The sequence below is a fragment of the Zingiber officinale genome, chromosome 11B (assembly GCF_018446385.1).
Source record: "Zingiber officinale cultivar Zhangliang chromosome 11B, Zo_v1.1, whole genome shotgun sequence".
Classification (NCBI taxonomy): Eukaryota; Viridiplantae; Streptophyta; class Magnoliopsida; order Zingiberales; family Zingiberaceae; genus Zingiber; species Zingiber officinale.
In genome coordinates this window covers 50,862,519-50,934,607 of record NC_056007.1, presented here as the reverse complement: position 1 = coordinate 50,934,607, position 72,089 = coordinate 50,862,519, and the positions used below count along the sequence as shown (strand labels likewise).

Below are 72,089 nucleotides of genomic sequence, written 5' to 3'. Positions count from 1 at the left end.
CACTTTTCTATTTGGTTTGTTTATTAAGGATAGGTAAGATTTATATTTCTTTTTATATCCTAGTCCAGTTCGATTGTAGATTGCCCTTTGTGTTCCAAGAATCAAGTCAAGATTCTTGGATCCTAAGGAAAATCGTTCTAGGGTAGTTTTTAAATCCTTTACTTGACTTTTCAGATTGGAATTCTCTTCCTCAAGTTTTTGGACTTGAGTTGAGGTTCCAGTCTGAACTTGATCAGTTAAGGATTGGTTGTTATGCGTTTCTTTAAGAAGTGTTACCTCCTTCAGAAGCGCTTTAATTCGAATCTTGGACTTTGCTACTTTATACATTAAATAATTGATTAAACTATATAAATGACTTTTACTTACAGAGGGGTTCGGCCCTTCGGAAACGGATGCGGATCCGTGGCTTCTCTCGGACTCGGCTTCCGATTCGTCCTCACTTCCGGATCCGTTGTTGAAGTCCCGGGCTGTCAAGGCAAGAAAGTTCGTCTGTTCTTGTTCTTCGTCGTCGGATTCCTCGGAAGAAGACTCGTCCCATGTTGCCTTCAATGCCTTCTTTCTTTTGGGTTTCTTTGGATCCTTCTGGTTCGGGCAATTTGCATTTATGTGACCCTTCTGATTGCACCCGTAGCAGGTCACTTCGAATTTAACCTTCGAGCTTGGCTGGGCTTCTTTAGACTGGATGGCCTTTCTGAGATCCTTCTTGTTGAAGCCATTCTTTTTGCAGAGCTTCTTAACTAAGTTGACTATCTCAATGGTAAGTTCATCATCGTCTTCTGAATCTGGTTCTTCTTCTGACTCAGGTTCGGTTCTCCGCTTGATTCTTGATTCGCAAGATCTACCTGTTCCTGCAACCAAAGCCAACCCTTTCTCGGTCGGGCGTGCATTAGTCTGTTCGTGAAGTTCGAATTCTGCAAACAGTTCATCTAATTTAATGGTAGACAAGTCCTTGGAGACCTTGTAGGCATCTACCATAGATGCCCACAAGGTGTTCCTTGGAAAGGCGTTTAGAGAATACCTTATGATGTCGCGATTGTCTACCTTCTGTCCAATCGCATGCAGACCATTGAGCAGATCTTGAATTCGGGCATGTAGTTGTGCAGCTGTTTCACCTTCCTGCAATTTGATGTTAAATAATTTATTAAAAATTAAGTCTCTTTTACTTACTTTGGTGTTGGATGTCCCTTCGTGAAGTTCAATTAGCTTCTCCCACAATTCTTTGGCGCTGTTGAAGGGGCCGACGCGGTTGAGTTCTTCCTTTGATAGGCCACACTGGAGGGTGCAGGTTGCCTTGGCATTAGCTTCCACTTTCTTGATTAAGGATGCATCCCAGTCCTCGTACGGTAGTGGTTTGCCGGTGGTGTCAGTTGGCAGTTTGAATCCGGTTTTGAAAATCATCCAGACTTCAAAATAAGTCTGGAGATATGCCTCCATCCGACCTTTCCAGTACCCGAAGTCGTCTCCGGTGAATAGCGGAGGGAGGGCAGTACTATAGCCTTCTTGAAGGGCCATTTCAGTTTTACCTAGAGCGAAAAAATAACAAACAAATGTCCCAGGACTTGGTCCTGGCTTAGTAGTGCGGTAGGGAAAAAAAATGGACCACGAACTCGGGTGGTGTTGCACCAATTCCGAGAAAAATCGATTCAAGCGAAAAAGAATTAGAATATAGCTATGAGGCTAAATTCTAATCGACTCCGAACAAAAAAATAAATACCACGAAAAAAATATTTTGAATGGTGGTTGCACCGATTCAAAATGACCCCGCTCTGATACCAATTAATGGATCGAAAGCGCTAGAGGGGGGGTGAATAGCGCTCGTGGCTAAATTGTACGTTTATCAGAATCGTAAAACACTCGAGTAACAACGCAGCGGAAATGAAAGAAACACAAGCAGATGAACACAGTGGATTTATTCCTACTCGAAGGCCCGCGATCCTTGATCGCTTCCGGTGGGCAACAACTATAATTCGTAAAAGTTACAATCTGAATTACAATTAAAGCAATAAGTAAACTAATACAGACAACAACAGATCGAAGAGTCTGAGCTTTGGGTTGTCGACGTCGAGTAGTAGCACTTCAACGTCTCGTAGGCAGCACCTAGACCCTCTTTTTATATGATATTCAGGGCGCCTGGATCCATTCCGGGCGCCTGGAGTGTGACGTGGCCAACCAACAAGGATGCTCCACGTGGCGAAGTCATGCAGGGGATAAAACTTGGTCCCGGGTGCCCAGACCTCCGGGCGCCCGGATCCATCCCGGGCGCCCGGACCACCTTCTTCTAGCAGGTTCCTCACCTGCAAACAAAGGTTAGTCCAAGCAAAATACCCTGCAAGACAGCGTTAGAATCTGATAAAACATAGTAAAGAATAAACGACAGTCTCGGGACTGTCCGGGTCTGACTTCGAATCCCGACGCCTACTGTTCCCTCTACGGGGAACGCGTCCTCACCTACTCCCCTCAGGAGAGATTACCTGATGCCAGTCCGGTCCTCCAGACCGACTGGACTTTCCGCCTAGGGTTACCACCCCCTAGGACCTAGGGTTACCGCCCCCTAGGGTTTTTCTCCACCTAGGGTTACCACCCCCTAGGACCTAAGGTTGCCGCCCCTTAGGATTTTCCTCCACCTAGGGTTACCGCCCCCTAGGACCTAAGGTTGCCACCCCTTAGGGTTTTCCCTCACCTAGGGTTACCGCCCCCTAGGACCTAAGGTTGCCACCCCTTAGGATTTTCCCTCACCTAGGGTTACCACCCCCTAGGACCTAAGGTTACCACCCCTTAGGATTTTCCCTTTGCCTAACCGCAGCTAGGACTTTCCTGAAACACTTATTCAGCACGTTAGATCACAACAAACCTTACTTTGAATCCTTTGCCATTATCAAAACTCAGGTTCGATCGTCGGATGCTTCCTGCACCAACAGGTACTTCTTGCTTTGTTTCTTTTAGTACTTTGACCTTGGTGCATGAACTAGCTTGGATAATAAATTAATTTTTTTCCTTGACTCCACTCTTATTTTCTTGCGCTTGATACTTCCACGCGATCTTTGAGAAATTCGTTTCCATATCTAAACAGTCTCTTGTTGTTGTCCATGATCAGTAGCAGATACTAGATATCATGTTTGTATGCTTTGACTGTTGTTTATTTATCTACTATATTGAGCATGCTGGCTTCATGTAGCATACCTAATCTTGTTCATATTTGTATGATGATTGTTGCATTTGGCGCATCATGTCATGGCAAGCATGTCAACGACCAATTCTCCCTTGCGGTCGAGAGAGTCGTTGACCAGGGCCGCATCCTCGGCCACTCGAGAGAGTGGTAGCTGGAGTTGATGTCGCTTGTCCTGTCGTGTCGTACTCGGGCACTCATGGAGAGTGGTAGTTGGAGTTACGAGCAGCAGGGACCCCGTCGCAGATGTAGCTAGTTAACTACTATGCAACTGTCCCCTCGGTCACTCGTGAGAGTGGTAGCTGGAGTGGTGTATAGTCTGTCACTTACCCGACCTCTCGACCATACAGGGGTCATGGTGCAGAGAGGTGGGCGGGAGTGACCATCCGTGCATACGCTGTTGTTATTATATTTGTTTTGACTGCTATTTTCTATATATGATGTTATTGCTTACTTACTGCTGTTGTTCACATTTGCTAATATGCTTACTTGTGTTGAGATATATTCTTATTGTAGATGTTTAGTCATTGGAAATTTATATATACCTTGCTTATTACCTCTGTAGTTATGAGCAGTACTGTATCAGATTAGTACCAGTTCTGACCTACTATACCTAGCGTAGGATATGGTTTCAGGTATGAGCATTTATTTTGATTTTATTGTAGTATCTGCTATTTCCTCTTATGAGACTGTATACTCTTGGCCCACTTTCTATTTGTCTGTTACGTTCATGCACTATCTTATCTTTACCCGTTGAGTTCCAATACTCACCACCTCGTAATTTGGTTTTCTTTCGCCAGATAACAGGTAGATGAGTCATGGATGCTTGGAGAGTCCCGACTGCCAGTCCCACATCACACACGAGGATAGTTTTCTTTTTGGATTTTGTTACTGTTTGGGTGACATGTTAATTTTACATATTTTTCTTTTGAACAAGTCACTGTGAATTTTTGGAGTTTAGTCTGGTGGTTGCAGGTATTTTTGTTAGTGCCGTTGTTGGTCTTATGTCCGTATTGTTTTATGTTTTCCGCTGCGTTTATGTTGTTGTGTGTTTACTTTCAGCCGTGTAGGCTTATTAAACTGCGTGGTTGTATTTATTTTGTTCCAGCCAGTGGGATGATGATATAAAGTGCGTGGTTGTGTATATATTCCAGCCGAATGTGGCTGATGTATATTTTGTATGTAGAAATACTTCAGATTGTCACCCGTATAGGGAGATGCTACCGGATTTTCGTCTGGCGGGGACTCTGGGGCGTGACAATTTAGTAGTATCAGAGTCAATGTTTTCGATGCCTATTTTTACATTTTGGATTTTTGAGTTAATATGATACCAATTTAGTGGTATTAGAGCACTTTCGATCTTGTTTCGATTTATGATTACTTTCGAGTTAATCTAATACCAATTTAGTGGTATTAGAGTTTTTACGGTATCTATTTTGGTGTTTCAATTTTCTTTTATAATTTGATTTCTCGATGTGAGTTTCGAGTTTTGGGACCCGGTAGCGGCAGGACATCTCCAAGTTATAGGAGGTATGTTTGTATACTGTCATCATACATATTCATTGATACTCGGTTAGTTGTTTATACCATGTGTTTATACCATGTATGATTTGTGGTGTCAGTCATTGGTTAGATCAGATATGGTGATATGCTATATTTTGATGATCTATTAGTGGATATTAGACTTGATGGTCTATTATTTAGTCCTTGATGTTGATAGTCACTTAAAGAGCATAATGCCCTGATATTTATGGAGTTGGTGATTGTAGTTGAAGATTAGATTACAGACTTTGTGCCAGTGATCTTATTTTTGGGTATGTTGTTGTACGGATATGAGGAGTCCATGATATTGCTACTTAGGTCTACAGTGCCCTAGATATTGTATGGACCCGATGTATAGAGTATCGATTTACTCGCGTTGGTTTGGTTAGTGGAGGACTGATTTACTCTTATTAGCTTGATCAGTAGGAGACCGGCTTACTCTTTCATAGGTCTAAAGCTCCCTGTATATATATAGCAATTATGGAAAAAGGAAAATACAGAGGATGATATTGTGAACTTGGAAGTTTGATTCTCCGTGTGTCAACAAGTGAAGGCAGAATATCAGAGTGGCGCAGTGGAAGCAAGATGAGCTCATAACCCACAGAGTCTTCCTTTACGGTTGGCGATTTGTTCACAGTACTATGATAGAGTAGTATTTATGTATCCTACTTAGGTGGTTACCTTTGGATGAGGATCCCTAAGTTATGAGCAGTAAATTTGGGGACCAAATTTTTATTAGTGGGGGAGAATGTAAAATATGGCAACAAATAATAATTAAATAATAAGGTTTAATAGACTAAAAACCTTAATGGAATTTTTAGAAATTTGTAGAAATATTTTGGGATTTAATTGGAGCTCGTATGATGTATTTTGAGGGGATAAAATTATAGGCTTTGGAAAAGGTTTATTTGGAATACCTATTTATTAGGGAGTTGATTTGATTAATAGGCCTAGATTTTCTATTAAAGCCTAAGTTTCTTATTCTTCCCTAATCCCTCTGCACCGAAATTTCCTTCCCTTTCCCCGTGCCCTAAGCCTGACACCGCCCCTTTCTCCTGCTTCTCTTCTCCTCATCTCACGACGCCAGGAACCCTTCCTTCCCTTCTTCACATCGCTACGCCGATCTCCCTCTCGCGATAGCCCACACCCCGCCGGCTCTCCTCTTGCGAGTTCCCAAAGAGACACAGCCATCGAGTCATAGCCGTCGATCCTCTCCTCACGCGACGCCACCCTCCCTCCGGCTTGAGGATCAAATCAGAGTGGCGAGTGAAGGTTCATCAGCGGCGGAACCCTAGCAATTTGTCCTTGTCGCAGCCGTTCACTCTAGCGCCGCCCCTCTCCTAATCCGAGTCCGTTGCCGCACCGCACCCCATCGATTGGCCATCATCGAGTCATCTCTACACACGACGACAACCGGGCTATCCTTGCGCACGACGGTCACCAAGATTCCTCTACGCGATCTTCCTATGCCAACGGTGAGCATTAGCTTCGTCGTTGCTAGGCGCCTCTGTTGTCAGCCCAACCCATTGACACCACGACTAATCTCAGCCTTGTTGCGCTCTAGTGTCACCGTCAAGGGAAGGGAATGAGTTGTTAGCTACCGTGATCGATCTCGGTATCTGTCAGTATACTTGCCCTTTAATGTTTTTGCCTCCTTGATTTCTTCTTATCAAATCAATTGTGTTAAGTGTTCCTTTGGATTGTTGTGATGTACCTTTGTTGCAGTCCAAGCTTGATCAGAGTTGGATGTTGTTTCCAATACGACCCAATGGATTTAGAACGGACACCTTAAGTTGGGATATGGAATCAAGAAGCAGAGGTATTAAAGCTAAGCTATGTGAGTCTAAATTTGAAAACCTTATTAGTGTATATTTTACCCATGGTGGTTCTATATTTAGTGGGTATATAATCTCATAGAGGATGGTTGGAGAATTGGATAAAGAATTGATTTGTTGGTTAAAGATAAATGTAGTATCCGATCTATTTTATAGGTTGGACTAATTGGCGTTACCTAATCAATTTAGGATTAGGATTTGCTATTTGATGTATGGTAGAACCTTGTTATGATATGTATTCTATATTGTAGGGTTTTGATTCTGAGTTGAAACGAACTCTTCGATGTGAAGATATTCCGCACGAGCTACATTAGAAGCGGGTACTTCTTACTTTGTTTCTTTTAGTACTTTGACCTTGGTGCATGAACTAGCTTGGATAATAAATTAATTTTTTTCCTTGACTCCACTCTAATTTTCCTGCGCTTGATACTTCCACGCAATCTTTGAGAATTTCGTTTCCATATCTATACAGTCTCTTGTTGTTGTCCATTATCAGTAGCAAATACTAGATATCATGTTTGTATGCTTTGACTGTTGTTTATTTATATACTATATTGAGCATGCTGGCTTCATGTAGCATACCTAATCTTGTTCATATTTGTATGATAATTGTTGCATTTGGCGCATCTTGTCATGACATGCATGTCAACGACCAATTCTCCCTTGCGATCGAGAGAGTCGTTGACCAGGGCCGCATCCTCGGCCACTCGAGAGAGTGGTAGCTGGAGTTGATGTCGCTTGTCTTGTTGTGCCGCACTCGGCCACTCATGGAGAGTGATAGCTGGAGTTACGAGCAGCAGGGACCCCGTCGCAGATGTAGCTAGTTAGCTACTATGCAACTGTCCCCTCGGCCACTCGTGAGAGTGGTAGTTGGAGTGGTGTACAGTCTGTCACTGACCCGGTCTCTCGACCATACAGGGGTCATGGTGGAGAGAGGTGGGCGAGAGTGACCATCCGTGCATACGTTGTTGTTATTATATTTGTTTTGGCTGCTGCTATCTATATATGATGTTATTGCTTACTTACTGCTGTTGTTCACATATGCTGATATGCTTACTTGTGTTGAGATATATTCTCATTGTAGATGTTTAGTCATTGGAAATTTGTATATACCTTGCTTATTACCTCTGTAGTTATGAGCAGTACCGTAGCAGATTAGTATCAGTTCTGACCTACTATACCTAGCCTAGGATATGGTTTCAGGTATGAGCATTTATTTTAATTTTATTGTAGTATCTGCTATTTCCTCTTATGAGACTGTATACTCATGGCCCACTTTCTATTTGTATATTACGTTCATGCACTATCTTATCTTTACCCGCTGAGTTCCAATACTCACCACCTCGCAATTTGGTTTTCTTTCGCCAGGTAACAGGTAGATGAGTCATGGATGCTTAGAGTGTCCCGACTGCTAGTCCCACGTCACACACGAGGATAGTTTTCTTTTTGGATTTTGTTACTGTTTGGGTGACATGTTAATTTTACATATTTTGCTTTTGAACAAGTCACTGTGAATTTTTGGAATTTAGTCTGGTGATTGTAAGTATTTTTGTTAGTGTCGTTGTTGGTCTTATGTCCATATTGTTTTGTGTTTTCCGCTGCGTTTATATTGTTGTGTGTTTACTTTCAGCTGTGTAGGCTTATTAAATTGTGTGGTTGTGTTTATTTTGTTCTAGCCGAGTGGGCTGATGATATAAACGACGTGGTTGTGTATATATTCTAGCCGAATGTGGCTAATGTGTATTTTGTATATAGAAATGCTTCAGATTGTCACCCGTACAGGGGAGATGCTGTCGGATTTTCGTCTAGAGGAGACTCCTCTGGGGCGTGACAGTGAGTCTTGGTGGTTTAAGTATAAGTATGTAGTCTTAGCAACGTAAGTCCAAGTGTGACTTGACAAAGTTGAAGTCCCGGAGCGAGGAGTTCTTAGCAAAGGATGAAGTCCTAGAGGTGAGGAGTCTCTTGGCAATGGAAGACCGGACAAGAATAAGGCCAAATTAAGCACTTAAAGGTAAAGCATGAAGGATGGGGAAGCATCTGAGGGATGCAAGGCTAATGGAGGAGGCTAAAAGACAAGGTCAAGGTTGTGTAGGCGAGGACGAGTGCTGTGAGAATGTACTCAGAGTAAACCCTAGGTTTAGAGTTTAGCAGTTTACTAGTGTATGCACCAATCGATTGGGGAGAGAACAAAATATTTCTATTCTCTCAACCGAAGTGGACTAATCGATTGGTCCCACTATTAAATAAAGAAGTAATCATAGAAAGTCTGGTTAAAGAGATACCCGAGGGCCTCCTGGTTATACAATCGTTGAAGTTATCTAATTTACTTTATAAAGGTAGATTAATATAATTAAGTAGAAGTTGTAACCAAGAAAGGGATATCATTTATCGCAAGGCTCCCTGGTCATCAACCATTATATTACACAAGTCACTTCCTAACATTAATTTAAGAAAAACCCTTTAATATCTAATTAGATATTCCTTTGTAGAGAATCAATTTTCTTACAAGAGGATCATTCTAGAAAATCCGCTTAAAAGGATACCCTCTATCATAGGGCCCCACTATCATAAAATCTAGCGCTTCTCCTCTACAAGGTGACCAATCCACCACAATCCATAGGATACACCAAACACATTTTGTCAAATATGTATAAGGCATAATACATAAGAACTAGTCATAAACATATCATTGAACAAGAAAATAAGCAAATACAATAGTTCATAAACTAATATCAACAGCAGAGATAGATGATAATTTCCTATAGCAACAGCAGCAACCCGTGCTCCATTGCCTACGCGTAGGTCCACCTCGCCCTTTGCCAATGCCCTGCTATTTCTCAGTGCCTGCACATTAGTACAAATGTGAGAAGCACATCCGGTATCTAATACCCATGATGAAGAAATAGATAGATTGACTTCTATAACATATATACCTGAAGTGGAAGTCTCACCTCGCTTCTTCTTAAGATCCTCCAAGTATACTTTGCAGTTCCTCTTCCAGTGCCCGGTCTGACCGCAGTGGAAGCAGGTAGCATCCTTGGCGACCCCTTCTTTAGGCTTCAGTGCCTTGCCTTTGCCCTTGGCTTGGGACTTTCCTTTGGCTTTGGGCTTGCCCTTGCCCTTGTGTTTCTGAACCATCAGAACAGAGTGGGGCTTAACCTTCTTAAGGTTCAGCTCAGCAGTTCTTAACATGCTAAGCAGCTCGGGCAGTGGCTTGTCAATTTCGTTCATGTTGTAGTTTAGAACGAATTGACTATAGCTATCCGGCAAGGATTGCAAGATCAGGTCAATGGCCAGCTCTTGGCCAAGCGGGAATCCCAACCTCTGTAGGTTTTCTATGTACCCAATCATTTTGAGTACATATGGGCCTATGGGAGCCCCATCTGACATCTTGCACTGAAACAGTGCCTTTGAGATCTCGAATCTCTCGTGCCTAGCTTGTCCCTGATATAGTTGACGAAGATGTTCAACCATATCGTAAGCTCCCATCAACTCATGTTGCTTCTGAAGCTCAGAGTTCATGGTCGCGAGCATCAGATAAGACACATTTAATGCGTCATCTTGATGCTTCTTGTAAGCATCTTTGTCAGCTCGCGTGGCATTGGCAGGAGGAGCCTCCGGAATGGGCTGCTCCAGAACGTACAGTTTACGTTCTTGGGTGAGAACTATTCTCAGGTTCCTGTACCAGTTCAGGAAATTTGCTCCGTTGAGCTTGTCCTTCTCAAGGACAGAACGCAGGGAGAAAGAGTTCGTATTCGACGTCATGGTAATCTACAACAGAAATTAAAGCAGAAAGTAAATAACATATTCTTTTAAATCATTTAATTAGGTCTTTTAACTAAATGATGCTCCCACTGAATTCTATAATTCATGTGGGACAAGATCCACATCATACTAACCCTTGAGTTAGCTTTGACTAATATGCCCAAGATTTAGTATGATCGGTAGGTAATGATTTACCAATTACATCTCTATGCAACTCTTGTTTATAGGATCATTATCCGCAGTTATATTAAAACTTGAGTTAGCTTTGGCTAATACGCCCAAGAATTAATATAAATATGATTTATGTCCTATCTTTCCAACCGTTGGAAGAATGCCTACAGTTAAACTCGATTTAACTAGTTGTACTCAATCAAATTGAGTCTCTACTCACCCATGCGTTGATAGGTGGGACCAAGATTGTCCCTCCGTACCCTACCAAGATAATATGTGTTGCTCTACTTTGGCAGATTCAACAACACATGTGATCGAGGTAGTGATAGGTATCACGGCACGGTAGGCATTTGAGTTGACGCGATTGAGATCTAATCTAATCGAGAGGGTGCATCTTGTACACGATTTAGATCTAATCTAATCGTTAGGCACTAATTAATTACTAATTATGCATCACATACACACAAGCAATTAATTAAATTATTTGTGATTAGTCATGGCCCTACTATGATCTTCTCAAGCCAATGAGAAGATCGGATGGTCAACCTAAGGTCAACAGCTTCTCAAGCTCCTCCCTTTGACCACCTTGTGTTGCTCGCGCCCTCCTCGTAACTCCGTCTCGAGTGGACCTTCCACCGCTCCAATTTTGTACATTACAATTTTTGAAACTCGAGTTACATTTGAGTCTAAACTAATTTACAACAAGAATATAAAATAGAGAAAGGCACGACGCACAGGTCGCGAATCAAATATACAACATGCACATCACATGACGGCACGCAGGTCGTATTATGAATTACAACACATTTCCAATCAAATTGGGTCTTTTGGGCCATGACTATCATAAAATGATACATAATTCTAAATTATGTATTTTCTATAATTTTCTGTAATTTTTACTATAATTTTTACAATTTTTATGAGTAAAATTCCCGGCGATTCCGTTTAGCAGGTTTTCGAGTCCAATCGCGGAACGAATCCCCTTGCGGGGCCAGGGGCAGCGCCCCTACGCGTGATCTAACCATCGTGAGTGTTCCTTAGCGATCCTACAGTGCCTTAGCCCACTGTCCCAAAAAGATTTGGGGTGAAACCTTGCCGTTTTGAAAAAATCTTCTCGGTAGTCGAAGCCTACAAGTGTCGAAACACTTGTCCTTCGCTTCTACGAGAAAAATACCCATAAAAACTATAAAATTAGAAAATTTATAGAATATTACAGAACTTCTATTTTTCATAAAAATACAAAATAAACTCGTACAAGACTTCGCACGTGGCTCTAATACCACTGTTGGGAATTTCGGGCCGCGAAAATCGCTTTTTCGCATCGTGAAAACCCCGAAAGCCCCGTCATCGGATATGTGCGAAGTAAAATAAAACAAAATTCGAGTACGAGTTTACTAAAGCCTAGATCTATACTAGGAGAAGAGCCTTTTACCCTTGATGCGCGCCCTTCGCGAATCCCGCTCGTCCAAGGTGTCGGATCTCAAGATTGTCAAAGTAGACAATCCTCTACACGTATCCACATGAATAAAAGAGGGAGAAAAACCAAACTAAAGTGTGCTAGCACCTTAGTAGGGTTTGGCCAAGGTAGGATGAGAGGGAGAGAAGAAAGAGCTCAAGGAGGAAGAAGATAGAATGAATACACTTGAATGAAAAATTCATTCACTTTCATTTTGAGTGGCCGACCATAATTGTAACTCTCTTACAATTAATGTGGCCGGCCACATTAAATGGAAAAGGGTTTGTAACCTCCATTATGTGGCACACACATGTGCTAGCTTTGATGATGTGGCACATCATCATTAGTCCTCCTATTGCCAACTCACAAATGAGGTGGCAAATGGTCAAGTCAAACTTGACCTTTCATCTTCCTTCTCAAGTCAAGTCAAGTCAAACTTGACCAAATCTCTCTCATGGTTGATCTAATCTAACAATTTGATTCAAACCAACTTAATATAATGAATCTAATTCATTTAATTAAATTGATTCAATGAGTTATAATCTAAATTACACTCATTGAACACATGAATCAACTTGAGTCCAACTCAATTAGCCTAACTTGGATTACTCTTAATCCAATTTGGTTCAATACATGAACCTAATCCTCTTGGTTCATCATATGAACCTAATCTCCATCTAATTGTCCTTAGTGTGTGACCTATAGGTTCTTGTAACGTTGGCAATACCCCTAAACCCATTTAGGAGCATAAGTAATGAGTGGTATATAGCAACACATCATTACTACCCAAGTTACAAGAATGTTGAGATCCAACATCACCTTATGACTACTAATTGTGACTCCTCACAATATATGACAAGTGTCTTTCTATCCTAGACATCTAGATTGATCAATGTGAGGCATAGACCGTGTCATCCTCTGACCAATCTAAATCTTGAACTCCAAGTAGACTCACTAAATCAAATGAGTTCAATATCTCATATTGACTCATTTGGGCATGACCATGCACTTCGTGGTCTCACTCTATCAAGAATATCGATGTCACTCCCGTCATATAGGAGGGATAGATCACATCTACATCACTCACATCCCTCCGTATAATTTGTTATATACCCAGTAATCGCCTTTATAATCCATCCAGTTACGGGTGACGTTTGACGAAACCAAAGTGCATAACTCCTTATGTAGGGATCCATGGTGACTTCAGGTCTAAGGACTAGTAGTCATACTAATAGTCATATGAGAAAGTATATGACACTCATATAACGATTCATGATACTTTCTTATGGCGGGTCATTCAGTATACATTCTCCAATGCATACCCATGTGTCAACTTGATATCTCTATATCCATGACTTATGAGATCAAGTCATCGAGTTGACCTACATGCTAGTCTTATTGCATTAACATTGTCCCTGAATGTTAATACTCGACTAGGAATGATTAAGAGTAGTGTTCCCTATATCATCTCACTATCGATTCAACCAATCGATTGATATAGATAAGAACCTTCTACTCAAGGACGTTATTATACTTAGTTTATTTGACACTAATACAAGTAAGTATAATAACCAAAACAAATGCCTTTATTTATATAAGAATATGATACAACAAGTCCATAATACAATCATCAAATGATTGACTCTAGGGCTCTAACTAACACCGGGGACTAATCCATCGAAGGATTGAGGGTTCGCCCATGTCAAAGATAAATCGTGGAGTAGGAGCAAGCAATCTTCGAACTACATTACATCGATCTTGTTAGCGTTTGTATTCTTATTTAGTTTCATTAGTTCATTAAACACTAACAAGTTGTAGGAGTAAGAATTCAAAGAATACCTATTAACCCCCCCTATAGCTGATCGAATATATTCAACAAGTAGTATCAGAGCAAGGACGTCCTTCAACAGACTAATCGCTGAGAAGAGCACTTTTAACAAAATGACCGGTTCAAGCATTCATCCACCTAAATTCGAAGGAGAATTCTCTTAGTAGAAAAAGAGAATGGAGGAATTTTTTAAACCAATATAGATATTATGCTAATCATGGAAAATGGTTTTGAGATACCTAGAGATCAAAATAATGAGATAAAGGGTAGCCCGGTGCACGAAGCTCCCGCCATGCGGAGTCCTGGGAAGGATCCATTATACGCAACCTTACCCTGCTTTTTGCAAGAGATTGTTTCCAGGATTTGAACCCGTGACCTTTTGGTCACATGGTAACTTTACCGTTGCGCCAAGGCTCCCCTTCGATCAAAACAATGAGATAATCGAGAAAATAAGATGGAGCAAGAAGCAAAGAGAAGAACATTTGGCAAACTAAAGGGCAATGCATCATTTACTAAATGTTCTTCCCCATTAAGAAGTAACAAGGATTGGAAACTATACAAGTGCCAAGGATCTATGGGAAAAGCTAGTAGGGCTTCATAAAAGCACATCAGAAGCAAAGTTGGCAAGGAGAGATCTTCACCGAACTCAACTCAACAACTGTAAATTTGAAAAAGGAGAAAAGGTAACCACACTTCATTCTAAAATTAAGGAGGGTTACTTCATTCTAAAATTAACAAAAATTTGAATGGACTAACAAGTATAGGTGAGAAACTCTTCAACCATGACATCATGATGAAAACCATCAATGCTTTCCCAAGAACCACAACTTGGATTTTAATTGTAAACTCATTTTACATTTCAAAGGATCTAGAGAAGTGCTCCCTAGATGAATTCTTCTCAACAATGGAACTCCACGAAACTAGAGTTGAAGGGTTAGAAGGAGAAGCCTATAGATCAAGGGGAGTAGCCTTCATAACAAACAAAGAGAAGGGTAAGAAGAAGAAGTCTCCATCCCCACCATCTTCCAACTCCGAGGAGTTAAGCGCCTCAATGGATAGCGATCAAGAGATGTATATGGTATAAAAAATGAGAAAAGCATTTATAAATTTTTCTACTAACAAATCTCATGCTAGGAGAAGTTCAAGGGGCAAGAGTAGGACAAGAAGGGTCATTTTCTATAATTGCTAAGATGAAGGACGCATGAGAGATCAATGTCCCCTTTTGAAGAAAAAGGAAGGTAAGAAGAAGATAAAAGAAGAGGGGAGAAAGCTCAAAATCTAAAATCAACATGGAATAATCCATCATCATCGGTGCAAGAAGAATACTATGTATCCCATTTTTCTCTAATGGTAATTGATGACATTGCCTCCACCTCATCCGAAAGAGAAGAGGAAAGGAGCTCGAGTGAGGAAGAGAGGAGCTCAAGTGAAAGGGTGTATCCCATTTTGCTCTAATGGGAACTGATGACATTGCCTCCACCTCATCCGAAAGAGAATAGGAAAGGAGCTCAAGTGAAGAAGAGAGGAACTCAAGTGAAGGGGGAGGGCAATCATCGGATCAGACTTCTCGGTAAGTGAGGTATATAATCTACCCACTCAAACCTTAGTTAAGATTATTACAAGTACAAATAGGGATTTGTTTAAGGCTAAGTGGAAAAACAAAGCCTTGAAATATGATATTAGCATGCTTGAAGAAAAATTAGAATCCATGACTCTTAAGAATAATGATATGTATGCTTCTTCTTGTAGTTTAAATGTATCATGTTTAGAAGAAGAAAATAAGGATTTAGGGAAAAGGTAGAAAACCTCACTAAAGCCCTTGAAAGTTTTAAAATTGGAACTAAAATCCTAAATATGACCATTGGGAGCCAAAGAGCTAGTTTTAACAAAAAGGAATTAGGATGCAAGGGATCAAACAATGAGAAATCCTATCATTGTCTAATGGGCAATTCAAAATAAAAACCATAGATAGAAAATGAATCCCTAAGGAATATTTAATTAACCCAATTAAAAAAAATATTTATTGGGTGCTAAAGTCAATCCTCAAAGGTTAGAGAATTTTGGAATAGTCAACCATAAAAGACTTAATTCAAACTCTTTATAAATGGTTGACTTGAGACTTAAAGGGAAACACTTAGCCTTAGATAGAAATTCAAGATAAAAAGGGGCTAAGAAGAACTTACCTTTATTACATCTCCCAACAAACAATAGCTTGACTTGTTTTATAAATCTAGACAAGGATGTGAGATGCTAGGATGATACATTTAAGTTACTAATGCTTATGACATTTGATGAGTTATGTATTATATCAAATTTTAGTGATCATTGACCAATTATGGAGAAATCCAATGTTTAATTAATGAACATCTTACCCATAGATCATAGTTGAACATTTTAAATATTTTGAAAATAATCTATGTTTTATAAACAGAGACTTAGTTTTTGAAAAACATTGCTCAAAACAAGTGTTCAAAATTCATAAAACATTGAATGTTTTTAAGGATTTTGAGTTTTTATCAAAACTTGAATTTGAAAATAAATTTTCATGAAAATATTTTTTTTCTATTAGAGGAACTTAAAATAAATATATTTTCAAAATTTTATGATTTTAAAAAAATTTTAAAATTTTTTATACATTTCTGAAGTTGGCTTCAAAAATCAAAAATTGAACTGAAAATGTACTAATTGACTATAACAGAGGGCGGCTGATTGGTGGCTAAATTTTTAGCATTTTGACTTGTTTCAGAATTTGATTTTGGATATTTTTAAGTCAAAGTTGATACCATATTGTACTTGGTAGATAAGTGCAATCTTTTTGCTAGTGTCAAAGGGGGAGAAATGCTAAGGTTTAAGTTAGAAACTTTTTAATTCTCCATACTTGAGTAAGAACTTAAAAATTAATTTGATAGAGCATATGTTAAGGGAGAGCTTGGGTTTATGCTTCATGTTTACATTTTACCTTTAATTTTTAAGTATTATTTTCGCTAATTTAAACATATTGTCATACATCAAATAGAGGGAGATTGTGAGTGCAATCGATCTAGATTTGATCGGGTACGTTCATGGTTTTGATGTGTGTGCCAAATACTTTAAGTTATATTTCATATATATTTGATATGTGTGTTTCAGTCATGCAGGACTTGATGAAACACACATGAGCAGCTTGGTGCGACCAAGCTTGGGAAACTCATCCTAGGGCTTGGGTCCTTGAGATGGTGAAGGATGATGTGGAAGGCATCCGAGGGATCGTTGGACAAGGAGCAATGGAGTGGAGCCGAGGGAAGCAGACTTCAAGGCAACGTGAAAGATTCATGGAGAGGAGTTGCGAGCTCGAGTGCATTTGAGGGACGAAGATTGAGGAAGAGGGGTTCAAAGGGTGACTCTACAGAGGATGAGAGTTGAGTGTATAACCAGGACCAGTTGGCTGATGGGTTTGCCAGTCGACTGATGGGTTTGCCAGTCGAATGGTCTAGTTGACTGAGTAACCTGGGAGTGAATAGAAGCATTCTGTTCATTAAGCCAGCAATTAGCAGCCGATTGGTATATTTACCAGTCGACTAGTAAGTGGGCATTGGTGACCGTTGGTAGAATTTCTGATTCTGCGAAGTAGCTGTTGGCTATATCCAACGGTAGCACTAGTCGATTGATAAGTTTTCCAATTGACTGTTGCGCAGGAAATGAGTTGATTAGTGATCAACTCTTTCCATTCTATTTATAGGGAGCTTAGGGCATTGAAGTAGGTTACTTTTTTGATCATATACTCCTAGTCTTTGCCTCTAAGCTTCCAAAGCCTTCAATCTTCTTCCTACATCTAATTCCCAATCTTGTAAAGAAGAAGAGTTTCCTTGTGGGGGTTTTGCTCCATTGAGAAAGGAGCTCATTTAGTCGGAGATTGGTGGGGACTAATCTACCGAAGGATTAAGGGTTCTTCCAACTCAAGGATAAGCTGTGGAGTAGGAATAAGTAATCTCTGAACCACGTTACATCAATCTTGTTTGCATTTGTATTCTTATTTAGTTTCATTAATTCATTAAGCACTAACAAGTTGTAGGAGCAAGAATTTGAAGAACGCTTATTCATCCCCCCTTCTAGCTTGCTTAAGATCCTCAACAGGATTGATGTCTATTGTTCCCTCAACTGGGAACGCGACCTTACTAGATCTCTCCTCTAATTGCTTACATCACTTACCATTGTAGACTTACTTGACCCTTGAGCTACCAGGTCTTCTCCCACTTGGACTTTAATCAATCGTAAGGTCCTCCCTAACCCAACTAGATTTCTTGCCAGCTAATCTAGTCCTCCCTGATTCAATTGGACTTCCTTCTAATCATCTAATCCTCCCTGACCTGACTAAATTTTAGCCTGGTATCTAGTCCTTATCAAGTCTTTCAGTTCTGCACACTTAGTAAATGGATTAGAAAACATAACATCTAACTTTAAACCATTTGTTATTCATCAAAATCTAAATTTAACTATTGGTACTAACTATACTAATACAAACGACTTCAGATTGATATGAAACTAGTTCCTATATGTTCGTCTAGTTCTCTTGATTATATCCATATCCTCAAACGTTAATTTAACATAATATATTGAGAGTAGTGATTTTTTAAACATAAATATATTTAAAAATTTTAATTTATATTTAAAAAATCATTGCTCTGAATATATTAGGTAAAATTGATTTTGAGGGCATGAATATAATCAAGAGAAGTAGACAAACATATAGGAGCTAGTTGCATATCAATCTGAGGTCGTTTGATTTATCAGTCAATTTTGGATAAAATCAGCTGATATACCAAATATCCTTGAATTAACATAAAACTAGTTCTTATGTATTAGACTAGTTCTTTTGATTATATTCATGCATTCAGATATTAATTTAACCCAATATACTGAGAGTTGTGATTTTTTATACATGAATTAGATTTTTCAAACATATTCATGTTAAAAATCATTGCTTTTAATATATTGGTCAAATTGACTTTTGATGACATGAATATAATCAGAAGAACTAGCTGAATACATAGGAATTAATTTTATATCAATCTGAAATTATTTGGTTCATTAATCGATTTTGTCCAAAATTGACTTTGATAATACTAATTTACTTTAAACTTTATCACCAAAAGAAATTAATTCGACTAATGTTAAAAATCAGTCAATTAATTTTCAAACAGAAATTGATTCGACTGTCGATTGATTTTTTTTATTAGTGCACTGGAGAAGTGAGTATGTGATTTAATAATTTTAAAATTAATTACATAATTTGATAATTTCAAAAATATAGGTTGATAAAAAGCAGATTTTTTTAATCTCCTTTTTATATGATTTATTTGCTTGGTGGTGCGGATTATAAAAAAATCTAAGATGAAAAAGAATCATTAGAAAAATGAGGGAAAAAAAAACAAAGACTTTGATGGCTGCAAGTGACGTTGCCTGTGGCCACGAGTTCGTTGGCAACCGCAAGTAATAGCACCATGAAAGATGTTTAGAGGACAAAGGAGAAAGAAATACTTATTCCTCTCAAATTTGAACAGATATATAAAAAAAATAACTATCCACTCATTATAATTAATTTACATTGAATAGATGAAAAAGATCTACAATTGCTTTTCTCTCATCCTCACTTAAACCGGACCACAGTATGACTTGGTCGAGCGACTGGACGAGGAGACTTGTACGAATAAACCAGAGAACAAGCACACGCTTCCTCCTCGTATGTTATGTTAATGACCTCTTCTTGCTATCATTTCACACGCCTCAGCTCCGGACTTTGTCTCTTCCCAATCCCCGCTGCTGCAGCTGCTGGAATCGCCAGGGTTCCTCTCCCTCGATTTCGATTAGGATTCGTAGATGGAGAACACGAGCTTCGTCGCCTGCGAAAAACTCGACCGAGCGATGAACTGGGTGGGGTCGAGCGTCTCCTCGGCCTTCTTCGCCTCCCTCGAGCACTTCTCCTGCATCAACCTCAGCACCAACGATGACGATGAGGAGGAGGAAGAGGCCAAGGATCGACCCCTGATGCTCACCAAGCTGGTCGCCCTCGAGGGGGAGCCCCGCCACCCCGCTTTCGCCCTTCCGATCTCTGCAAACCCTAGCGCCACCGACAAACTCCCCCCTGTGTAGTTCCTGATCCTTCCATTGTCGCTGCAATATACGGAGATCTAAGTCGATTTCTTTGCTTCCTGTTTGTCGTGTGTATGAAATTAGCAACTTTAGCTATCGAATCGCGTGGCACTGCGAGGTTTGATATATACGTGCAATTTTAGACTGAAACCTCTGGGTTGTTTTTTTTCTGCATAACCTTGCATTAGTGTTAATTTTCTCAACTTGTGCATATGAAGTCTGTAAATAAGGGTTGTGTTCCTTATTGTAACTACTACCCGACCATCTACTTCCTGTAAATTGGGTTACTGCTCTTTTGGGATCAGTGTTCTTTGTCGGTGTCCTGTTTGAAGGTTGAAGGTCTTTACTGGTCTCTTTTATTTTGCTGCATGATTGATCATTGATGCTTTGGCATACAAGGTAGAAATAGAACCAATTAATGTGAGGGTTTGTCTGTTACGATTCTGGGTATTGAGAACCACGGGCAGTAGTATAAGGAGAAAGAGAGAATTAAGAGATAGATGTAGAGAAGAGAAAGGAAGAGGGAGATAGACCAATGCTTGCCTCTCCTTTGTTTGTTATGTTGAGTTCCATTCTTTGGAACTTTGACATCGTGAGTTTGAAAATCTTAAATGAAGATGACTAGTAAAGTTGCAAGTAACACAAGAATCAGCTGACTTTATAAGAAAAATACACATCATCACACTAAATAATGACATAATCCAAAAAGCTTGATCACTTACTTGGAGAGCTTGAGACCATTTCCAATAGAAGACTCCTGGAAGGAACAAGTTAAGGATCTAGATGAGAAATGCTACAATCATTCTAACAGTCAAATGCTCAGCTAAATGGACAACACTCTACATAAACCTCTACATAATACAAAATTACAAGTTAGTCTAAGAAGCTTTTAATTGTTTGGTCTTTTCTTCCATTGCTTTCTCTATTTGTTGTTGTGTCTTGATTTTACCATGTCATTCCTTATATCAGTGAGTTCTGTAATTTAGTTACTTGATCTTGTCTTCTAATTTTCAATATTTGTTTTTTGAATTCAATTCTTTATCAAGATTACTGTCAAAATGGCTGAGTCTTTGTCTGCTACAAGGATCGTAACATGATTTGATTTCTTGTCCTCGAGGACATGGTAGACTTCTCGTCTGACACCTTAGTTTTTTTTTTTTTCCTTTCATGAGTTATATGTTTCAGCATATGGCAATAGAATCAAACATCGGAGTAGTTGATCAAGCTTTCAGTGCAATGCCATTTCAGGATCAAGTTGTAAGTTTCTTTTAAAGTTAACTTCATCAGATGTCGTTTTCTTTATAACATAACTTATCTCATCCTTTCTTTGGTGAATACCATGCTCATGGTGTCAAAGTCCAAGAGAATGCAACCCAACATGCTCTACCATTCAGTTCCTAGTTCCTAATAGACAATCAAATTTTGTTACTGGATAACAAGTCAATCATTATACCTTCGGTATCCAATGGTAGACAGACCCTTGTATAATTTCTTGAGCTTTGGTGTTACTCTCCGTAGCAAAGATAATGGAGAATTTATTGCCCTTCTCACTGGAGAATTTATTGTCCTTCTCTTATTGCTAATTTAGTTTAGTGTCTAGGTTCTCATTGCTGAAGTTGTTTGTGCTTCCAGTGTCAATAAGGACAAAAACTGGGTGCAAGTTGATAGTGGATATGGTGTTTGCATTACTTAAAATAGGAGCATCATGTATGTGTTTTCGTGATTATTCAGGTGATTCCTTTGGTTTTTTATCTTTGTTGACTTCATCCAATATTGACGGCATCTTGCTCTTGTGGTTGTTTGAGAATTGTTTGTTAAAGTTACATTGGTTGCTTATTCCTGGGGTATGTTTCCCTACCATTTGTTTGGCGAAATTTTCTTGTCCCTTCTTTATTTGTTTAGCAAGAGTCAAAATTTTTATTGGAAGTCCTTGCCAATAGTAAAGCTTCCACACCAATTTGTTATGTATCTTTGTGCAAGATTAGATCCTTAAGGGATGGAGTTGGAATGGGTGTCCTCCATCAGGATTCTGTCTTTTGTGCCCATGCGCATGTCTGTCAATACTATCTATTTCTATTCAGACTAGCTTAGAAGGTCGATCGATTGAGAAAAAAATACATGCATTGGAGGGTTGATGGTGCTTGTGGCTAAGGCGAGGCTGTTTGGGTGAGATGACAAATGACTTGGAAGAGATCCACGAGACAGATTGGTTGCAGGAGATGGTGAACAAAAGAGAGACAAGAAAATTATTTGTTATACCAATCTTCAAATGTTTCTTTCTTCCATTGCTTTATTTGTCGTCATGCCGGGATTATACCATCTCTTTCCTTTCATCGCCAAGTCTTGTACTTTTCTCTTTCATTACCATGTCTCTAGCTCGTAAATGGTCATAATGCTGTATTCATGTTTCATTGTAGTTGTACATTGTACAGCAAGCTTTCTAGAAAATGGTTTATCATAAGAATAATTTGGTTTTAATGTTGGAAATACATTAGTTTCAAGTTTCTAAGTCTGCAATTTCATGTCAATAAACATATACTTCAATTTTAGGAAAATAATTGTGTACAAAAATTGCTTGCAAGACTTGCACAAGTTTTGGTGGTTGATAACCATTGTCTCACCTTATTTTCAATTTATCATAAGTGATTGCTCTTGTTCTCTCGTTAACATCACCATGCTGTGCTCGGATACTCTGACCTTAATCTGTAGTGATCTGTCATCTTTCTGTGAGCGAACTGAACTTGGTAGGTTTGGTAGATAACTTCGTAGGACCATATTGATTGTTCATGTTTTTTAGCACGAGTAAAGAGGGGGAAATTCGCTTCTGATGTCTCATATGCTAGAATATAGAACGGTTCACGCAATAGATTGATTTTGACTTAGTGTACCATAGTAGATCAACCTGTCAAAATTAGTATTATTTATCGAACTAGCTATTAAATCATTCCGTTCGATTTTTGCTTGTCTCCCGACGACTGTACTGTTAGAGTGTATATTAAAAGTCTAGTTTTTATATAAATATTTATTTAAAATAAAAAATCATAATGGTCAAATACCTATATTTATTTGTTAGGTATAGTTATTCAATTAATTTATATTGTAGATAACATGGTGTGTGGTGTCATACACAGAAGATCATGTTATCAATTCTTTATAAATTATAAACAGTTACTCACGACTAAGATGGAAAGGAACAAACCATTGGAATAGTCATAGTGTAATTAAATATTAGTTTATCTTGATTAATAAATTACACTAGTACACTCTAAGTGTATTAAGTAGGACCATTTTAGGTAAGTACTTTGACAATGAACCTTCGGAAATGAACCAATCACATCTTTGGCAGTCTAAGGCTAGGTTATATTAACTTGAGTAGGATTCAAAGGATAATAACCAATGAACTCTTGGGTTCATTGGTAGTGGAAATCTTTTCAACCTGCGGGTCTTATTTGGAAGGAAAAATAACTAAGAAGCTTTTAAATCTAAGGGGTATAGAGCCAAAGATATGTTGGAATTGGTTCATTCTGATTTGTGTGATCCTATGACTATCCAGACAAGAGGTAGTTTCGAATATTTCGTCTATTTTATAGACAACTATTCGAGATACAGATACATTTACTTGATGCGCCGCAAGTCTAAGTGCTTTGATTAGTTCAAATAGTACGAGGCTGATGCGGAGAAACGTCAAAGTAAAAGTATCAAAATACTACGGTAAGATCGTAGTGATGAGCACCTCTTAGGAGAGTTTAGGAGTATCTTATCAGAAGTTGGGATTCAATCCCAACTGACTACACCTGGTACACCCAAACAGAATGCTGTAGTAGAACGAAGGAATATGAGTCTTATGAAAATAGTTAGATCAATAATAAGTTATTCAGAATTATCAAAATTTGTTTTGAGGATATACATTGGAAACGGAAGTGAACATAGTACCTCCAAAGTCAGAACTCTCTATTCCCATAGAATTGCAGAATAGGCGTAAGCCTAATCTAAAGCATATTCGGATTTGGGGTAATCTAGCACATGTGCTGAAGGGAGATACTGATATGTTGGACAGATGTTCACTTATTTGTGGGTTATCCTAGAGAAACGAAAGAAGATTTATAGTCCTAAAAATCAGAAGGTCATGGTTAGCATCAATGCTTGATTTTTAGAAGAGAACTATGTAATGAACCACTAGCCCATAAGTAAATTTGTTCTTAAGGAAATAAAAAGGGACACGTCTAATCTAGTACCAACTGTACAAGATGAAATATCACAAGAAAACTGCAACACGTATCACAAATTATACATAATTGTAGACAGTGTCTTGTCGTAGTGGGAGGATTGTTAAGCAACCTAAAAGATTCATGTTTTGGGGAAGTCTTTGGACTTGATACCTGGTGAACATGAACTTGATTCTCGGAAATATGATAAAGCGCTCCAAGATAAAGATGCAGCATCTTGGCAAAGAGCAATGAATATAGAAATATAATTTATGTATTTTAATAAATTCTGAGAGCTTGTAGAACCACCAAATGGTGTAAAAGTCATTGGGTGTAAATAGGTCTACAATAGGAAAAGAGGGATAAATAGGAAGGTAAAAACTTTCAAAGCAAGACTTGTTGAAAAAGGAAACTTTTTCGTCGGTAGCCATGCTTAAGTCTATCCGGATTCTTTTATCTATATGGACTATGAGATTTGGTAAGTGGATGTTAAGACAACTTTCCTTAATGAAAGTCTTGAAGAAAATATCCATATAAAGCAACCAGAAAGGTTCATCACAAAGGGCAAAGAGCATCTTGTGTGTAAGCTCAAATCAGTCTATGGACTGAAGAAAAGCTTCAAGGTCTTGGTTCATCTGGTTTAATGAAGTAATCCAGACCTGTGGATTTATTCAGTGTCCAGATGAGTCTTGTGTATACAAGTAGTGTGATGGAAACGTGGTGGTATTTCTTGTACTATACGTAGATGACATTTTTGGTAGTTGGAAACAATATTAAAATGTTGTCAGAAGTAAGAGTATGGTTATCCAAACAATTCGATATGAAGAACTTAAGAGAATGAACACACATTCTTGGGATCAAAGTCATAAGGGATCGCAAGAAAAGAATGTTATGCTTATCCCGAGCTTCATACAATCCTTGCTCGTTTAGCATGCAGAACTCCAAGAAAGGTTTCTTACCTTTTAGGCATGGAGTAGCTTTATCTAAAGAGATGTCTCCGAAGACATCAAAGGAGATAGAGGACATGAAAGTAGTTCCTTACGCTTCGACTGTGGGAAGCCTAATGTATGCAATGCTGTGTTCGAGACCGGATATCTGCTTTGCCGTGAGCATGGTTAACAGATATCAAAGTAACCCTGGACAAAGACATTGGACTGCGGTAAAGTATATATAAAAGTACCTTAGAGGCACTAGATATTATATGCTAACTTAAAGGCAGATAATTTGCTCCCTGTGGGTTGTACGAATTTTGACTTCCAATCGGATAGGGACAATAGTAAGTCAACCTTGGGGTTTTGTGTTTACTTTAGGAGGTGAAGTCATAACTATGGAAGAGTGATAAGCAAAAGTGGTTTTTCGGACTCCACTATAGAAGCTGAGTAAGTGGCAGCCTCTGAGGCAGTCATAGAAGCTGTATGGCTTAGATACTTCATGATGGACTTAGACATGTTTTCTAGTTTGCCTAAAAAATTATTACAATTTATTGTAATAATAGTGGCGCAGTAGCAAACTCGAAGAAACCATAAGTCCATAAGGCAAGTAAACACAGTAGAGCGCAAGTACCACCCAATACGAGATATCGTATAACGAGGAGAAGTTGTTGCTGCCTAGATTGCATCAAATGATAGCCTGAGAGATCCTTTCACTAAGACCCTTCCGACGAAAGCTTTTGATCGGCATGTGGAGGGGATGAGAATCAGATGTATGGTAGCAAATATGGCAGCTTAGTCTTTTAGTATAAGTGGGAGATTGTTAGAGTGTATATTAAAATCCTAGCTTTTGTATAAACATTTATTTAGAAATAAAGAATCATAATAGTTAAATACCTATATTTATTTGTTAAGTGTAATTGTTCAATTAATTTATATTGTAGATAACATGGTATGTGGTGTCACACACAGAAGATCATGTTATCAGTTCTTTATAAATTATAAACAGTTGCTCACGACTAAGATGGAAAGGAACAAACCATTGGAATAGTCGTAGTGTAATTAGGTATTAATTTATCTTGACTAATAAATTACACTAGTACACTCTAAGTGTATTGAGTAGGACCATTTTAGGTAAGTTCTTTTTATACTGATTTGATAAAAGAACTAGACCTTAGTTATTATGGAAGTGTGTGCTCTTAATCCTAATATAATAACAAACACAATATTTAGTATTTATTTCTTTGACTTATCAATGGGTGAGATTTAGCTCGATAAATCAATAAGCCCGATAAGTTGGGAAATGATATTACTTATAGTGTGTGTTGTTGATTATAGAAGGAAACTGTGTCCTAGTAATTTAGGTTGAGAATGACCCCAAGAGGAGTTCATAAGGATTGTTATGTTAAACCCTACAGGTGGACTTAGTCTGACATGACGATGAGGTTGAGTGGTATTACTCTTTTACCAAGATATTAATTAAGTGAGTTGTCAGTAACTCATTTAATTAGTGAACATTCGACATCTTAATACAGGGAGACTAACACACTCATAATAAGAAGGAGCCCAAAATGTAATTTGGGATTAGTGCAGTAGTTCAATAATAATTCTTTAGTGGTATGAATTATTATTGATGAAATTAAGTTGTGTGTTCAGAGCGAACACGTGAAGCTTAATTTCATCGGGAGACCAAAACCAATTCCTCCTCTCGGTCCCTATCGTAACCTCTTGTATATAGAGAATTATACTCACCTATACCCACTTCTTACCCATCCTAATGGGGTCGGCCAAGCTAACTTGAAACCCAAGCTAGGGCCGACCAAGATCAAAGGATTGAGCCAAGTTAATTGGCCGGCCATAGCTTGGAGCCCAAGCTTGATTGGCCGGCTATATTAAAAAGGATTTTATTTTTATTTTTTTAATGTGGATATCATGGTTTTAAAAAAGAATTTAAAATTTAAATCTTTCCTTTTATAGCATTCTACAAAGGATTAAGAAAAGATTTAAAATCTTTCCTTATTTGTAAATTGAAAGGTGGATTTTAATTTTAAGAAAACTTTCCTTTTTTAACCATGTTCATGATTTAAAAGAGAGTTTAAAAAATTAAATATTCCCTTTTATAAGTTTCTACAAAAGATTAAGAAAAGATTTGATATCTTTCCTTATTTGTAGATTGAAAGAAGATTTTAAATTTTAAAGATAACTTTCCTTTTTGGAAATCATCCACATGTTTAAAAAAAATATTTTAATTTATAAGATTTCCTTTTTACAAACCACCATGAAGGGAAAAATTATTGGAGAAATTTTTTATAAATTTCCGGAAACAAATTAGGAAGTTTTAATTCTTGTGTTAATTAAAACTTTCCTTGTTTTGGAGTTTATAGTGACCGACCATGATATGTGAGAAAAGATTTTTAATTTTAATTAATTAATTTTTTTTTTCATGGCAAAAGAATTAAGGAAGTTTTTATTAAAATTTCTTTATTTGCCAAGACTAAGGATTATAAAAGAGGGGGTAGAGGTGCCTTCATGGCTAACGACTCTATTCTTTTCTTCTTCTTTTTTCCTCCTTGGTGTGGCCGGCCCTAGGGTCTCTTCTTCTTCTCTTCTCTTCCTCCTTTGTGGCCGACGACATCAACACAAGAGCAATCAATGGTGGCCGGTTCTAGCTAGGAGAAGAAGGAGAGAAAGGAGTTTTTGTTTCTAGCATCTCTTTGAGCTTGGTGGTGGTGGCCGAACCTCTACTTCTCTTGGAGAATTATGGTGGCCGAATTTTGCTTGGAGAAGAAGGTGACTTAGGTGGATTCTCATCGCGGTAGATCGTTGCCTACACAACGTCCGGGATAAGAAGAGGAATACGGTAGAAGATCGTTGTCTACACCACGAAAGGAGGTTTCGTTCTTGCATCCCTTGGAGTTTGGTGGTGGTGGCCGAACCTCATCCTCTCTTGGAGTCTTGTGGTGGCCGAACCTTGCAAAGAAGAAGAAGCTGTTTGGTGGTTCTCGTCTCGGAAGATCGTTGACCACATAACGTCCGAGATTAGAAGAGGAATACGGTAGAAGATTAAGAGGTTATTTTTGATTACAAAGAAAGGTATAACTAGTAATTATTTTTCGTATTATACTAGTTTTCTTTGTATAGTTATTTTTGAAAAATACCAAACACAAGAGGTATATGATTCTAAAGTTTTCGGATTTGTTTCGAAGTTGTGTTTCTTTTCTTTTATTTTTCGAATTTGTGATTCGATTGTTCTTTTTGGTTAAACTTAGAGTTATTTAAGGAAATTAAATATGAGTTTTCTTTAAAAGGCTTTGTCTAGGCGGTGGTGATTGCTCCCATATCCAAGAAGGTCATGTGCCTCGCCATGCAGTCCTGGAAGCCAATTTTGAAAATTAATATTTAATGAAATTAATAACATAGGTGGATTTGAATCAATAGTGTTAAGTTCCGCTTGCGATTCAAATCTAAACCATTAAAAACAGATAAGTTAAACTTGGAATCAATGATGTTAAGTTCCGTCTGCGATTCCTAATTTAACTTCTAAAGAACACAATAGGTTATTTAAGGAGATGTTTGACACTTGTACAAAATTTTTGTACAGTAAAATCGGTATGATTTTCCTAGGACTAACCAACATGTGCATCTTTTCAGTTTCACTTTTTCTTACTAGACATAAACCCTAGGATTGTTTTATTGAAGGACCATTAGCAACAGACACAAATGGGTTTGAACCATATCTCAGTCTATTTAACAACAATTAGTGTTGATACCGTGACACAGTAGTAACGATGCAGTTATATGTTTTTTAGAGCTACAAATCTCAATTTACATATGAGACATTTGGTGCATTTCAAATCGTTCTATACACGTCGGTTTAATTGAAGGTATTTCTATTTACATATGATGATGAAACATTTTCCTCTTGTAGAAAGCACTGATGAAACCTGTATCATTTGTACAGCTTACATTCTTATTGAGCATGTAAGATTTTCAAAAACATTTGCTCCCGTATATATACTCAGTCTTCGGTCCAGGTAACATAGGATGGAACATTTTTGTTTTATCTATTGTTGATATTCTGTTAGTTATACTAGTTCATTTATTTAAATTCCTGTTTACTCTGGTTTGTTAATTTCAAACCAATCTCTTGTCCAAGTATTTCTATCCTTGTGTGACAAAAGGTGATTCGTTCGCCCCAGCGTCTCCGTCAACTTGTCCTTAGGTCAACATAGAGGAGGTAAATCACGGATGGCTACTAGCCATTAGTGCAAATGGTCAAGACATGGGGGAGGTTATGCTCGGTCACGCCGAGTTTCGACCCCAAGACCTTATCTGGCAACACCTCATGTTTTAATCATCGCACCGCCCCGAGAGGACCCAAGTATTTCTATCCTTGGTTCACAAAGAGATGGTCAGTTCAGTCCTATTGAAATTTTCTATTAGCTATCAAGTAAATTCTTAAAATTTTCATTAGCTATCAAGTAAATTCGGGAAGCACATATGAGCAATGAAGCACATATGAGCAATCAGGATAGTTCAACACCGTAGATGTTTATTTATATTATGTGAGAATTGAACTCTTATTACTTGAAAAATTTATCTGTCTGTTATCATTGCACTAAGTCCTGGGGCAATCTCTGCCTCCCCTTCAATTTAAGGAAGATAAGAAATATGAGTGTAAAATAGAAAATAAAAAAAACCCAAAACTATTGGCGAGGAGAAAAGTTACCAAACTAGAGAGGTATAAGAACAAAATGCGTACAAAACACCTCAGAGGCAATTTCTATTCTATCAATACTCAATAAAACAATGGATTTTAAGATCTTATTTATGTTTGAGAGGAATCCTCCCAATCCATTACAACATCTTAGCAATGAACATAGGCAACAACTTCAAGCTTGAAGATACCTTTTGAATTCAAAGCTCTCACCAACTCGAGCTCGATCTGACTAACCTTAACTTGAATTTCATGTGTACACTTAATCAACTTGTTAAATATAAATTTTTTCCTTCACCACAACTCTTGGGTGATTAATATTGATAGGCAATTTCAAATATAGTCTTATTTTGGCCCCTCTTGTGTATGAGAAAAACTTTCGATTAAAAGGGCATGTTAGGAATTTTACAAGGGGAATTGCATTTGCCTCTCTCAGGAATTTTGGGGGGATCTAACAAAAGGGCAAGATCGTTTAAAGTTTGAGGGGCTAAAGTGAAAGTGTTTTCCGGTTTTGGGGAAATAACAAAATCTTACGAACCAAAAGCCCATATTTTGGGTTCAGTCGTGAGCGAGTCGAGCAGCAGCGAGGAATGGCGGACTACGGCGAGAGCGAGGGGGACACCAATCGGTTCTTCGTCGCCGTCCATGTAGGCGCTGGCTTCCACTCTCCTACCAACGAAAAGGCCTACAGGAGAGTGATGAAGCGCGCCTGCCTCGCCGCCGCCGTGGTTCTTCGCACGGTATTCTTCGCACCTTTTTTTCCTTTCCTGGGAGTCGCCCTTTTTCTTCCCCAACGTTTTGCCTCACTATGTTGTTGTTGGGTTGCTATCCTGAGGGAGGAGCAATTATCTGGTCGATTGAATCCACTGTTCTGGCTGCGTTTGTGAATGTCAATGGCTGTTACAAGTTGAATTTTTTACGTGGAAAATAAACCCAAGTAAATGAAAAATCTAGTCCACTTAGTCTCGTTTTGCTTATCTATTTTTATTATTAATGCTATTGTTGAGAGTTCTGACCTCCAAACTACAAACGGACCACCACTTCGGAAATTGCATTTCTATTTCTTTGAAAAATACCACATATGTAACTACCTATCTACTGCCCAAAACTAAATTAAAATTATTTTTCATCATGATTATTGATAATTTATTAAATTTGTATTTATAATTTTCTTAATTACTTAAACATATAATAAAACATTAGATACCTCAAATGACTGTCTTTCATGGAACTTAAAGTTTTGCTACATTGGTTTCCATGAATAGTCATGTCAATTGAAACTTGAGCTACTAGTTATGAACTCCAAATGAATTTATACATTTTTAATTTTAACTTTTGCAATATGCTTAAATTGAAATGAGATCTATGAAAATCATTAATTTTCCCCATTGCAATTTTTCCTTTTCGGAAAAGAGTTTTTTCCTTAATTGATAACCTGTTGTTTGGATGGTTGGTCTGCTTGCATCACTTGAGTTTTATTTCCAATGTAATATGATATACTGCCATGCAAGGTTTATCATCTTGGTATTGTACCTATATGAGTCTGCGTTGGATATTGTGTAGATGCTATATGGATCAGCACACTACAATCCAGATGGTCCTGTAACTGGGTGTTTTATCTCCATAACCACTGAGACAGCTAATTATGTATAAAATGAACAGAGGTTATTTTTAAGTTTTTTTTTTCTAATTATTGTTTAAAATTTAGGTTCTTACCATCTCCCCTACACACTGTTCTCTAAGACTGAAGCCTCTCTCTCTCTCTCTCTCTCTCAAACTAGTCATTTGTTCATCATTGCAGGCAGGACCCAATGACAAATGACATAGACTGAGCATTAGGCAGCAGTATACCACTTTAAATTAGTTGTTATACCTTTTAAGAGTACAGCAGGTGGTTCCTGTGGACCATCTGAAACTGGATATTTAAGAATCAACATCATATTATACTGATACTTGCCTCTTGTTTTGAGTGGTATACATGGGTTTCTAGACCATGCTTCCATGGATGTCATGCCCCAGATAGTCCCTGCTAGAAGAAATTTCGACAGCATTTCCCTTGTACGGGTGATAATATGAAACTTTACTACAAGCCCTCCGGGCCACACAAACCTCGGCCAACACGGCCGGAACTATAAATATAAAATACAACAACAATCAACGCAGTTTATATCATCTCAGCCTCTGGCTGGCACAACCATGCAGTTTATTTGAAAACAACCTACTCCACTATTACGACGGAAAACGCATAACACAACAGAGAAATCATCGTAGCGGAAAAATAAGTAGTAGACCAAAACTCGATAAAGATCATTGAGTACAATCCTACATCACAAGTATATAGAAAATATATAACAAGTAAACCAAATATCCAAAACTAAAAAACCCGTCGCAACAGGTGGTGGGGGACTAGCGACTGGAACCTTCTGACAGCATCAACCTGAAATGGTAATAAATCAACGGGGTGAGTTCAACAACTCAGCGGGTATCGGGCTGACATGCATAATAAGAATTTACCAATAGTAATAAATATGTGTACAGTCTCCTGGAGTAATGGAAAATGAAAAACTGTAAGAAAAGGAGAAGCTGTACTCACCAGAACCTCCTATCAGAATAATAAGATCGTCAGACTAAAAGTAACATGTCCTGTTTGCACGTCAAACATATGCATCCACCAAATATGCAGCAAATAAAGTGCAGCAAAACACAAGCAATAAATACAATCATGCATATGATGCAAATGACATGTTCTGGTCACCCTGACGCTAGTCAGTCATTTCACACACGATGGTGAGACCGAGTGGGTAGGACTATGACAACTGTGCACTCTGCCATCACTGCTCCTGATGAGTGACCGAGTGGACAGGATGCTGTCGGAGCACACCTATCCTCCTACCCCAAATTATAAGTGGGGGAGCTCAATGCTCTCATCTCCCTGAGACAATCCAGAGAAGGGATCCCTGTCCTGCTACCACACTGCAGTCACACTACCCATGAGTGGATCAGCGGAGCACCGACAGAGCAACCTGCTGCAACACAATATGCCTGAATAAAAACCACTAACCCATGAGTGGCTGTGTGTGCAGATCCATGTAACTGGCGATGTGTTCAACAATAATGGAGTCGACAATCGCGCAGCATGCAATCATGCGAGATGGTGTATGACACTAAGCATGAAGATCCTGACCATATCTACCTCCATAAAACATGTACCAAAAATAAATAGCTCAAATAAAAAGATCTAGGTACACATATTAGATATGAAAACTTCCTAGTCTGGTATATCATAAGGTATGGTATGTCACTACCTCTATGAGCATAAATAATCAAGAGGGTAATGAATGCAAAATAGGTAAGCAAAATCAAGCATGCAACAGGTAACAAGTAGTGACATACCGATGCAGATATGAATATAATCATTACTACTCGTTAAAATCTACTATGCATATCAAATGACAATATCTAAAGATAAGTCTAGGTACCCGCCTCCAAGAAGTGGAGATCGTCTCCGAAATAGACTCCACGTCGAGACGCTCGTCTCAAATCAAAGCCCTGTAACAACATACTAATTAAGCCATGCTCGCAGATATCCAATAGCTTAATCAAAATTCCTATTAACCAGGAAACCCTAATTTTATTCATTGATCTCGGTTAATTAAATAAATCGGATCTAACCCGAAGCTTAGATTAGATCCAACATTTTAACCCTAATTAAATATAACTCAACGGTCAACTAGGGTTAGTTTCCTTAACCCTAATTATTCCATCATTCAGTTTAAACCTAAATCAATTCTACACATGAACAACTGACCTTATCAACCTCCTTCTTTTAACTCCTCAGCCGAAACAAAATCGCCATAGCAGTTTCAAAAAGCCCTGAATCAAAATCAACATATCCGCATCAAGGCATTCAACCCTAATTATCACGAAATATCCACTAGAATCTATCATCCTAAAACTTTCTAGCAAGTCAACATATATTAGCTTAAAAACTTACCTAATCTAAGGTGCCCACTGGTGGAACTCGGCCGGAAGGGTTTACTGTCCGAAAGATGGTTTACGGATATTGTAGTTGAAACCAACTGGTGTGGCTCTCCTCCAACCTAAGACACCTCAGATCAACACCATATAGAGATCAGGAACCTAATCACAACTAGGGCAGAACACCTACCTCCAAGATCGCCGACAACCAGAGAGGAAGGAAAGAATCGGTACAGTGAAGAGAGGCTAGGGCTCAGAGGAATCGGTGCAGTGAAAAGAGGAGATGGCAGGGAAGAATCGGAAAGAGGAAGGCCTGGTGGTGGCTGCTATGGTTCCTAGCCCGGCAAAGGAGAGCTAGCGGCCGGCGATCGGAGCAGCACCACTAGAGCCTGAGAGGAGGAGACGCTGCCTCAAGGCCGATGGAAGTCCAGCGGCTCAACCCTAGTGACGACGGTGTGTGCGGCTGTGAACAACTCCCTTGGCGTTGGCTGCTCGCGTGGATGAACGACGATGAGTAGAGGAGGAGAAACAATCAGGAGGGGAGATGGCGTCGGCTAGGGCATGCGAGGAGAGGGATCGGCTTGGGTTTTGTACGCTCGGGGAGGAGGAGCGTCACGTTGCCGTCGGTTGAGGAAGAGGATCGGTTGGGGGAGGCGAAGAGCTCGGGGAAGAGGTGGAATTGGCGTCGGGCAGAGAGGGAAGGATAGGGCACGACATGGAAGAAAGGGAAAAGAAAAAGAAAAGGAAAAGGAAAAGAAAAATAAAACTTTTCCTCATTCAATGGGGTAGCCTAAAACAGGTTTTCCCCTAGCCCCAATATTTATCCCCGTAACCTACACCATACGGCCTCCGAAAAATTCCTAGAAAATTTCTAAAAATTCCAGAAAATTCCCTTAAGGTTATATTTAGGCGCCGTATTTTACAATGGATATATCTTGTACTCTAGTTTTCTAGGTTATAAGATAATGCATGAATTAGTAACTTCTTTTTATTATTTATGCCTTATGATTGTAGTGTTCAGGGAGTGCTTGGTTGGAGGGAATGGAAATGAGGAATGGGAAAGGGATTGAAAGTTAGTGTTTGGAATGTTAATATTTGGAATGGGAATGGTGGGGCCCACGGATTCAAACCCCCAAATATGGGATTTGGCCATTACCAAGTAAAATGGGGGGAATGGGAATGGTGGGGTCCACGGATTCAAAACTCCTCATTCCCATTCTTACTTCAATGAATCCCATTCCTAATCCCATTCCCTTCCACAAACCAAGCACCCCCTCAGTTTGTTTGCCATCCAATTGAAACTAGTTTCTTTTCAATTTGCTTTTAAATTGTTTATGTTCTACTTCAGGCCATGTTGTGTGGTTTAGCTGATGTTTTCTGTTGTTTCTAGGGTAAAGGTGGATGCTTAGATGCTGTTTCAGCTGCCATCCAAGTGTTGGAGGTATATTTGATACCTTTTTTGACTTTTAAAAATAATTTTCCTATGTAAGCTAGTTTTTTTTTTTTCATGTAACTTGGCTGCTAAATGCCTATTGCCTTGTATTTTCATGATAATTCATTTCGTGACAATTCATGGCAGCTATACCTATGGCCTTGTATTTTCATGGAAGAAAAACATGTGAGACTACCTGCTGCTTTCAGACATTCATATTATATATTTTCTCGAGACATATTCATGTAATCACTACAATTTCATAACAAATGCAGACCTAAGATCCTTGCAAATGTTCAATGTCAGAGAGGGAGAGGGAGGGAGGGAGGGAGGGAGAGAGAGTTGTTACCTGAGATGGGTCCTCGTTGTGATGATCTCCTCAAGAGAAATGAATTCAAAGCTAAATTAAACACCATTTTCATTCTCATCAAATGGGTTGGGCATGATGTGTAAGACTGTAGATACTTGTGAAGAAACTTGGTATTTTGCTCGATAACTCATGTTTGTATGTTCAATAGTAAAAGAATATATAAAATAAATAAGTTTGAACACTAGTAAGCTTCGTTTGTTAATGATTATGTAAAAATTTCATGAACAATTTATGAATAAACTTATTTATTAATTTAAGAAAACTTAATTATAATTTTTTTTCAAATAAATAAAATTTATAATTTTTATAACTTAATTTTTTATCATAATATATTTAAAATAAAAAATAATAAAAGTTTATGTTTAACTAATTTATAAGGACAACAAATTTATTAGTTGATTTTGATAAAAATGTTGAACTCGATAAGATTTTTAACAAACAAGTTCGGTAAGTAAATAAACAAGTTTGAATAGGTTAGCTCGGCTTGATAAGTAAAGAAGTATTTTAATTAACACTTGTATGTCACGGTAAGTAAAAGGAAAATAGCTTTTATAAGGAACCAAGGCAAGTAATGCTTAGGATATTTTATTTGGTTTGGTAAACCTAACTTGTTCAATCCCAATGAATCACAATTTTTGTACTGAGTGTCAGATATGCAGGCCACATGATGAAGTGGATTGCATATGCTATCTATGTCGCTGCCTAGATAATCTGGCACTGCATAATGAAGACGACTGCATGTTTCATATGCAACGCAGTCCTTATGCCTGTGCAGCTGCCACTTAAGCCAATCTTTAAAAAGTTGATATTACCAAAAAGATGAAAACTTAATATTTGGAGTTATAATACATTGAATTTCACTCATGATGAGAATATTTGTAAATTATCAACTTTTTAGTAAAAATGATTATGCTGGTAATATTTGTAAAAAAATCTTCCTCAGCAATTTTAGTGTTCACATTCTATGAATTGTTCAGGACCTCCATATTATGACCAGTGAGATGTATAGTTGCATACCCATTTCTGGTTTATTGGTTCACTATCATTACAAGGGTATGACATAACTAAAACATCCGTGATACATACTTTTTCTTTTTATAGGATGATCCAACCACGAATGCAGGCCGAGGTTCAAACTTGACAGAACATGGTCATGTAGAATGTGATGCAAGTATCATGGATGGGTGTTCTGGAGCTTTTGGAGCAGTTGGAGCTGTAAGAGGTGTTAACACGTTTAACTTTTGATTGAATTTTAACAACTTTTTTTGCCAGAAGAGACTCAGGCCTTGATCCCTTTATTCTCATAGACCAGGTGTACGAAATGCCATTGAAATTGCTAGAAATTTGGCTAAAGAACAGACAACTGGATCATCCTTGCTTGGTCGAATTCCTCCAATGTAATGTTATATCAATTTCAACAAAAATGAATGTACATGGTCTTTTTATAGATATTGATTCTGTTTCACATTTGGTGCTTCTGTATATAACTGAGTGCTTATTTTATTCTCATAGCCCTCCAACTTAGTTTCTCAAAAAAATTACTTTATCTATTTAGCAACTATGTCTGAGTGATGTCAGCGATAGTCTAAATTCAGAATAATATTACAAAGTAACACTGACACTTTCACATTGATGACCTTGCACTATTTTTTTTGTCAGTAAGGTTCCTGCTCTTAGAAATTTTCATGTATTTATATCTTTCATGTGCATTGTTTCAAACTTCGGCAGCTCATGGTGAATGTAGTCTGATTTGTTCAATTAGCTAGTTATTCGCCTGATGCTTTTAGGATCATTTTAATAGTATAAAACTTGGCAAGTTGGCCCTATCTGGATAATCCAAGATTTTATACTGGGAAGGTTGGTTGCAACTGAAACTTGCTACAAGCCTACAATCTTTTTAGAGATTTATCTCTCTTGATTTATTTTTAGCATATTTGATTAATAATCACAAGTGTTCCCAAATTTTCATGCAAATTTGGATGATATTTCTGTTGAGTTAGATGTATATCATTGCCATCAAGCTGGTGTTTGCTCAACTATTTAGGGTTGTCGAGGTGAATCTTATTCTCCATTGATTAATATTTTATTTGGTCTACCTCCACACTTTATGCACTTTATTAAATTCAACACTTCTAACTATAAAATTTTTGATTGTCTCTGAACTTGTTATTTTCCCCACTTGAATTTCCTAAGAATAGAAACTGCAGAATTTTTCTTTAACACCACATCTCACACAAGGTTGCTAAATTGTAAAGATTTTTAAGTTATTTGACAAAGAAGGATTACATTGCACTGGTTCCAGCCTACTAGTGTCAATTCCATATGTTTTCCTGAACGAACATGTGAAAAATACACCAATTAGATAAAGAGTGTACATTATGCAGCATGCCTTTGATCTTGTATTGAACATTCAAAACGACAGCTAGGTCTGATTTTATAGATGCTGTATGGCCTGACTTATGTATTCAAACCACTTCATGGTCGGATGGGATTGGACTGTATGATGCATAAATCTGTACTCCATCTGCGTTTGTTAATTCAATGTTTTGCTATCATTTCAATCTCTGTGGCGTAACTGACTATTATTCTATTTGGAACTCATTCAGGTTCTTGGCCGGTGAAGGCGCACGAGAATGGGGCAAGTTAAAGGGCATAACTATGCCTGTTAGTATTTCAGAAGCAGAGCTTGTATGGCATCCTTTCTTTTCCCTATTTTGTCTTTGTTTTTTCCTGATGGATTTGCTGCTGAGCTAAACTGTTGGTGTCTTGATTGTGTAATATTGTGTGTTTATTTGCTTTTGCTTACTCGGCTTACCTGCTAGGTTGCTAGTAACTTTTGATTTTGATCCAGTGGCTGGTGACTGAAAAAGCAAAATCACAATGGATTAAGTACAAATCAATGCTTGCTGATGCTGAGAAAAAGATTGAATGTCCTGATGAAATGCCCACAGTTGCTTGTGGTAGCGCAGCTTTGCTAGAAGGTGCTCTTAAACTGTGGTAGCTTTTCATCATAGTAAAATATAAAATTCTTGGCTGCCTTCTTTTTTCAAAAATGATGAGTGAACAAGAAAGGTCACTTCAATCGGATTAAGCACAAAAACATCATTATCCTCTCTCTCTAGACATCATTCGGATGAGAGTCACTCTCTCAATATTATGATACCAGAATGAGAGTACTCCCATCATCCCACTCCCCCACACACAACCCTCCCATACAAAACAACTAAACACCCATTTAAGTTACATGTTCTTACTCAAATACCACTAGAGTAAGTACCCAACAGGAACATAACAAAAGCACTACAAATGTGAAGCGATTTCAGGTTGCAGCATGCCCATCCGTAGCCTGAAGAGGCCAAATGGCTGGGAGCTATAAGCAATCATTGGATTCCAGTAACCAATAGAAACATAACAATGCAGAAATTGTGTACCCACCAGCATTTCATAATCTGTAGCAACACTGAAATTTCCATTGCCACTCCATCTCAAACGTGTATAATGTCCCAACCATCCCAGGCCCAGCTGGTTGCTGAATCCTCCCAACAAGTGCTGAAGTGTCAGCTCTCCTCTCTGGCTTTCGAAAACTCAATCCTCTAGAGGACAATTGAAGCTACTGTCCCCTATCGAGATCATCTTCAAATCACTAGCAGAGTATATATCCTGCATCTGCATTCTCAGCAAAAAGTACCATCTGGCTATCTCATAAACCAGAACAGATCTTGCCCATCTCACCCCTCTGCTACTGTAATACTTGGGCAGCAAAAAATCACGAGTTTTCAGTAGTTCCCTCCAAATTTGAGACCATCTATTATCAGCCTCCCAATCATTCATCCAGATGCTATGTTTGAGATAGTTTTCAAACTAAGAAACCTTATCCAAGTCAACTGGCTTTGTTAGCCAAATTCACCACCATCTGTATATAATAATGCCATATTGGCCAATCTCAGATTTAGCAATCACAGCTCCCCATACCTTTCCAGTCTACAGACAATGCTCCAAGAGACTAGGCGGTGAGTTTTTGATTGATCTGGCCATAGCCACAGAAAGTTCCTAATTTGCTCCACCTACTGAGAAACCCACTGTGGTAATACACTACTGCCTTCTTGTAATGAAATCCTAAGTGTTGCTACATTTGCATCCCGTGCACAATTAACTTCAAACTAATGCTTCCTTATATCCAGGTGTTAATATTGGTATTACTAAAAAATTTCCAAGCATAACTACGGGGTCTGTGCATCAAATAAATCCAACCTTGAGGGTGTGATTTTATCAATCACCTTCTGAGGTCCTTCCAAAAATAAACAATATATCTTACTATTCTTTTCTCCATCGTGCATGTTGTGGAATAATTGATGATCGAATGATATTTATTGAATGATCTTCTGATAAATAATAGTGCATGAACTTACTTTAAGTTTCCTTCTAATAATGTGTTACTAAGAAGTGTAGTAACTACTTTATTGTACTATTATTGCACCTATAAAAGAAATGAAATTCAATTGTGTATGTAAGGTATAATTATAGGAGTTAGAATAATTGGGGTATTTACTGATATTATATTTTTTTGAAGTAGTGACTGCTAGTCAGATTAGTAATATGACTGGGACAGATATGGTGTTAGGTTCCATTTGTATTCTTTTGTGGAATCTGACAACCAAAACCTTGCATGGGCTTGCCATGCATTTGCATGTTCTAGAGGAATTATGCAGCATCCACTCTCACATGTCACAGTCGAACAAGAATCTATTCATGTATTGGATTGTAATAGAGTCCATATGGTCTTTGCAGAAACACAAAAGATGGTATCTGTACTGATAAGATTTATCAACAGAGATGATCTTTGCTTGTATCTGGTATGCATTAGATCTGGCTCGATAACCACGTATCATGAAAACACAATCGACTGGGAAAATTCCTAATTCCTAAAATTTTGTAACATAATCTCTTAACTGAATGAATACATCTTGGGTGGAGTAAAGAGAGTGTAAGCCAAATAGGCATGGTGTTTGCATGAACAGGTCCATAATGATTTGTTAAAAACAGGCCCATACTGCATTTCTTTGGTATCTCACAAAATTTTGATAGGATAATCATTAATACCAAAAGCTTAAGATGTTAGATAAGTTCCAAAGTTGTAATTGATGACTAATCAGTTATGATAAGAAATGCATTTATATAACTTCATCAAAAAAACATTTGCTTGTGTGTAATATTTATCTGATTTTCATACCTAATAAAAATTTCACTTTCATAGTAATGTAATAGCAGACTTAAATTGCTAGTGATTTTTTCAACCATGATAGTATTCAAACTCCATGGAGGCCTAATATGTATGTACCATAATCTTGTTTACGAGTTAAGGTATATAACTTTCCTTCATCCATTTTTGCATTCTGAATGCTGGTTGAAGACCATTTTTCAGTAGCTGGGCAATAAATTAAACTGGACGGATATCCACTCATGAAAACAGATGAAAAGGAAGATTTTATTGCGGATACAGTAGGGGCTGTCTGCATTGACACCAATGGAAATATAGCATCAGGAGCATCAAGTGGTGGCATTGCATTGAAGGTAATGACTGTTGTTTGTTCCATGCTTATGTTTTGACTCTAGTGGTCAGTTCCAATAGGATATCTTTCTTGAACAAACCCTAGTTCTTTTGATTGTCTAATGATTGATACAAATGATTCAAAGGATTTCATTGAAGGAGAGAATCAAAATTGCTAAATGCAATTGGTAACTTATCATTTCTCCTGATGAATCATTTCGACAATGATTTTTTTTTTAAAAATATTGTTCAAGTGAAGATATATTATCGACAAAGAGTTTTAATTTAAAAGACAATAACTTTTTTAAGTGGATTATGATAAAAAAAAAATCCTGGTTTGCAAATTAGGACAAAAAAATGGGTGAGATCTAAATTTAGATGCAATTTATATGGACTTAGCTTCCATAATTTTGGAAGAACTTAGAATCTCTCAAGTACATTGTTGGAAAATTATTTTGGTGCAATGTTCACTGTGAGAAGAAGAGTATTAGGTGATACCCCTCTTAATGTTTCTTTTTCTTAAAGATTGTCTTCTTAGTATCCATTTTTTGGGGCTCAAACAATTTCCATACTCTTTTGAAAATCAACTTCATATGGTTCCTCCTTGATTTGACCTCTTTGTAATAGGAAGTTATGAACCGGACAACCATTTTCGTTTGCATTGCAAGTTGAAGTTGCTTACTTCTAGTTCTAGACTACTCAATGATGCAAATTAGTAGACATAAACCACACTTAAGTTAGTGTCATGATTTTAGATATGAAATGAAGCAGTAGTTTGTGATGATAGGACTTATTGTCATCTCAATTTCAAAGTTGATATTCGTTTTCTTAGCTAATGTTGAAGGACATGATTATGGCATTATGGATTCTGATAGAGGTATTCTAGAAGGATGATGGCCTCAACATGACAATGACTATATTGTTGTCTATCTGCTAGGCTTGTGTATTTCAAAATTCAACTTCATTTGATCCTCTGCTATGTTTTAGGTTGTAGGAATTATGATGCTTGATTATAGTCCCTCTTTATCAACTATATTGCTAGCATTTGATTCTGTAAATTTTGAAGCATTTAATATGGCTTTTAGGTAGATGGGCGTGTTGGATTAGCTGCAATGTATGGTTCAGGATGCTGGGCTGCAATGAGGGATCCTTTTGGTGGTACTTGTGTGGTTGGTTGCTGTGCAACTGGTGTTGGAGAGTGTTTGATTAAAGGATTTGCAGCGCGCGAATGTTGTGTCTCATCATCATTGTATGTTCGATGACTCTCATGCTTTTTCTTATTCCATTTCAAGATTATTTTAGGCAACACCAATCAGTATAATTACATTGTGAGTATTTTGTTTACTGGCGTGTTTCATACCCATTTTCTAGATTGTATCATAAATTATCACCTTGTTTTTTCTTTGTCAAGAAATTTTTTAATGATAAGAGATTATTTCAATTTTGCCCCACAAGCAAAGTTGTGAGCTGAGGGAAGTTTATATGACTCGGATGAGTAGTCAACTATTATTGGGTTCAATGATTTTAAACTAGTTATTACCTATCAAATTAGTATATATTTAGGAAAAGTGAGATTTTCCAACTATAAATTGACACAAGTTTTGGTACCTATTTTGACAACTTGTATGATTACAATCCATCTAGTTAGAGGTTCGACCATCCCAACCTAATTTTAGATTGGCTGCACCTCTTTGATCTTCACATACTTCAATAATTTAGCTACAAAAAATGAATTTTATATGAAACTAGCATTTTTATATAATAACTTACTATGTTATATATTTAGATTTGTATTAATTAGATTCTATTAGGAATGAAATGTCGTTCCGTATCGCACGACACAGATGATTTTTACCGTTTCGTCGGGCGGCTGAAACCGGCACAGGAGGCGTCATCGTTTCGACCGCACCGGAGGAGTCGTGGAAGCCTCCGACGGCGCTTGAGGAGTCGCGGGACGCCTCCGACGGCATCGGAAGCGTTGGGACACTTCCGGAGGTGTCCCGTGACGCCTTTAGCACTGAAGGCGTCGTGGGACGCCTCCTGTGTTGCCGAAAGCGTCCGGTACCGCTAGACACCGCCTCCCCCCACCGTCCGCGGGGCAATCACGGTTTCTTTTCCCGATAATTATTATTTTTTTAAATTAATTTAAATAATTTTTAAGGATGTGTGATATTTCGAACCAGTTTTTATAGATCCTAATTAAATTATCCTAATAAAATATATAAAAAATATATTTAAAATTAAAATAAATTTTATTAATTAATATTCTGAATTTTTTTAATGTTTTAAATTTCATTTAAAAATGTTTAAAAATACAATAAGTCTTATTTATATTCTAATATTTATTTTTTATAATGTAAATTTTTTTAAAAATTCTAATAAATTATATTTATATTCTGATATTTTTTACTATTTAAAGTATATATTATTTAATTAATAATTAATTAAATAATTAATTAAATAATTAATTAATTTATATAATTATTATTATATATAAAGTAATATATTGTATTAATTTATATACTTATTATTTAGATAGATCCATTTTAATTTGAGTTATTGATATATCAATTTTATTTAAATAAAATTATTTTTAATTATTTTTTCTAACAATATTAAGTTCTTCAATAATTGTGAACTTATACAAAATTAATATACAACTTATTTTTATATACACCATAAACACATTTATCTTATAATTACTATATATAAATAAAACAATACCGAAATCGTATCGGCACGCCACGATACGATATCGAAATCGTATCATTTTGGTATGAGACCGAAAATTTGGCACGGATCAAAATTTTAAACCTTGATTACATTAGTGGATTATTGATTCAGTTCAACTTTAGGGTTGAATCAAACTTAAACTTTGTTGGTCCAATACCTAATTAAAACGAGTTCAATGTGATCAATTTATTTTTGATCTGTATTATAAAGGAAAAGGAACGGAAAGGCTTCTGTTGATGAATTCATCTCCTACCTATAGAGAGAGATCAACAATCACCTTTCAGGTAACTATGGACCTTGATGGGAATAGTGATGCCTAGTTTTAGGTTGGTGAGAGTGTAAATCTCAGCTGAATCACTTATGGAATATTATGAGTTAATGAAGGGGTTATAGCTCTTAGATGTTTGAATACTTATTAATTTGAATTTAAACATTTTGAGTTGGTGGTCAGTTTTACTAAGTTGTCCATTTTGTTCCTATATGTTGGTAGCTCAACCAAACTTCCAAGTGAAACATAGAAATCCAAATATATCTTGAATATCCTTTTACTTTAATTATACTATTACTGTGAAGCTATAAGCACTTGCCTTGCTAAACACTCAGATATACTCCCCAATTTCAATTTGGTTCTATTTTATATTAGACAATTTGTGCACTAAAGCATCTGCACTAAAGCATCTGCCAACTTTTACTGGGGCTGTCTACTTTTCTTCAGTCGATAATTCTTTGATGCCAGATTATGAGTTGTGTTAGGACCGGTGCAATCTAGAGGGGGGGGGGAGGGGGTGATGAGCTTCACTCGCTTCTTAACGATGATTTGCAACAGATAATCGAAGTGAAGATTCGATAATGCTAACACCTTTGATTTTACTTGGTCTCCACCGCCTTGAGGTGACTAATCCAAGAGTTCACTCTCCTCACTATCTCATCCACTATGAAATAACTCCTTTCGGAATCAATTTGGATGCGGAGAAACCTTGTGCACTTGTTCTCACAAGAACACACAAATACAACAAGAAATGAAACCAAATACAATGAATACACAACGTTACTTGAATCTTTCTTTTTACACTTTCTTGTTGCTTAGAATTGCCTCTTGTAGACTCGAAAATGCAGCAGCACTTCGTCTTGAATCTTCCAAGAAATAGAGAGAAACAATGCCGTATGAATCTTCACAAATGCCTTTATACCTCGTGATCTAGGGTTCCCAATCGATTAGCCTTATCCCCAATCGATTGTCATGTCAGATCTGAGCGCATCCAGTAGTCCAAACCTCGCAACAGCTATTTTTTCCTTTCTCCCAATCGATCACTTGATCGATTACACGCTTTTGGATCGATCACCCAATCGATCCAGATCGCTCATGTGCTCTCACAAGGAAGCTATGCTTTGTGAAAAATTGCTCTTGCCAATCAATTAAGAAGCTCTTGTTCGTCGCGATTTTCTCCTCCCAATCGAGCTGATCGATTGGCGCAGCCCAATCGATCACCTAATCAATTGGGAACCCTTTTGTTTGCTCGCGACAATCTCCCAATTGATCTGGCTAAATCGATACTCGATCGATTCACCGCCCCTCTTCGCGATGACACTCCCAATCAATCCAACACTTGTGCTAATCGATTACCCAATCGATTCTTCTAACCCTAACTCACTCGATTTAGTCTAGGGTTGCCTTGCCCAACCTCCGATCAATCGCGACTTATTAGGCTGGGTTGTTAAAGGCACGCCTGAGGCGCGCCCGAGGCGCTAGGCGCACAAGGCGCTGGGAAGAACGCCTCTTCCCACGCGAGGCGGGCGCTGTTCGCCAGGCGCGCCTCGTGCGCCTTTGCACGTCAACGAAGGCGCAATCAAGGCGCGATCAAGGCACCGTGATCGATCGTGAACAGATATGGATTTTAAACCAAAAAAACATTCCAAATCAACGTTATTTGGAATTAGGGCACGGGAAATAGGAGAAGAAAACGTAGGAAGGTGGAAGAGAACGCAGGAAGGGAGGAAGAAACTTGAACCCTTTTTCATCCGTCGCCGTCGCGCCATCGCTGAGGAAGAAACCCAAGTCCATCGCTGTCGCGCCATCGCTGAGGAAGAAATCCAAGTATGTTTTCCTTCTTTTTTCCTGTTTTTTCTGTTCTTCACTTCGTCTTCTTCGTCTCTTCTTCTTCTTTTTCGTCTGTCATCATCTTCTTCTTCTTCTTTTCTTCTCTTCGCTTCTTCTCTTCGTTTCTTTTTCTTCTTCGTTTCTATATCTTTTTTTCTTTTGCAGTTCTTTCTCTTCTTTTCTTTGTGTTGCTGCTGTACAGTTCGTGTTCTGCTTTGCTGTGTTGCTGCTGTCCAGTTTCGTGTTCTGCTTTGCTGAGCTGCTGTCCAGTTCGTGTTCTGCTTTGTTGTGATTCTGTCCAGTTCGTGTTCTGCTGTGCTACTGTCTGGTTTTGTTTGATTTTGGTTTTCTGTTTTTTAATTTTTGCAGGTTGTGTGTTTGCTTACTGCTGTCCGGTTTTTAAATTTTGTTGCTGTGCTGCTGTTCGTTTTGGTGCTGCTGTTTTTTAATTTTTGCAGGTTGCATTTTTACTTTCTAGTTCCTACTGCTGTCCAGTTTTTTAATTTTGTTGCTGTGATGCTGTTCGTATTGGTGCTGCTGTCTGTTGTCCGATATTTCATTTTTTTACTGTTTTTTTATTTTTGTTTGTCTTCTTTTGCTTTTTGTTTTTTACTATTGCTGGTACTGTACAGTGTACAGTACTTTTCTATTGCTGGTACCATATTAATTTTATTTTATTTTTAATTTTTCAGATTATTTTCTTGTTCAATTATCATGGAAGGTAGTAGTGATACTCCAACATATATATCAAAAGATCCGGGATGGAATTATTTTCAAAGAGTTAATCCGGATAATAAAAATGATTTAATTTGTAACTTTTGTCAAAAAGTTACAAAAGGGGGTATTTATCGTGCAAAACAACATCTTGTTGGGGGGTTTCGAAATACTACGACTTGCAAAAAATGTCCACCTCATGTACGTGAAGAAATTAAAAATTTTATGGAGAAAAAGGCAGAGAAAAGTAATCTTTCTCAACTTGCGACATTGGACTTTGAGGATGTAGACCCTCTTGGTGATGATATTGATATGGATAATATTGGAGCTAAAGGTGTGCCGCCTATAAGTACAAGTACAAGTTCTAGATCAGTGAATATGCAAAAAAAGGCCCAGACAAATAGGTCCAATGGATACGTATTTTGCTCCTAATGTACAAAAAATTGTTGAAAGTAGAAAGGGTAAAGAAAGACAATCTACGATAAATGAGGCATACAAGAAAGAATTGAGGGAAAAAGCTTGTATGGCCATAACTGAGTGGATGTATGATGCGGCAATTCCATTTAATGCCGTTAATTATTCAAGCTTCAAAAGAATGTTGGACTTGGTTGGCCAATATGGTATAGGTCTAAAAGGACCTAGTTATCATGAGGTGCGGGTTCCTTTTCTAAAAAAGGTTGTTGATAGTGTGACAAATGATTACATTAAGTCGTGTGAAACAGAATGAGCCAAGTATGGTTGTAGTTTGATGGCAGATGGGTGGACAGACAAAAGGCAGAGAACATTGATTAATTTTTTAGTGAATTCTCCTAAAGGTTCAGTTTTCATCGAATCGGTTGATGCTTCTGATTATGCAAAGACTGGAGAGAAAATATTTCAGTTGCTTGATCGATTTGTGGAGCGTGTAGGAGAAGTAAATGTTGTTCAAGTTGTTACAGATAGTGCAAGTAACAATGTGCTTGCTGGTAAGAATCTATTTAATTCTTTCTTATCAATATGCTTTTTCTTATATATGTTAAATTTATCTACTTTTCTAACTTCTAAGGAAAATTATTAGAAGCAAAAAGGCCACACTTGTATTGGACTCCTTGTCTTGCTCACTGCGTTGACTTGATCTTAGAAGATATTGGGAAATTGCCTGATTTTAAAGCAACATTGAAGAAGGCAATGAGTGTGAATGCTTACATTTATGTTCGCCCTGGCATGGTAAATATGTTGAGGCAATTCACAAGACAAAAAGAGCTTTGTCGGGCGGGTGTCACAAGATTTGCTACTGATTTTCTCACTCTTGAAAGGATGCATCTACAGAAGCAAAATTTAAGAAAAATGTTCATTTCAAAGGATTGGACAGAGAGTAAATGGGCAAAAAAGCGGTGGGGAAGAAGGTAGCTAAAATCATCATGACACTTAGATTTTGGAGCAGTATTGTGCATATTTTAAAGATATATGACCCTTTAGTCCGTGTTCTGAGACTGGTTGATGGCGAAAGAAAACCTGCAATGGGCTATATTTATGAGGCTATGGATAGGGCAAAAGAAACAATTATGAAGGCCTTTAAGGAGAAAGAAGAGAAATACAAAGAAGTGTTTGAGATCATTGATAAGAGATGGGAATGCCAACTTCATCGGCCTCTGCATGCTGCAGGACATTATTTGAATCCAGAATATTTTTATTCATACACAGATTCAAATATCTGTGGAGAAGTGGTGAATGGTTTGTTTGAAACTATGGAGAGATTGGTTTCAAGCGCTGCCGAGCAAGATAAAATCACTACCCAACTCTCTATATATCGAAAGGCAGAAGGGCTATTTGGGAGGAATGTAGCAATTAGACATAGAAGAGCATTATCTCCAGCAGAATGGTGGGAATGCTATGGAGCAAATACCCCAGAATTGCAAAAGTTTGCTATTAAAGTGCTTAGCCTCACTTGTAGTGCTTCTGGTTGTGAGCGCAATTGGAGTGTATTTGAGCAGGTATGTAATAAATATAAATGTTTGATACTATTAGTATGCTACTTTTATAAGTAGAAAATATTCTTTGATATTTTATTATACTTATTGTGATTTTTGACATTTTGTAGATTCACAGCAAAAAAAGAAATAGGCTAGCTCAGCAGCGCTTAAATGATTTGGTATTTGTGAAATACAATCGTGCCTTAAAGCTTCGGTATGATGCACGTGATAAGATTGACCCCATCTCTTTGATAGATATTGATGATAGTAATGAATGGTTGATGGGTAGAATGAATGGAGAAAGTGATAATGAAGAAGATGAGTTGGTTTTTGAAGGTGATGACTTGACATGGGATGTCGTTGCTAGGGCTAGTGGAGCTGAAGAGCCTGAATATTGTACTAGAGGAAAAAATATTGCAACCATGACCTCTAGTTCAAATGCTAGGCCTAAACAAGTCGAGAAGGGAAATGCATCTTCCTCTATGAGACACTCATCTCTAAGATTTAGAGATGAAGAAGAAGAAGAAGAAATTGAATTTGAAGAAGATGAAGATAACGAAGAAGAAGAATACAATGAGGATGATCTTGAGCTTGATGATTAATTTTACTTATTACACTTGTTTTGATGGACTTTGTTAGTTTAAATTAGAAAGTTGAAACTTGAAAGTTTGAAACTTTTATTAATTTTATCATGTTGTTGTTTTGCTTGTTATATTTGATATTGATGTGTGTGGAATATTAATAGTTATCATATTTGACATAGTATATGAGTGTGGCAATAGTCTGGTAATCATCAACCTCATGTTCAAGAGGCGCGCGCCTCGGGCGCGCCTCGCGCCTCGGGCTCTAGGAGCTTTTTGCGCCTCGGTGCGCCTCGCGCTTCTAACAACACTGCTATTAGGACTTTTTCACAAGTGTCAGATCAATCTTTTGACTCACTTGGACTTTTCTCCTCATGCCAAGTGTCCGGTTCTCCATGACCCACTTGGACTTCTCTCCTTATGCCAAGTGTTCGATCAACCTTTGATCCACCTGGATTTTTCAATGCCCGGCTTCACTCACCAGGACTTTTCCCACCTAGCTTCACTCACCAAGGTTTCCTCATTGCCTAGCTTCACTCACCAGGACTTTTCAACTGCCTGGCGTCACTTACCAGGACTTTCCTCGACTTCACTCATCGAGACTTTTTACACCACGTATCTAGTTAACATTGACCCACTTAGTTTTTTTTCTTCTGCCAACCATCTCGTTGGTCATGCCCTTGCTAACGTGCAATCTTACTTGATCTATTTAGATTTTTCTTTGTCTAACCTCCAGTTAGGAGTTTACTAATCAAGTCAAGTACTAGTCCTTGACCTACTTGACCTTTCTCACATATTGTCCAAATATGTTGTCCACAATATATTGTCCAAATATCAAAACTCAAGCTCGACTTCACTCGAGTTTAGTCAAACTGGTTAACCTTGACCCGGGGACGATTACACCAATAATCTCCCAACAATCTTTCCCTTTTTGATGTTTGACAATATGTTTAAGTTAAACTAACCCATATTACCCCAACTCCAACTTCATCCCATGCTTGAAGCACGAATGTGGATTTCTAACTTAAACCCACATTTTCTCCTCCTTTGACACACATAAAATACTCTTTCCGAGTCAATTTTGTCAAAGGAACGCAATGAAAGTCCTATACTTTCATTGTATCTTATGCTCACCCTTGAGCATATATCACATGCTCACCTTGGAGCACCCATACATCTGCAATGAAGATTTTTAATCTCCCATTTGTTTCTAATGCTTATCCTTGAGCACTCATAACAATGAAGGTTCTCAACCTTCCATTGTTTCCTTGTCTAGAAAAAAATTTAAATCATATATTTTAAGAAGAAACTCCCCCTCAAAACATGTCCCAAACTTCTATCATTACACTAATAATGACTTAGAATTCCTAAACCTTTAGGAAACTCAAAATTTAAAGTTTTGAGATTTAAAATTTAACTTTGAAACTAAACCTCCTTCTAAACTCGAAGTTAGTCTTCTTTAACCATTCCTTTCTTGTTATCATCAAGAAATCTATCCTTGAACACTTATAAATGCATTTCTTAGGGTTAGAGATGGTTAACACAACTTAACGAGACTTAATGGACTGAAATAAAACCATTTTAGTCAAAATCAGACTTCCTAATCGATTGGTTTCAGCTACCAATCAATTTAGGTGTCTCTTAATCGCTTGAAGATGGGTTCAATCAATTAGAGTCTTTTAATTGATTGGCTGATCGATTTCGTGAACCACTATACTCGCGGAAATAACCTTAATCAATTACTTGATCGATTAAGGTCTGGGCTAATCGATCACTTGATCGATTCCGCGAGTCTCCGTGTTCCTGGAAAATGGCCTGTAATCGATTCAGGATTGACATTACTGAATTTTTCTAATTTTGATTTTTGACTGAAATCCAGAAAATTTTAAATAATTCTACGATTTTTCAAAAATCACAAAATTTTACGTAGATATTATTTATGAAACTATTGAAAAACTTTAATGCTTCGTTATACTTTATGTCCAGCTAATCAAATGATGACTCCTATCAAAATATAGACTTCATCAAGATTTTCCAAAGTGATTTTGAAATGTTTTTCAAAACATAATTTCCAACCATGTTACTTGGGCTAAAAGCACATGACTTGTATACTAACTTTCCCAATGATTGAACTTCTCATAATCTATTGTTAAGATGGAACTTAAACTTAAAAAGATGCACTAAATTAACACCTTGAGTTTTGTTCATCCTCCTAACATCTCACTTACATCTAATATGTTTCAAAACACATACAAGTCACTTATGATCGTTGTGAGATGTAGATATCGGTTTTGTCTTAAACTAAGGGATCTGCACATCTATCTAGGCATTTCAAAATTGATCATCCACCTAGGATGTCATTTGTTGTCCAATGCCATTATCCTTAATTACAAGGAGTTAAAATAGTGCATGAGAATGATTATGACATATATCACATGTATATTTTTCAAAATAAACTCTAAAAATATATCAAGGATAATATGATGCATGTTTGAGATGTATGAAAAATATCATGATATTTTTGATAATGAAATATGAATGTTGAGTGTTATGCCATGATGACATGGCATGTGATAGGGCACACAAAGCATGATAATTTAGCATGAATAAGAATACCTAGATTTTCATCCAATTTTTGTACTCAATCTATTTTTGCTAAGTTAAACCTAATTTGACTTAAAAGCCTCCTTTTTTGTTAAATGTGCCATAAGCTCAACTTAGCACATTTTGCCTTCTATCCTAGTTATGTCAATTTAATTAAAACTCAATTCTTCAAATATTTTAATTGACACATTTACTTTTCATGAATAATAATCAAGTTTTCATTTTCAAACTTTCCCAACACCTTGAAAATGTCCTAAAATGTCAACTTCACCATGGTTAAGTTAACTACCCTTCTAATTAGAGTTGACACACTCTAAACTCATCTAAGGTATAGAGAACACACTCTTAGGAACCCAAAATCTATTGGTGCTTTTTGGGTGTGCTAGATACTCACTAGGGATAATTTCCTTAGAAACCTTCCTAATGACTTTCCTAGGCTTCTTTGAAGTCTTAGTTACACTAGTTTCCTCAAAGTTAACTTTAGGGATTGCTTTCCTTGTAACTTTTACTTGATTCCTAGACCTAGGGTTAATTCCATAATAATATGGAACTCTATGGTATGAAGGCACATCTTTCTTGGCTTTAGATTTGTATCCCAAACCTCTCCTATCATTAGATGGTTCTTGCCTTTTTTGACCCAGGTTTTTGTTCTTGGACTTTTTTTCTTCATTTATCATTTTCTAAGGGTTTTCTTTAATTTTTAAAGTCTTGACCTTAAGACTTGATTTTCCTTCCATAGATCCTCAAACTTAGATTTTTCATTTATCTTTTGAAAATTTTTCTTTTTAGGTATATATCTATTTTTCTTAGATTTCATGCCTAAATTATTTTCTACCTTCCTATCCTTAGGTAAAGTAGTTCTAGCATGATATGCTACATATTTTTTTCTTTAATCTATTATGCTTTCTATTTTCATGATAAAAAGCTTTAAAATGATATAAATTATTTTTGACATGCTCTTTATCATGACCCAAAGAAATATCATTAACTAATGGTACCTTAGTGTTATTCTTCGAAGCTCCCCTTCGACTTGAGCTTCCTCCTCTCTTCTTGGTCGGATCTCTTCCTCTTGGACATTGGTTCCGGTAATGCCCCTTTTAATTGTAAGAAAAACACACAATGTGCTCCTTGCTTTTGCGTACCATGGGGTCAATCTCCTTTGGCTTCTTCTTGCCCTTGGGTGCCACTTGCCCCTTCTTCTTGGTCAACTTTGGGCACTTGCTTTTGTAGTGCCCATTTTCTCTACACTCAAAGGAAATGATATAATTTTTATTTTTATAACTTCAAATTTTTATTCCTTCACATATAGAGGTGGCATAAGATCCTCCATTTGATCTTTCTGGACATATAGAAGTGGCACAATTTTCATTCGATATGGTTGTGGTGACTTCTTCTTGTGTCACGCCCCCGGGGGAGTCCTTGCCAGAAGAAATTTCGGCAACATCTCCCCTGTATGGGTGACAATCTGAAACTTTTCTACAACATAACCATACACGACCAACACGGCCGGAACTATACATATATAAAATAAGCAAGCACCCACGCAGTTTAATAGTAAAAACTAAACCTAAGCAACGATAACGAAATCATCTCAAATATCTTATTCAACTACACCCATAAAACTCAAATCTTCGGCATACATCCAAATGAAAACCCATCGATAATAAAGAACCATATAAGATCCAAAGTGTCAAAAAGATGTAAGTCTGAAAACATAGACGATAACATAATAAGAAAACCAAAGAAAAGATCCAAAACGGAAATCCTCTCAATCTGGAAGGGGGGGGGGACTAGCGACTGGAAATCCTCCCGACAGCCTCAACCCGAAAATGGTAATATCAACGAGGTGAGTCAACTCCTCAGCGGGTAACTACTAACATGTATAGTAAGAAATAACAACTAATAATAAATATGCGTACAACCTCCTGGATATATCATATGAAAAATACAAAATTGTAAGGAGCAGGAGTATCTGTACTAACCAGGACCTGGGTATAGGGATAACAAGGTCATCAGACCCAGAGTATCATAAATCCTGTATGCATGTCAAACATATGCATCCACCAAATATGCAGCATATAAAGTGCAACAAACACAAGCAATAAATGCAGTCAGTGCATATGATGCAACATGTCCTGGTCATGCACTCTGCCATCACTGCTCCTGAGTGACCGAGTGGACGGGATGCTGTCGGAGTACACCTATCCTCCTTACGCCAAATCATAAGTGGGGGAGCTCAATGCTCTCATCTCCCTGAGCCAGTCTAGAAGACGGATCCCTGTCTTGCTACCACGCTGCGTCACACTACCCATGAGTAGACCAGCGGAGCCCTTGACAGAGCAACTTGCTGCAACACACCCTGTCTGATAAAAATTACTAACTCATGAGTGGTTGTGTGTGCAGATCCATGTAACTGGCGATGTGCTCAACAATAATGGGGGCAACTATCGCACAACATGCAATCATGCGAGATGATGCATGACACTAAGCATGGAAATATCCTGATCCTATCCACCTCTACATAATGTGTACCAAAAAGGTATATGGATCAAATAGAATATCCTAGGTACACAGGTCAGGTAAAATAAATTAATGTTCTGAACATAATCAGGCATGGTATGTCATTACCTTAAGGACATAAATAATCAAAGGAACATGAATGCAAAGCAGGTAATAAATACAGCATGCTCAGCATAGATAATGACATACCAATGCAGAAATGAACATAAATATTACTACTCGTTAAATATTACTATGCATATCAAACGATAATATTTTAAAAGATAAGTCAAAGTACCCGCCTCAAATAGAAGGTCCAATCCAGTCAAATCTGACGTCAAGATGCTCGTCTCGAATCAGAGTCCTGCGTCACCAATATATACATTTTTATTTAGCTAAAATTCAATGAATAGCTAAATAAAATCTCTACGATTAATTTAGGGTAAAACCCTAATCACATCACCATCATCATCCTACCTAAATAAAATTTGATGATCAATTAGGGTTAGTTATAGGGATGCAAATGAACCAAGCCGCTCGTGAGCTATTCGAAGCTCGATTCGATAAAAGTTCGTTTGAGCTCGTTTAATAAGGCTCGTTAAGATAAACAAACCAAGCTCAAGCTTCGCAATATTCGGCTCGTTAGCTCGTGAACACGTTCGTTAAGCTCATGAATCAACTTTTAAATTAAAAAAATACTAGTTTTGATATTAAATTTATATATTTTACACTCTACTTATGAAAAATATGGACAAATATATTAAATTTATTTATTAGAATAAAATTATAAATTTTAATAAGAATATTATAATTTTCTCTAAATATATAATTTAATTTTTAATGAATATTTAAATTTATAATTTATATTTATTAAGCTCGTTTAGGCTCGATAAAAGCTCGAATAAGCTCGTGAGCCATGAATATATTCATTAAATAAAGCTCGAGCTCGGCTCAATTATAAACAAATCAAGCTCAAACATTCAAGAGTTCGGCTCGGCTCGGCTCGATTACACCCCTAGTTAGTTATCTAATTCCCAATCAACCATTAGATTAATAATCCAAATCTAATTCCATTTACAAATAAACAACTAATTACGTAATCCAACTCATACTTAATTCAACCCATAAACCTAATCAATCTACACATGATCGTCTAATTACAAAACATATCAAATACCTACCCTTACCTCAATTCACAACCGAAAAGGTTGCTGTCGGAAAGGAGACGCTGCTGGAATCTACCTCTCTGCCCTGATCAAGCTGCTGTCCACCAACCGAATACCCCACAGTGCACAAAACCTCACCTCCTGGAATTCTTCCCCTCTAGTTAGATTAGGAAAACATCTCGGATGATCAAGGAAAAGAGGAATTGATCACACAATATCTCAACAATCAATAGAACTCGATGCCTTACCTCCAAGATCACCACGACCAGAGAGGAAAAAGCAGAATCAACGACTGTGCTAGGGCACCGCGGCAAACCGTGGAGAGCTCTACAGTGGATCACACTTCGACAATTGGGCGGCTGTGGGCCCAAATCTATGGCACGTCGGAGAGATCTGGGGTCGGCGCTGCTCTGTTCGACGGCGGCGGATAGGGCACCGGCGATGACGACTTCGGCAGTGTCGAGCAGAGACGCGAGAAGAAGGGCTCGACACTGCTTGGCTTGCTCTTGTGGTGGCCAGAGGTGGGAGTGGGCCGGGCTGCCGGCGCTAGGGCAGAGGGAAGTCTCGGCCGACGGTGGCTCGAGGTCTAGGGCACCGCGTCGGCGCAGGGAGGATCGAGAGAGAAGGAAGATCGGCAAAGGCAGAGGAGATAGGCTCGGGTTTCTCTTAGCCGACGATTTTGTATGCACGGGAGAAGAGGAGGCGTCGCGAGTGGCGGCGGCGTCGGCGCTGGCGCGTCGGTTGGGGAAGAGAAGAAGAAACGACGCCACGGGAGAAGAAAGGTCTTCGGCGTGAGAAGAGAAGAATCGACGTTTAGGGGAGAAACAAAAGAAAATGAAAAGAAATAAAATAAATAAACTTTTCCTCGTTCAAATAGGGTACCCTAAACATGCTTTCTCATGACCCAATATTTATCCCTGTAACCTAAGCATACGGGCTCCGAAAAATTTTCAGAAAATTTCTAAAAATTCTGAAAAATTCCCTTATAGTTATTCGCTCTTTTTCGGTATTTTACATCTTGATCCGACATTGATGATCTACACTACCCCTCAATTTTTTAGATGGATGCCTCTTCATTTTCTTCATCCTTGTTGAGCATCTCTCAACCTCCAAATCCTCATGCACATGAAACAAAGAGTTTCTCTCTTTGCTTTTGTTGTTGCTCTCAATTGAGGATGGATCTAGCTCCTTGGCATCTTCATAATCTTCAATTTGGCACAAAATGTTGCTTGACAATAAATTGACTAATAATTTGATCACTTTGTCATTGGTCTCGCATCTTTGGATTTGTTCCTTGCTCCATTTTTTATTTTTGAGAATCTTTCCTTTGTTATTTGTTGGAGCTTGAAAACCTTCCACTAGATCAAACCATTGCTTTATCTCTACCATCAAAAAAATTTCGATCCTTGATTTCTAAAGATCAAAGCTTGTCGATATGAATGGTGGAGGCGCTCTAGTATCATATCCGAGTCCATCTTGGAAATCCATCTTGAAGTTAAGCTCCCTTAATGATAATCTTGGACTTGTTGAAATTAGGGCTTCAACTTCTTATTCCTCTAGCTCGTTGCCCTTTCTGACGATGAGTCCGGTGAAGAGCGGCCTCGCTCTGATACCACTTATTAGGACCGGTGCGAGCTAGGGGGGGTGATTAGCTCCACTCGCTTCTTAACGATGATTTGCAGCGGATAATTGAAGTGAAAACTCTACAATGCTAATCCCCTTGATTTTACTTGGTACCCACCTCCTTGAGATGACTAATCCAACGGTCCACTCTCCTCACTATCTCATCCACTATAAAATCACTCTTTTCGGAAACAATCCAAAGGCGGAGAAGCTTTGTCCACTTGTTCTCACAAGAACACACAAATACAAACAAGAAATGAAAGCAAATACAATGAATACACAACGTTACTTGAATCTTTCTTTTTGTGCTTTCTTGTTGCTTAGAATTTCTTCTTGTAGACTCCGAAATGCAGTGTTGCTTTTCCTTGAATCTTCCAAGAATCGGCAGAGAATGTAGAGAGAAAAATTGCTGTTTGAATCTTCACAAATGCCTTTATATCTTGCGATCTAGGATTTCCAATCGATTGACCTTACCCCCAATCGATTGCCACATCAAATTCGAGCGCATCTAGTCATCCAAACCTCGCAATGGATCTTTGTTGCTTTCTCCCAATCGATCACCTAATCGATTATGATCTATCACCTAATCGATTAAGATCGCCTTTGTCCTCTCACAAGGAAGCTACTGTGCTTCGCGAAAAACTCTTCTTGATCAATCATCCAATCGATCAAGAAGCTCCTGTTGTTACGATTCTCTCCTTGATCGATTTATCTATTGGGAACTCTTCTGTTTGCTTGTGATAATCTCCCATGGCTAAATCGATTACTCGATCGATTCACCGCCCTTCTTTCCGATAGCACTCCCAATCGATCCATTGACACTTGTGCTAATCGATTACCCAATCGATTGTTCTAACCCTAACTCACTCAATTTTGTATAGGCTTCCTTTGCCCAACCTCCAATCAACCGTGATGTATTGGAACTTCTCCACTAAGTGTCCGGTCAATCGTTTGACCCACTTGAACTTTTCTACTCATGCCTGTTGGTGCAACATCCCTCAGGTCACCTGGTTGACCAAGCTTGAGTCTTGGTTTGGGTTTCGATATTTGACAATACAAGATTGATTGAAGAAGAGTCAAGTAGGCCAAGGATGACTAGATACTTGACTGGGAAGTCCTAACTGGGATGTTAGGCAGAAGGAAAGACCTAGTGGGTGAAGCTAGGCAGTGAGGAAAATCCTAGTAAGTGAAGCTAGGTGAAAGTCCTGGTGAGTGAAGACAGGCAGAAGAAAATCCTGGTGAGTGAAGCCAGGTGAAAATCCTAGTGAGTAAAGCTAGGTGAAAGTCTTGGTGAGTGAAGCCATGTGAAAATCCTAGTGAGTGAAGCTAGGTGAAAGACCTGGTGAGTGAAGCCAGGCAGAAGAGAAGTCCTAGTGAGTGAAGCTAGGAAGATTGAAAGTCCTGGTGAGTGAAGCCAGGCAGAAGAAAATCCTGGTGAGTGAAGCCAGGTGAAAATCCTAGTGAGTGAAGCTAGGTGAAAGTCCTGGTGAGTGAAGCCAGGTCAAAATCCTAGTGAGTGAAGTTAGGTGAAAGACCTGGTGAGTGAAGCCAGACAGAAGAGAAGTCCTAGTAAGTGAAGCTAGGAAGATTGGAAGTCCTAGTGAGTGAAGTCAGGCACGGGGAAATCCAGATGGGTCAAGGTTGACCAGACATCTGGTGAAAGTCCAAGTTGGTCAAAGGATTGACTGGATACTTGGCACGGAGAGATCTAGATGGGTCAATGTTGACCAGACATCTGGTGAAAGTCCAAGTAGATCAAGGTAGTGACCGGATACTTGGCAAGATGAAGAAAAGTCCAAGTGAGTCAAAGGGAGTGACCGGACACTTGGTGAGGAAGTCCTAGTAGGTCAAGGGTGACCGGATGCTAGGCATGATGAACCAACATGTCAAGGTTGACCGGATGTTTGTTTGGGAGGCTTGGGACTTAATTTTGGGCAAAAACCAGAAGCCGAATCGATCAGCCGATCGATTGGCTGGAGCCCAATCGATCGATCGATCGATTGGGGTGTCCCTGCAAGAAGCCTTCGTCCCAATCGATCAGTGGATCGATTGGGAGGAAGTCGCGAGCGCACAGAATGCCTCTGGATCCAGAGGTCCCAATCGATCAGTGGATCGATTGGGAAGGTGCTGTATGTCGCGATAAGCCCTGGATCGATCAGCCGATCGATCCAGGCGAATTTCAAGAGATCAGAGGCGCTCTGGATCGATCCGTGGATCGATCCAAAGCCTCCCCGATCGATTGGGAGCAATCCAATCGATTGGGATTCGACCGTTGGCGCAGATAAAGGCCGTTGGCGTGCGTCTTCTTCGGCAGAACTTCACCGATTCATCTTAAATCACTTCAGCGCTTCCACAGCTTCTCCAACAAAGATCAGATCGCCAGTTCTTGAAGGTTCTTGGAGGTTTTCCAAGTCAAGAGGCGGATCTACAGCTGAAGAAGAAAGCTAGGGTTAGGGTTTCTATACTCATTGTAAGCTTTTGCTTGTATTTGTGTATCCTTTCTCTTTCTTCTTGTAGTGTGAACTTGTAGGGCTTCTCCGCCTTCGGTAGTTACCGAAAAGGAATGTTTATTAGTGGTGTGTGTGTGTGGGTGGATCCTTGGACTAGTCACCTCTTGTGAGGTGGATACCAAGTAAAATCCCAAGTGTTAGCGTTGTATGTTTTTGTTTCTTGTATTTCCACTGCACATCTTTGAAGAAACAAGCAATGCCAACCACGAAGCACGCGACGAGCTATTCCAACTGCCTGACTTCACTTATCAGGACTTTCCTCACTGTCCGACTTCACTCACCGGGACTTTTCACATCACGTGTCCGGTCAATATTGACCCACTTAGTTTTTCTTCTTTTGTCAACCATCCCGTTGGTCTTGCCCTTGCCAACGTGTGATCCTACTTGACGCACTTAAGACTTTCCTTTGCCTAACCTCAGGTTAAGACTTTACTAATCAAGTCAAGTACCGGTCCTTCTTAACCTACTTGACCTTTCTCACATATTGACCAAACATATTGTCCACAGCATCGAAACTCAAGTTTGGCTCCACTCAAGTTTAGGCGAACTGGTCAACCTTGATCCGCGGATGATTGCACCAACAATCTGCCAACAAGTTGTTCTACCATCTATATAGTTCCACAGAGATTGAGAATTTTAAAATGTCTGCATTTTGGTCATCAGAATGAAAAACTTAATCGAGTGATGAATACTCTTCCTCAAATCAAAGTGCTTTAGTAGATGAGAATATCAACATCATTTCATTTTTTAATTTTCAGTCTTCAGATCTCATGCACTATCATATAATTCATATCAAAGCTTTGTTGGTTACATCGTGCATGGATTGACACTCTGGATTCAACAGGATACTAAAATTTGACTAATTGGGTTTAATCCAAGTTCCTATTGTATTCACCTAATTATATGGTGACCTATGTCTATCTAAAATAAGTTGCCAACTGCGTGCCTATAATGATTTAGTGTAGATAATTTTTTCATTTTGACATAGGAGTACCGGCGTCACTTCACTGCAAATGTGGAGTCTGGTTAAAGAATCAGGAAAGGATATTAAAGAAATTCTCATTCAAATATTTTTTCTGGTTTTAAATGTTTATCCGTTGGAAGTTTCTTCACCTAAAGTTAGAAACTTCAGGTTAAGTGAGTACTTTCTTGCACTGAAAGCCTAACAGTTATAAGTATTGAGTGTAATGGTACTTTGAAATAAACCTCATGCCCTCACCTTCTAATTTGCCTTGGTTGGACTTGTGCCTTGACTAGAGGATGGAGCAGAGGGTATTGATTTAGAAATTTTCTATTAAGTGTTCTCAATAACCTAGGCCAGGTGATGATGAAGAGTCATTGCTGCTAAAATTGACTGTCACCCTCCTAGATCCCATTCTTTTGTACTATAAATCCTATTCTTTTTTTCCCAGCATGGCTGAAATGTGCTTCCATTCATTTAAATTGTTTTTGCACTTTTGAATGCCACCTTTAGCTTTGTAACTTTCATCGATTTTAGATCACAGTCAGGTCCTGCCTCTGCTTGCTTAAAAATCCTTCGTGCTGTTACCCAGAATAGCTGTGAAAAGTATTATGATACAGGCTCTGGTTTGCTACTAGTCCAGGCAGATACTGTGAAGGTAATTATCTCATACACTTTCATATGGAGATCTCTGGGTCTATTTTACACTTTTGTTTTTTTCTTCTACAGACTCAAGAAAATGTATCTTTGTTGGAAGCAATTGAGCTTGTGGCTGCCTATTCGTCGTCCTCCTTTGGGGTCGGCTATTTCGGAAGCTCAATGGATCATCCAAAGGTATGAACATTCTAAAAAACAACTAGTTTGCTAGACAATGCTTAGAAGCTTAAGTGGTTCAATGAACTAGTTAGACGTAAAGTCCATTGCATAATGAACATGTTATCTTCTCAAGATATTGCCGATTTGAATATTTACATATCCGGAGTTCTAAATTATTCTCGCTAATCAGTGTTTCCAAAACTAGACCAAACAGCAACTGGTTAACCCAAATCAATAGAAAAATGTGTTTGAACCTGATTTTGAGCTGTTTCTTATTTTTAAAAAATGCCGATGGTGATTGGTCTGTCAGCAAGAACAACACAATTTTGAGTACTCAGAGCTCCATAGCTTTGAGGCTTTACCTTCTATTTTTTGTTTGATAATGCTGCGTTTTATTGTAGGTTTCCATACTGAGAGCTGCAAGCCCTTCTGCCAACAGCAAAGTCAACCATTTCGCAACACGAATTAATTTCGATGCCTTTTAATCCCGATATGTAAGAGTATTGGTATATTGTATTGTCATTTGACTGAATTTCAATGCAATCAGCATTTAAAAAGAATTCTTCAAAGATTAGGAAATTCGTGGGTTTATTGTTTTTATATTCAGAACCAACGTGTTACCATCACGGCATGGACAATGGTGCTCTTCTGTTCGACTTAATGATAATGAATGCATTTTTTGTTCTCTCGGATTATTTGTTACCGTGTCTTGTTATTCATTCTCTTTCATATAAAGATAATTTCAATGATGAGTAATATCAGGCTTCGCTGGTGATGAATGCAGCAGAGATGTTCAGCATTTTCACAATCGTATCAAGTCAGTTAGTTTAGCCAACTGTGAATCCAAAAGTAAATCATATATGGACCAAAGCTACTTCTGCAAAAGGTAAATCTTTCATGGTGGTTACCTTGTCATTCTTTTTGTTACTTGTGTAGAAATTATGGAGGGGTTTGCAGTATGTTTCGTACCGAGAGGTGTTAGCCCCTTAATTTGATGGTAAGGTTGGGTGTACGGATTGGCTCGTTACTTCTTGGATTCAACATATTGAGCATGTGCGTAAGACATGCCAAGCAATGGGTATATTTGTGGCAGCGCGCGGGGGCTGTCCAAGCACAAGTTAAATGGAAGGTCAATTTGATGATGGTGAATAGATGCAAAGGTTAGACGTGCGGAATCTAAGCATTTGGTCAAACATGGCTTGTAGAAAACATAAGTCATGTCATGTAACAGGTGCATGCAATGCAGCATGAATGATGATGTAGCAAGGTGACTATTTGGCCCAAGCTTATGAAGCAGAACCATGGGCCAAGTATAAGGGTGCATGCTGGTCTTTGACATGGTGCCAAGGCAGTAAATGATGTGGATGATAGTTTGAGCCATATGACATGGTAGTTGATGAAACTACCATGCAACCATTTGTAATCGTCAAACTAACATCAACTACCATGCAACCGTTTGTAATCGCCAAACTAACTTCTGCCTATGAATTATAAATATGCATGGATGGGCAATGACAAAGGGACATGAGAGGAATGTATGAGTAATCTGTCAAGAGAGTCCATTTGTAATCCTTTGGTGTTAATACAAAAAGTTGGGAGCTTTTTCCTGTATGTTGGTGTGTTTTTGCTGGTGTTTGTCTAGTGCCTTTGTCTTGTGCATTCTCTAGCACTTCGGTGGTGCATTGGTAGGTTGAATTAAGTGTGGTGTTTGGTCGTCACATAGGAAATTCCTAAGGCATAAATTATCCCTGTGACAACTGGTATCATAGCGCAAAAGTATGGTTGGTGGCAACTACGAAATTAGAGAACGACTTTCTTCTCTTGAAGCATTGCTTGGTGCGGTTCCGAATGGAGAAGATGTTTGCAAACTGGTTGCAAAGATTCTCAACTTGGAGGCCAATATGGAGCAAATTCAAGAGTCTTTAATGGAGGAGATGATAGAAATTCGGAAGAACAATGAGGATCTATGCTATGAAGTTGTTGTTCTACGAAGAGCAATGATTTCTAGTGTAGAAATGGGGCCTTATCACCCGTTGGTAAGAGTTTCTAAACCCAAATCCGTTGGAGGCACATAGAGTGCCAAGGAACTCGAGAATTTTCTGTGAGATATGGAGCAATACTTTGTGGCTGCTAAAGTGTCTGAAAATGAGAAAATGACAATTGCAAGCATGTATCTTATTGGTGATGCAAAGCTTTGGTGGTGAACTCGTATGGTGGACGATGCAAATGCAGGCGACAAAAGATTGATACTTGGGATCGGTTGAAGAAGGAAATGAAGGATCAATTCCTTTCAGGCAACACCTCATGGCTTGCGTGATGGACTAAAACGTCTCAAACAGAGTGGTTTTGTGCGAGACTATGTCAAAGAATTTAGTTTTTTGATGCTGAATATTCAGAATATGTTCGAGGACAAATTGTATAACTTCTTGTGTGGTTTGCAGCCCTGGGCACAGGTTGAACTTTGAAGGCAAAATGTGAAAAATTTGCCTAGTGCACTTGTTGCTGTTGATGCCTTGGTGGACCTTCATATGAGCAAAGATAATCTGAACACTTCTTCATCTTCCAAATCTAATTTTATCTGCAAGGATAAGAAAGGAGAATGGAAGAAGGATGGTAAGGAGGGTAAAAAGAAGGATCTGGGGAATAACCAAGGGAAAGGAACGATGAAACATTCGGCTACCCGGGGAAAGGATAACTTGAAGAATCAGAGTTATTTCTTGTGCAACAGCTATCATTTTACTAAAGATTGTTTGAAACGCGAGAAGTTAAATGCCCTCTTGGTGGGGGATAAAGGGGAAAATTATGAACAAGAAGTTAATACTCTTATTAACCCTTTACAGTTACTAAATCCAATTATTAATTATGAGTCTGTTGAATTGCTAACCAATATGTCGGAGGACATGGTGTGGGCTCATTCTCTACTTTTGCACATTTTCGTTGAGTTGAATGAGAAAAGTGTGAATGCTATGGTAGATATAGGGGCTACTTATACCTTTGTGTCTGTCAAGTTGGTGAAAGATTATGGGTTGTCAATAAGTAAATGCCCAAGTTACATCAAATCGACGAATGCCAAGGCACAACAGTTGTAGGTATGACTTACGATGTACCTTTAACTATTGGCATTTGGGTTGGAAAGGCAAATATGATGGTGATCTCGCTTGAAGATTTTCAAATAATCATGGGTATGAATTTTTTGTGGAAGACAAAGACAATGCCCATGCTTCACTTGGACGGAGTAATGCAGGAGTCAAATCCTTGCTTTGTCTCAGATGTGCATCCTTATCGTAAGGGCCAAAAAAGGGGAAGACAGACATCATATCTATAATGTCACTAGAGAAAGGCTTAAAGCAAGGCGAGACAACATATTTGGCTGTCTTAATCAATATGAAACTTGACAAGAATATTGAGTTGCCTATAGTGTTAAAGACATTCTGTCCAAGTTTAAAGACATGATACCTTCGGAGTTTCCAAAACACTTGCCACCAATGAGAAATGTCGACCACAAAATTGAGTTGATCCCTGGTGTTATCCCTCTTACAAGTTCATCATACCGTATGCCTCCTTTAGAACTTGCTGAATTACGTAAACAATTGAATGAATTGTTGGAGGCAGGGTGTGTCCAACCATCCAAGGCTCCTTTTGGTACACCGGTGCTGTTCCAAAAGAAAAAAGATGGCAGCTTGAGGATGTGCATGGATTACAAGGCCTTGAATAAGTAACAGTGAAGAACAAGTACCCTGTTCCATTGGTGCAAGATCTGCTAGATAGATTAAGCAAGGCGTCATGGTTTACAAAACTTGATTTGAGATCAGGTTATTGGCAAGTTAGAATTGCATAATGAGATGAGGCCAAAACAACATGTGTGGCTCGTTATGGTTCTTACGAGTTCCTGGTCATGCCCTTTGGCTTGACAAATGTGTAGGGGATCTAGTGTGGTCGGCTAGAAGGGGGATTAAATAGTTGATACCCCCAAATCGATAGTTTCCTACAATGGTTAGCTTGCATAGCGAAAATACAAAGAAATATAAACAAGAAAGTTAAAGACAAGCAAAACGCTAATACGTCCATTTACGTGATTCGAAGATAACTTGCTCCTACTTCACGGTTGTCCATAAGGTGGACGATCCTGATCCGTCGGTGGATAACTCCCTGGCAAACTCCGGCTAGCTCACGTAGTTCCTTTTGGGTGGAGAAACCTCACCACAACTCTCACAAGAACACTTGAGACGCTAGGGCACAGATAGACTACTAATAGGGGTTAACCACCTTTATTTCGTCAAATTTAACTAAGCTCCAAAGTCTTGGTTATATAGGTCACGGGTTGGAAAACCCCATCTACCAGTCAATTGGTGAAAGTGTTAGTCGACTGTCCTCTGTGGAGATTCGACCATTACAATCCAATGACTCGATACCAGTCAATTGATGAAAGTACCAATCAACTGCTCCACACTAACCGAGCGAACAGAAGCATTCTGTTCGCTCCCAGTCGATTGTACTAGTCGACTGTTATTTTCATTAGTTGACTAGTACCCCGAGTATATTCTCTCAGCAGTCGAACCCTCACCCTTACGACTCAATTGATTCTTCTTTGTTGCAGCCTTGACCTCTTGCCTTCAAGTCTACTTCCTTCGGCTCTCGTCCCTCGGATGCATCCAAGCCCGCGACTTGTCTCCAATGTCATCCTTCGCGTATGCCTCGAAGTCGCTTCCCTTGGCCCTTGTCCTTGCTGCCTTGTCCACGGTCCCTCGGATGCTCCATCCTTCACCAGACCCGAAGCCATCAAGCTGAGTCATATGTGTATCCTGCAAACCTGCACACTCACATACACATATCAAATACAAGGGTGAATCTAACTTAAACCCTTTGCCCAAGTACCAAAACACATGGTCGCATGAACCATTGGATTGTTCCAACAATCTCTTTTTTTTTTTGATGTTTAGCAATACGTTTAAGTTAGGGAAAACGTAATAGCAAAACAATATGCTAAAAATAATAGACTTACGTTGCCAAGGATACACACTTAGACTTACACCTTCGAATGGACTTATGTTGCCAAGGCTACACACTTGGGCTTACACCGCCGAATGAATTTACGCTACCAAGACTACACACTTGAACTTATATCGTCGAATGGACTTACGTTGCCAAGGCTACACACTTGGACTTACATCGCCGAATTAAAAATGCAAACATGCATAGGAACCTGTCACAAGGCTCCCCCTACACCTATGCTCCCCATTGAACTAGGAATTTTACCACAGGGATATTTAAGAACCTATCACAAGACTCTCCCTACATAAAGGCATTTAAGGTTTTCCCAACTAAACCTTACTTCTCCCCCTTTGTCTAATATCAAAAAGCTCCAACAATATCCCAATTATTAAAAGTAGTCATTCAAAGTGACCCTAAACTCGTCTATTAATTCTCCATAGATCTCATACACATATACGAGCTGACCTGGTCAAATCTAATGCTGAAAAATAGTTTCAAGCTGGTATCAGTCGACTGCTAGAAGTACCAGTTGACTACCCTTATCGAAATCAACACACAGAAGCATTCCGTGTTCGATATTCACTGTTACCAGTCGACTGGTACCCTTTTCCAGCCCATTTCAATATTTCTAACTCAATTTTAGAAATGCACTAGAAATTCCACAGACATCCAAAAATCTCCAAATTTTATGGAGAGTTCTGTTTTACCCATGTTTACTTGGAAAAAATACATTAAAAAAATGTATCTATCACCAATCCCAAGATTAACACAAAATCCAAAACTAGCTAAATGGTTCAATTGAACCTTGACCGAAAGTCCTAGTTTTGGCTTGCTCTTGATGTATTTGCTCATACTAAACCACAATGCATCCCTAGCATTGGTTTATATAGAATATATACATTCAAAACTAATTATCATGTAATATGACCACCAATGTCATATTTCCTTGCATGAAACACAACCCAATTGTGCCAATTCCCTAAGGTTGAGACTCAAATCCGTCTCCAAACCTTTTGGCACATTTCATGACCCAATCTAGACTCCCAAGTAAAACTCACTTGAGATCCATTTGTCATGGGTCCCAAATTGACTCTTTGAGCTCCCCCTAGAGTTCTTAGCTTTGGTCATCTCCTTAGGTGACTCATCCACAATTGCTAGGCCACATCGGTGCACCTTCGGTGACACTTGGCCTACAAACTTAAACTTTTTAACCTTAAACACCTTGTCCTTGGTTAATTTCTTATTATCATTAAATGACTTTCCCTTATCATTTATTGGCTTCTCCTTGCTATAGTCATATGCAACTCTAGCATAATACTTTCTCTTAGCATTGGAGACATTAGATCAATATCCCAAATCCGATCTATCATTGTTGGATCTTTGACTACCCAACATCATATCTAACCCTATAGATCAAACATTGAATCTCTCTAGGGTTTTCTCCAATTGATCAAGCTTTTCCTTTAAAGCTTGATTCTCCCTTTCCAGGTTCCTAAACCTAGAGTCAACATGTCCACCATGGACATTCCTAGACCTACCCTTCCTAGGCATGTAGCTCCCCTTCTTGGGATTGATACCTAAGTTCTTTATTACCTTCTTCTCCTTAGGTAATGAGAATTTAACTTACCTAGGTCTATCATGCATAGGTTTCATAGGGTTATGATCTACATTGACCTTATTTTTATCATGATATTTAAATCTAAAATTTTGCATGGGTAAATAATGCAAATTATTTCTAGCATGCATGGGAGAATAAATATTTGAATTACAATTTAAATTAAGGTATACCTCCCTTAGCCTTGAAGCTCCCCCTCAACTTGAGCTCCTCTTCTTCTCTCATTTCTTTAGATGCTCTAACTTCTTGAGCTCTCCCTTCCTTTGGCATCTTGTGTGGTAGTGTCCCATTTCACCACACGTGAAGCATCTAATGCGTTTCTTCTCCTTCTTCTTCCTACAACTCAAATAAAATTCTAAAGGAATTGAATTGAGTTTAGGAGTTACCTTCTTTTTACCCAATGAGCACCTACTCTTGTAGTGTCCTTTCTCATTGCATCTGAAGCAAATGATGTTGTCCTTTGACTTCACTTAGGTGGAGATGCTAGCAAGGTTGACTACTTCCAAGACTTCTTCTTCATCCACTTCACTTGTCTTTGATTCTTCTTCAACCTTTGAGGATGTTTCCTCATCCACACTTGTGGATGACATTTCCTCATCCTTCTCCTCCTCCTCGGAAAGTTGAGCGCTCGTCACCTTCCAGTTGCTCCTCCTCTTGTTCTTATTTAGGCATAGGTTCTTCCCAAGGAATCTTCTTTATCTTGCTCCACAAATCGTGGGCATTCTTGTATTCACCTACATGCCTCATCACATCATTAGGTAAAATATCAATCAAAATAGATATTACCTTATCATTTGCCTTTGATCGTGAAGTTTGCTCCTCCATCCAATGACGTTGTCAGAGTCTCTTTCCTTTCTTGTCTCTTGGGACTTTGAATGACTCCTTAACCACCATCATGCTATCCTAATCCGTATGGAAGAAGACCTCTATCTTCATCATCCAATACGTGATGCCCCATAAGCCTCTTCCTTCAAACTTTGGAGGTGTTATCAAGTCGACCATCTTCTCGCTTCCCCAGCGATTAGTCTGAAGGAGAGAGTCCTCGCTCTGATACCACTTATAGGGGATCTAGTGTGGCCGGCTAGAAGGGGAGTTGAATAGTCCGTGCCCCTAAATCGATAGCTTCATACAATGGTTAGCTTGCGTAGTGAAAATATAAAGAAATATAAACAAGAAAGTTAAAGACAAGAAAAATGCTAATACGTCTGTTTACGTGGTTCAAAGATAACTTGCTCTTACTCCACGATTGTCCGTAAGGTGGACGATCCCGATCCGTCGGTGGATGACTCCTCGGCAAACTCCGGCTAGCTCACATAGCTCATTGTGGGTGGAGAAACCTCTGTTGGTTGCTACTCGGAATACCGTCCTAGTTCCCTTGTACCAAAATTTGTACAAGCATAGAACGATCCTAGCTACCCATGTGCTCTACTGAAGTTAAATTTGGATTGCAAACGATGCTTAACATTATTAATCCAAATTGTCCTTTAGAAGTTAAACTTGGATTGAAAACGATACTTAACATTTTTACTCCAAGTTTAACCGATATGATCTTCCTAAGTTAAACCATATTACAGAAGTTATCAAATATCTATTTCAAAGATCGACTTCCAGGTTAAACATGGTGAGGCACTAGGTCTTCTTGGATATGGGATCATCCACCACTTCCTAAACAAAGCCTCACAAAGAAATTGGATATTTAACTTCTTACAGTAAACTATGTTTAACTATAGAGATCTCAATAGAAGCACATTATCGAAACATGAAATCAAAAAATAAAATCGATAACAAAAATGATAACTTAAAACCGATAACCTCTTGTGTTTAGTTTTTCAAGATCTATACAAAAGATGAACTAGTTATGGTGCAGAAACTAATAACTAGTTATACCTTTTGTAGCTTATAAACCTCTTGATCTTCTGTTGTATTCCCCTCCTTCTCTTGAACGTCGTGTGGGCGACAATCTTCCAAGATGAAATCCACTCAACCTTCTTCCAAGGCTTCCAAGATCTGGCCACCAACTAACCTCCAAGGGCTGCTAGACAAGAGAGCTTCCTTTTCTTCTTCTTCTCCTTCAAGCAACCAAGCCACCAAGAGATTACCACAATTGATGTCGCCGACCTCCAAGGAAGAAAACAAAAGGAGAAAAGAAAAGGACAAGGGCCGACCACCAAGGATTGGAAGAGAGAAATAGAAGATGTGTTATCTCATGATGCACCCCTCCATCTCTTTTATAATCCTTGGTCTTGGCAAAAAAGGAAAGTTTTAAACATAATTAAAACTTCCTTATATTCCTTGCTAATGACTAAAAAGAAAAGTTTTAAAACAAAAAATTAAAACTTCCTTTAATGCTTGTCATGGCCGACCATATACTTGTGCTCCAAACAAGGAAAGTTTTAAATACAAAATTAAAACTTCCTTATTTGTTTCCGGTAAGAAATTTTAATAAAAAAAAATTTCTCTTTTAAATTCCCTTGTTGGTTATAAAAGGAAAATTTTATAAATTAAAATCTCTCTTTTAAAACATGTGGATGGTTATAAAAAGAAAAGTTTTATCAAAAATTAAAATCTTCCTTATAGCTATAAATAAGGAAAGATATCAAACCTCTCTCTTAATCCTTTGTAGAAAGTTATAAAAGGAAAGATTTTAAAATTTAAAAACTCTCTTTTAAAGCCATGTCTTCCACAAAAGGAAAGATTTTAAAAATTAAAATATCCTTTTATTTTAATGTGGTCGGCCACCTATCTTGGGCTCCAAGCTTGGCCAGCCACAACTTGGCTCTATCCTTTGGCTTGACCGACCCTAGCTTGGGCTCCAAGCTTGGCTTGGCCGACCACTATAAGATGGGTAAGAAGTTTGGCTTTAAGTGGATATAATGCTTTATAAATAAGAGGCTACAACAGGGATCGAGAGGAGGAATTGATTTTGGTCTCCCGATGAGTTTGAGCTTCCCGTGTTCGCCCTGAACACCCAACTCAAGTTCATCAATAATATCTCATTCCACTAAAGAGTTATTATTGCATTGTTGCACCAATACCATATTACAATATGGGTTCCTTCTTATTATGAGTGTGTTAGTCTCCCTGTGTTTAAGATATCGAATGACCACTAATTAAATGAGTTACTGACAACTCACTTAATTAATATCTAGCTCCAAGAGTAGTACCACTCAACCTTATTGTCATGTCGGACTAAGTCCACCTGTAGGGTTTACATGACAATCCTTAGTTCCTCATGGAGAGACATCATCAACCTATATTACTAGGACACAGTTTCATTCTATTATCAACAACACACCATATAAATTATATCATTTCCCAACTTATCAGGCCTATTGATTTAACGAACTAAATCACACCCTTTGATAAATTAAAGAAATGAATATTAAGTATGCGTGCTTGTTATTATATCATGATTAAGAGCACACACTTCTATAATAACAGAGGTCTTATTCTTTTTAACAGTCAGTATAAAAAGAACAACCTCAAATGGTCCTGCTCAATACACTCAGAGTGTACTAGTGTAATTTTATAGTCAAGATAAACTAATACCAAATTACACTACAACCATTCCAATGGTTTGTCCTATTCTATCTTGGTTATAAGCAACTATTTATAATTTATAAGGAACTGATAACATGATCTTCTGTGTGACACCACACACCATGTTATCTTTAATATAAATTAAACGAACAACTACACTTAGTATATAAATATAGACATTTGACCAATGTGATTCATATTTCAAAATAAATGTTTATACAAAAAGCTAGACTTTTAGTATACACTCTAACCACCTCACCACAACTCTCATAAGAACACTTGAGACGTTAGGGCACTGGTAGACTACTAATAGGGGTTAACCATCTCTATATCATCAACCTTAACCAAGCTCTAAAGCCTTGGTTATATAGGCCATGAGTTGAAAACCCCGCCTACTAGTCGACTGGTGAAATTGTCAATCAACTGCCCTCTTAGAGATTCGACCGTTACAATTTAACGGCTCGATACCAGTCGACTGGTGAAAGTACCAATCGACTGCTCCACACTGGCCAAGTGAACAGAAGCATTCTGTTCGCTCCCAGTTGACTGCCCAGTCGATTATACCAGTTGACTGCTATTTCCATCAGTCGACTGGTATCCTGAGTACATTCTCT

General features: G+C 38.3%; 2 protein-coding genes across 2 annotated transcripts; both read left to right on the top strand.

Moving 5' to 3' along the window:
* The first annotated feature begins 19,459 nt into the window (after positions 1-19,459).
* On the top strand, positions 19,460-20,196 carry LOC122035141. Its single transcript, XM_042594530.1, has one exon. The coding sequence runs from the start codon at positions 19,620-19,622 to the stop codon at positions 19,890-19,892; it is 273 nt and encodes a 90-aa protein (XP_042450464.1). The 5' UTR covers positions 19,460-19,619; the 3' UTR covers positions 19,893-20,196.
* Positions 20,197-30,289: 10,093 nt separating this feature from the next.
* On the top strand, positions 30,290-62,030 carry LOC122033659 (putative threonine aspartase). The gene is made up of 11 exons (XM_042592750.1): positions 30,290-30,483; positions 35,112-35,162; positions 36,625-36,745; positions 36,836-36,920; positions 38,130-38,211; positions 38,375-38,504; positions 40,994-41,094; positions 42,157-42,320; positions 61,050-61,170; positions 61,242-61,346; positions 61,730-62,030. Exons 1-11 carry the CDS (start codon positions 30,334-30,336, stop codon positions 61,811-61,813), a joined length of 1,194 nt encoding a protein of 397 aa, XP_042448684.1. The 5' UTR covers positions 30,290-30,333; the 3' UTR covers positions 61,814-62,030.
* Positions 62,031-72,089: the final 10,059 nt, after the last annotated feature.

What these genes read in the sequence shown, in the direction of transcription:
- LOC122033659 (XM_042592750.1), top strand. Translation starts at nt 30,334, where the DNA reads ATGGCGGACTACGGCGAGAGCGAGGGGGACACCAATCGGTTCTTCGTC. An exon ending in CCGCCGTGGTTCTTCGCACG is followed by an intron (nt 30,484 to 35,111) that starts GTATTCTTCGCA and finishes TGTTGTTTCTAG; the next exon opens with GGTAAAGGTGGATGCTTAGA. An exon ending in GTGGTGGCATTGCATTGAAG is followed by an intron (nt 41,095 to 42,156) that starts GTAATGACTGTT and finishes TATGGCTTTTAG; the next exon opens with GTAGATGGGCGTGTTGGATT.
- LOC122035141 (XM_042594530.1), top strand. Translation starts at nt 19,620, where the DNA reads ATGGAGAACACGAGCTTCGTCGCCTGCGAAAAACTCGACCGAGCGATG.